Below are 72089 nucleotides of genomic sequence, written 5' to 3' on the forward strand. Positions count from 1 at the left end.
TGAGACCTAGCCACTGTTTTATAAAGATTTAGCACAACAAGTTTTCAGAACTCAGCCTAAATCCTTGACAAAAGTTGTATTGCACTTTCATTTCGGCCAGGAAATTATGCTTTCATTGTTTCAATGCCTTTCTTGCAAATCTATCAGCAAAAGAAAGCTAAATTCCTTGGATGGCCATAACGTTCTCCAGCTGTGTATTAATTGAACATAATAATTCAAGAAACTATAGCACAGTTCATCTCCTACGCTGCAAAGGGATTAAGAAAGCCATTAGTTAAACATTATATAGCTAAATGTATGGTAGAAGATACAATACCATTCTGGCAAAGTACCCAAGAGTAGAATTAAGAGCCAGTCCACCTGTTCAACAGACACATCTGGGGCTGCTTCCTATCGGTTACTTGCAAAGCTGCAGTATACAATCCCTACACATTTATAAAGCATTACACCCTAGACCTAGCTGCCTCTCTTTCGCAAAACTATCCTTTCAATCAGTGTTGAAGAGTTTCCCCCTAAATGGTACTGCTGTGGTTTGTTCCTGAAGCATATGGAGAAAGCTAAAAGAAATATGACAGAGTACCTACATTGGTATAGGCTCCATTCTTTGGACACTTCTGCACACAAAGCGTTCCCTCCCATCGATCCCCATAGCCTCTGGTAGGGATTTCCATTTCCAAATCATGATGGCACACCAAAATAGATTCTGTAGCCAAGATAAAAATTAACTGATGATCAGGCATGCTGCCTCCCTTTTATGAAGGGCAGAAATAGCCAACCACATTCCATCAAGCAAATTTAAGGCCTCATCCTCTGCAATGCCAAGCACAGGATTTCCTCAGATAAGATTGGATAATTGAACAAATCCTGTTATGTGTGGAGAATGGATCCATTGTAAGAATGAAGCAAACTCTACCAATGTAGGTACCTGCCGATGTTAAATGGATAGGCCTGACAGAAAGACCACCATAGCGGAACAGGTAAGCCCGAGGTACACCAATATTGGGCCTCATTTCCATGAGACCGGTGAGCTGCAGACGCCCGTTGGGTCTTACTAGGCACCATGGATTTTGATGACCGTGCTGTGTGGCGGGGTCAGGTTGGTGGAGGACCTTTGTCTTATGGATGTTTAGCATAAGGCCCATACTTTCGAACACCTCGGTGAAAGTGTTGACGATGGCTTGGAGTTCGGCCTCAGTGTACGCAAGCATCATCCGCGTACTATAGTTCAATGACAGAGGATGGGACGACCTTGGATCTAGCCTGGCAAGGCAGCGAGGGTTGAACAGGTTCCCATTGGTTCTATAGTTTAGTTCCACTCCAGAGGGGAGCTTGTTGAGAGTGGACCATTTCCCATACCTCAGGAGCCTGCTATCAACAAGGGCAGACATCAATGACTAGTTCCAACACCACATTCAGTGTGCCAGCGTAGCCTTCGGTCACCTGTGGAAGAGAGTGTTTGAAGACCAGGACCTCAAATCTGGCACCAAGCTTCTGGTCTACAGGGCAGTAGTGATACCCGCCCTCCTATATGGCTCAGAGACGTGGACCATATACAGCAAACATCTCAAAGCGCTGGAGAAGTACCACCAACGCTGCGTCCGCAAGATCCTGCAAATCCCCTGGGAGGATAGACGCACCAATGTCAGTGTTCTCGATCAGGCCAACATCCCCAGCATGGAAGTACTGACCACGCTTGACCAGCTCTGTTGGACGGGCCACATTGTCCACATACCCAACACGAGACTCCTAGTAACTCCCACAGCAGGTGGGCAGAGGAAACGTTTCAAGGACACCCTCAAAGCCTCTTTGACAAAGTGCAACATCCCCACCGGCACCTGGGAATCCCTGGCCCAAAACCGCCCAAAATGGAGGAGGAGCATCCGGGAGGGCGCTGAGCACCCCGAGTCTCATCGCCGAGAGCATGCAGAAATCAAGTGCAGACAGCGGAAGGAGCGTGCGGCAAACCAGACTCCCCATCCATCCTTTCCTTCAACCACTGTCTGCCGCACCTGTGACAGAGACTGTAATTCCCGTATTGGACTGTACAGTCACCTGAGAACTCATTTTTAGCATGGAAGCAAGTCTTCCTCGATTTCGAGGGACTGCCGATGATGACTAGGCAGCTCGTCGATGAAGAGGAATTCAAATTCAGGGCATTTTGTCATTGACAGCGGTCCTCAGATAAGTCCTGCGAGAGAGTTGGGCGGGAGGGTGGGTGGAGCAGGTGCTATCGGGAGCAAGGGGCAAGATGAGCAAGAGAATAGCGGAGGGGGCGGGGGGAAAGCGATCGGGATGGAGGATGGCAGTTGGGGGTGAGGACCAGCAATGGCCTTCAATGTTGCAGTGCCTCTGGGAGGAGCAGGAATGTTCCTCCCACCTCCACATAGAAACATAGAAACATAGAAAATAGGTGCAGGAGTAGGCCATTCGGCCCTTCTAGCCTGCACTGCCATTCAATGAGTTCATGGCTGAACATGCAACTTCAGTACCCCATTCCTGCTTTCTCGCCATACCCCTTGATCCCCCTAGTAGTAAGGACTTCATCTAACTCCTTCCTCAATATATTTAGTGAATTGGCCTCAACAACTTTCTGTGGTAGAGAATTCCACAAGTTCACCACTCTCTGGGTGAAGAAGTTTCTCCTCATCTCGGTCCTAAATGGCTTACCCTTTATCCTTAGACTGTGACCCCTGGTTCTGGACTTCCCCAACATTGGGAACATTCTTCCTGCATCTAACCTGTCTGAACCCATCAGAATTTTAAACGTTTCTATGAGATCCCCTCTCATTCTTCTGAACTCCAGTGAATACAAGCCCAATTGATCCAGTCTTTCTTGATAGGTCAGTCCCGCCATCCCGGGAATCAGTCTGGTGAACCTTCGCTGCATTCCCTCAATAGCAAGAATATCCTTCCTCAAGTTAGGAGACCAAAACTGTACACAATACTCCAGGTGTGGCCTCACCAAGGCCCTGTACAACTGTAGCAACACCTCCCTGCCCCTGTACTCAAATCCCCTCGCTATGAAGGCCAACATGCCATTTGCTTTCTTAACCGCCTGCTGTACCTGCATGCCAACCTTCAATGACTGATGTACCATGACACCCAGGTCTCGTTGCACCTCCCCTTTTCCTAATCTGTCACCATTCAGATAATAGTCTGTCTCTCTGTTTTTACCACCAAAGTGGATAACCTCACATTTATCTACATTATACTTCATCTGCCATGCATTTGCCCACTCACCTAACCTATCCAAGTCGCTCTGCAGCCTCATAGCATCCTCCTCGCAGCTCACACTGCCACCCAACTTAGTGTCATCCGCAAATTTGGAGATACTACATTTAATCCCCTCGTCTAAATCATTAATGTACAGTGTAAACAGCTGGGGCCTCAGCACAGAACCTTGCGGTACCCCACTAGTCACTGCCTGCCATTCTGAAAAGTACCCATTTACTCTTACTCTTTGCTTCCTGTCTGACAACCAGTTCTCAATCCATGTCAGCACACTTCCCCCAATCCCATGTGCTTTAACTTTGCACATTAATCTCTTGTGTGGGACCTTGTTGAAAGTCCAAATTTCATTTCAGGTAAATGTTTTTTCTAAAACGTATCTTTTTGGTCACAGCCTTCAGACTGCTGGTTAGGCCACTTGTAGACCAACTCATATCTGAAAACAGCCGGCCTGGCTACTCTCAATAAAGGTTCATCATTTGTGGCTGTTCCAGGTATTTCTTTTGTCCTGCAAAACTCACTGCAATACTGAAAGGATGACGGAAATACAAACTCAGAAACAAAGACCGGGATTTTCCCGACATCATCAGTCGGGAAAATTTTGGGATGGTGGAGAGTTCAATAGCAGGAGTGAGGATCAAAATACTTACAGGAATTATTCTGTAATGTCTCAGAGGCACCTTCCTCTACACTGCTGATAATGTGATGGATGGCAGTCCTTAAGATTTATGACCATGTATTTTTTCCTCACAAGGTAACCCATCTTCACATTGAAGACTTTCCAAGCCAAAATATTGGGAAGTCACGTTAGTAGACGGAATATTTCTTGATAGGGATTGCACAGTCTCCATTAATCAAAGTAAATGGATGGAAATTTGTGGGAGCGCATCCACACTGTCATGATACCTGCTTCTGTCAGGTCAGGCTCTGTACTGGGCGCGTGCATTCATCATGTTCACTCTATGGTGTAATCTCATTTCTAACTAGGTTGCTAATCTATATTTCTGCAGTCACTTTTTGTGAGGATTACAACAAATATGGCTCAGAAAATCCATGGGCCTTGATCCTTTTGTCCGTGCCTGAATTAGGCTGCCAGTGACCTCTGGCACTGACCCAGCCCGAGAAAGTGAGGTCAGGGGGAGGTTACTTCATTGCAACTCAAATGGCAGAGGCCAGGAATATTGGCCTGCAGTTCCCCAAGCTGAAAAATAATCCTGCAAAGGAGCATCAGTGAGCAGATTATTGGTGAGCTGTACCTAAAGCTCTCTGAACTTGGGTAAATAGGGTGTGTCCTATCTTGAGAGTGCGCCTTCCACAACTGCACAAATGGAAATGCTACCTGTGTGCATTTTTCAGTGGCTTGGTTTGGAGATTCTTAAACATGTGGATGGTTTCTTCACGTGTCAGACATCCAGCCAACCAAAATAAAAGGTCCAGAGCACAATATCAAAGGTACCTATCTTTGAATGGTGTTCAGGGACCTTATCCAAATGATTTGGTGAAGTTTCAATGCAGTTACATAGAATTCTTAAGACATAGAAGTCAAGTACCCAAAACAAGCTCTCTGACTTAAAATGGCAACAAAATAACATAGAAACATAGAAAATAGGTGCAGGAGTAGGCCATTCGGCCCTTCTAGCCTGCACCGCCATTCAATGAGTTCATGGCTGAACATGCAACTTCAGTACCCCATTCCTGCTTTCTCACCATACCCCTTGATCCCCCTAGTAGTAAGGACTTCATCTAACTCCTTTTTGAATATATTTAGTGAATTGGCCTCAACAACTTTCTGTGGTAGAGAATTCCACAGGTTCACCACTCTCTGGGTGAAGAAATTCCTCCTCATCTCGGTCCTTAATGGCTTACCCCTTATCCTTAGACTGTGTCCCCTGGTTCTGGACTTCCCCAACATTGGGAACATTCTTCCTGCATCTAACCTGTCTAACACAGGCATAATGTTAATCTCACAACGGTACAGTAATAATCAACGTTCCCTATAAATTGCTCTCTGCCTATTCTGTGCAACCTGGGGCTGGCATGTTTCAATGTTAAACTTTGCGATGCACGAAACTGTCAATGGACCACGTAGCCCCCTAAAGGGGGGGAACCGCCACCCCCCCAAAAAAAAAATTACAGGAAACATTGGTAATAATTGTAAGGCATCAGCCAGTTTTAAAAATATATATATAGGCTAGAATTTCGATTGTTGGAGAAAACGGTAGTTTTATGCCAAAATTACCGTTTTCACTGCGCTATCATTTTTAGGCCTAAATTTTGGCCTTTACTTCTAGGTAAAGTCAGCAATGCACGAGGATTTGCGGCACAAACCATGAGTTTCGGCAACTTTATTCCGCTGCGAAAGAAGTCTTGGGTCGATGGAAAAACAAACAAAAATTGCAACAAACATTCATAAAACCCTTACCTACTAAGTTGCTTAAAAAGAATTAATAAAAACTTTCACTTACCTTTTTTGCAGGTCTTCATACTTACCCCTGCTGGCAGGGTTGCACCAACAGGTTTGACCCTATCGGTATTCTGGGTGTGGCGGAAGTACGACGGTAACGCAATCTGTGGCGTTCCACATCGGCGCACCTCCCGCCGGCGGTACGTGGAAGCACCGCTGTAAAAAGGTGCCCGAAGATCCCGCCGAGTGGGTTTTCGCTGCCGTGGGTCAAATCACAGCGCAAACCTGGTCGCAAAGCCAGCGAAATTCTAGCCCTATACATTTATTTTTTAATTGGGGGTTCAAGAATGTATAATTGCAATTTATGACGCTGTTATAGATATAGTCATCATCATAGGCAATCCTTCATATAGAGGATGACTTGCTTCCATGCCAAAAAGGAATGAGTTCAATGAAGGACCTGATGTTCCAGGTCCCGTACGACATGTTGAAGGGTGGAAGATGCCTGTGCGTGGATTTTTTTAACGTGTGGTGGCCGTTGCACACCAGCCACCACACGGGCTTGACAGAGCTTGGTCTTGGTCCAGGGGCAAGGATTAACCAAGATGACTGGAGACAAGCTCTACTGCACGGACCTAGTGTGCGCACATATCGCAGTGTGGGCTGGCCCGTGCTGCCCCTGGGCCCTCGCCTCTTCTGGCCCCAAACTCGCGCCTCTTCTGGGCCCCGATCGCGTCGCTCCACGATCACTCGCCACTCCTGCGCCCCGATGTATAGGGCCTTGGTGAGACCACATATGGTACTAGGTATCCAAGAAAGGCGAGTATTCACATATACACTCATAGTATCTCTGTAAATACAGCCAGATATTTTTATAAGCAAGGCATCTGAGAGATAACCCAATTTCTATTCTTAATAAACTACTGTATATTGTTTTATTTGCCATTTATATATTAGAAGATTTTTAAAAAGCAATATTGACCCCAATTTGAATACATTAATTGGTTTAATCCAATGACTATTATAATATAGAACCATGTAGTAATGTCAATGGGAAAAAAATGAATGTGCATGTTTTCCAATAATCTAGAAACGTAAATTATTTGTAGTCTCCTATATCAGTCATCATCTATTTGCAAAATGCCATTTAGAACAAGATTCTTTTTGACGTATGGATTCTTTTGGCCTTACAAAAAATAATTGATCAAAAATTTACAAGAAAATTAGGAGATTATCTCCAGTTATTTACTCTCATACTGTAGATCTCTGCATGTGTAGATTTCCTGATGTCATATAATTCTATACTGTTAAGAAGATTACTATGGAAATGATTGCAAGGCTGTCTCATAGTTACATGCTTTCACAGAATCTCAAAACATTGTTTAAGTTGCAAGGGTTAATAAAGGAAATGCATTAAGATGGCTCATCAGGGGTAACCATTTTAACATGGATTTTTTGACCAGCTTGGTTTGCTTGACCTTCAGTCAAGATGCTACTTGACAATAATCCATGATAACATGGCAAATACATTGCCCCTGTAAATAATACAGATTTGTTTTATTGGAACAAATACACATTCTTGTAAAAGCAGAAGGAGGAACGAAGTATGTTTGGGCTGAAAGATCACCAGCTAATATAAAAGCATTATGTTCTCCTGCAGCTTTCTATCTGTTACAGATCAAGGGGGAAAAGAAATAAAGACTTGGATTCATATAAAGTGCCTTTCATGACCACTGGACGTCTCAGCGCGCTTAACAGCCAATTAAGTTCTTTTGGAGTGTAGTCACTGTTGTAATGTGGGAAACGCAAACTCCCACAAACAGCAATGTGATAATGAGCAGATCATCTGTTTTTTGTTGTGTTGATTGTGGGGTAAATATTGGCCAAGGACACTGGGAATAACTCCCCTGCTCGTCTTTGAAATAGTGCCATGGGATCTTTAACATCTACTGTTCAGCCACCAAAGAACTCACTTTAGGAGTGGAAGCAAGTTTTCCTCGATTCCGAGGGACTGCCTATGATGATGACTTGAGAGAGCAGACGAGGCCTCGGTTTAATGTCTCATCCGAAAAACGGCACCTCCGACAGTGCACTGGAGTGCCAGCCTAGATTTAAGTGCTCGGACTTGGAACGGGCTCAACCTTCTGACTCAGAGGTGAGGGTGCTACCCACTGAGCCACAGCTGACAGCAAGAGTAAGCTATCACCAAGTGGCTTCTTGTTCAAAGTTACGACTAAAGGCAGATACCTTTTTTGTAAGTGATTGCAGAGTATTTCCTCCATTAAAACAGTGATTACACTTCAGAAGTACTTAATTGGCTATAAAGGGCTTTGGGACATCCTGAGGTCATGAAAGGGGATGCACAAATGCAAATCTTCCTTTCTTGTTAGATAGATATTTTTGTATTTGATCATTAACCAAATTACTTTGTAACACCATTCAAAACAATGTAAACTTATGGGGACAAAATTCGCCATGAACGGCAATGCAAAACGAGTGGTAGTGCACCAGCCGTCCATTATACACCGCGCCCGATATTACGTTCACTTCAATGGAAATAAATATCAGACCGGGAGTTAAGGAACCAAGGCCGGGAGATGGAGTTAAGATTCAGATCAATTGTGATCTAATTGAATGGCGGAACAGGCTCGAGAAAAGAAAAAGACTTGCATTTATATAACGTCTTTCATGACCACCGGACGTCTCAAAGCGCTTTACAGCCAATGAGGTACTTTTGGAGTGTAGTCACTGTTGTAATTGTGAGAATTTCGCACAGCAAGCTCCCACAAACAGCAATGCGATAATGATCAGATGATCTGTTTTAGTGATGCTGATTAAGGGATAAATAATGACCAGGACACCGGGGATAACTCCCCTTCTCTTCTTCCAAATAGTGCCATGGGATCTTTTACGACAGATCAGATGGGGCCTCATCCGAAAAACGGCACCTCCGACAGTGCAGCACTCCGTCAGTACTGCCCTGAAGTGTCAGCCAAGAATGTTGTGCTCAAGTCGAGGGGCTGAATGGCCTAATCCTGCATTTCTTCCTATACTGCCTGTTTTGCACTACAGCTCGAGGCAACTATCTACCTCGTGAAATCCCAGCTTTGAATCAGTATTCGAAATACAACACTTGCTTTGAGGCTAAGGTTTATCTACCAAGTGTACCGCTGTTTGTATTTTCAGCTTGGAGCGGTCTGTACAATTGGGGAATTTAATTTCCCAATCTGAACTATGCAAAGGATCGGGTTAACCTACGTGCCCAATTATGGCCTTCCTGTCAGTAATGTGCAAGTTTGGACTCAGGGAACCTAATATTTGAACGTGGAACCAAATGTTTTAAAGAAATAAAAATTTCAGAGACAAAGAATCCTTGTCCACAAAGAAAAATCGAAGGATTAAGTCGAAGGAAAAGGCTGGTGTGCAAGATTTTCCACTTTCTTTTGGTAGGGGTGAAAAAAGTCTTAATTAAATTAATACATCAACTGTTGGAACTGTTCCCCTTATTTTTATATGGAGAGCAAGAATGAATAACTATCTTTTCTCATTGGTTGTGCCACTGCTGTTACATAGACCATGAATCACAGAACTGCACATGCCTTCTTGCAGGGGCCCAAGGGTTATTCAAGCTGTTTAACCTCAATTTATCTTCTCAATTATCTACAGAATCTCCGGAGGTGACAGACCACCACTCAATTCTGTGACCATTAACATTCTGTTTTTATGGCGATAACACCAGATTCCACTTAAATGGTTCAGCCATCAGATGTTTTCTTACTGAATTAAAATGGCTAGATAATTGTCATGAAATGCCATTTTGAATAATATTTCATGGCTTTTGTGGCTGTTCCCCGGGAGACCCATTATGGTAATTTCTTTACAATAACCAGTAAATTGTATAAGTAGTCAGCAGATATAATAGCGAGAAAGCCTGAAATTTGCATTTTAATACATCTGTCTGATCTGTTTTAGAGGCTGAGAGCTGAGTAGGACAAGCCTTTGCTCTGCAAACATTGTTGAGTGGCATGAATTCTGATTAGTTTCATCATATTAACTCTTAAAGGGGCTGTGGTGGAATCCCATTTATTGATCGTTTTACATGATCCCCAATGATAATTTTTCAGCGAACCGCATATATAAACTCCACACTCGTACGAAATATGTCCCTGCAATGATTCCAGCATGTTGAGCAAGAGGCAATGATTTTTTTAAACTTAGCCATACCAAAGTTCTTCTGTTGTGACACAGACCCAAACGTTTATGCAAAATTTAATTAGTTACAAAATTCTGTATGAAGCAGTTACAGTTAAATGATATTTTGCAAACATTGAATAATTGAGGTAGTACTATGAACTGCTTCAACCGTTCGCACTACCTACTAAAATATACTAATCATTTGGAGCAGATTGCAAACTATGGGGATAACATTTTGCTCATCAATAATTTTACTGAAATACGTGAGTATGAATAAAAATGCAGGAAATCTTTTGGACTCAAGCCAAATAGTCCAGTAAAATTAGTCAACCGGAATTTCACCACGTAACTGTATCATATAGAAGCATATATACATGCCACACTCCTTTATTTTTTCAGGAGGAGCATCACGGTAGATAGCATCCCACAGCAGGTGCCTACAATCAAATTGTACAAGTTGACAAACACTGTTGTTAGAATGCAGGGTATTCGATAACACCCTGTAGTACACACGGAATAAAAGATGAGTATGTAGGGGAAATGGTTAGCTCACTGGGTTAGTACATTGCCTATTCACCTTTGATTTTCAATTTGAATCCAGCCGAGACTAAAGCAATGAAAGAAACTTCTCTCAGATGGTTGTGTAGACCCTATGTGAAATGAGTATGGGTAGTCTCAATCCCGTTACCAGTAATTGCAGGCCCACCAGTACAAAAGGGCCTCTCACCTAGAAAGGCCAGAGGAATGACGGATTTTGGACTCACTGGTGCATTTGGGTGCCATTCTGAGGTTTGGGTCAAGCCATATTGTTGGGGCAGGAGACGGGGGGCTTTCTTCTCCAGCTGGCTATGCTATTCCTGACCAGAGAGTTCTCAATTGTGGCAACACTGGCATCCCTCACCTGCCCAGGCACATAATTCATAAAAGAAATGCCACCTTGCAACATTTTTCCAATCTTGTGTTTTTGATGATGGCATAAGTGTACAGCTAAGGCGCACCATTGAGTGCCTTTGCGCCTCTGGGGGGGGGGGGGGCGGGTGCTAATGGCTTTGCAGCCCAGCGCGGCGATGACATCGACTTCCAGCGCACCTGGCGGGAATTTTGCGGCGGCGCTACGCCCCGATCTCCTTAGCACGGAGATCGTGACGTCATCACCGCACGCATCACCCCAGAGTCAAGGTAGTCCAGGTACGTGGTTTTTATTTCACAGAGCCTGCCCGTCCCTTTAAGGGAGGAAGGAGCCTTTCAATGCAGCAGCGCTGCTGCATAGCCCAATGTGCCGCAGCGCTGCATGGCCCAATGTGCAGCGCCGCATGGCCCAATGTACAGCGCCGCATGGCCCAATGTGCTGCAATGCCACATGGCCCAATGTGCTGCAATGCCACATGGCCCAATGTGCAGCGCCGCATGGCCCAATGTACAGCGCCGCATGGGCTAATGTGCAGCGCCGCATGGCCCAATGTGCCGCAGCACCTCATGGACCAATGTGCAGCGCCACATGGCGCAATGTGTAGCGCCGCATGGCGCAATGTGTAGCGCCGCATGGCCCAATGTGCTGCAATGCCACATGGCCCAATGTGCAACGCCACATGGCCCAATGTGCAGCGCCGCATGGCCCAATGTGCTGCAGCACCGCATGGCCCAATGTGCTGCAGCACCACATGGCCCAATGTGCTGCAGCACCACATGACCCAATGTGCTGCAGCGCCGCATGGCCCAATGTGCAGCGGTGCATGGCCCAATGTGCAGCGCCGCATGGCCCAATGTGCAGCACCGCATGTCCCAATGTGCAGCGCCGCATGGCCCAATGTTCAGCGCCGCATGGCCCAATGTGCAGCGCCGCATGGCCCAATGTGCAGCGCCGCTGAACTCCCCGCCCTACCTCATTTTTAAAAAAAAATTGGAATCGTTAGTACCTCGATCTAAATTTTCAAATTATTAAAAGTTAATGCCCTAAACGGGGCGACAATTAATTTCTTGTCCCGAGACTTTTAAAAGTAAATCTTTGTGAATTTCCCGCTTTTCTATGTAGGAATGTTAATGCTGGAGATGGCCAATGTCAGCGCGAGTGTTCCCAGCATGGTTAGATGCAGAGTAAAGCTACCTCTATTCCTGTCCAAATATGCACGAGCCCAGCCTCAAAATACCATTTTTCTGTGTCAATGTGCTTTTTTGCTGTTGGAGTAAAGTGATCAATTTAGTGCCAATGAATGCAACATTGGGGCAATTTTGTGCTGCGTGTCGGTGTCCACCAACAACTGGACTCAAAATGCCCCATCAAACCTATAGATAGGAATTTTAACCCCCAAAGCATGGGCGGGTTGGTAGATAATGAAGTTAATTTTAGATCGCGATACAATCCCATCTCCAATGTGCCCACTTTATTGGAGGCACGTTTGGATGCCTGCAAGTAGACTACTCGCCGAAGTTGGGACATTAATTAGTACAGGCGGGCGGGTACTTATCACAGCAATTAACCTCCCGGGGCTTGGGAAACTGACTAGTAAAACAACGGCCAGATTGAGCTGCACTTTAGGTGGGTATTTAAAATTGTATTGCCCCCGTTCTGAATAAAAGCTTACTTATTGCAGCTTGTGGCTTGGTTCCCTCTGGCAAATGTTAGGCAGAGAGTTCTTGTGTTGATACAGTTATCTCTAAATTTTAGAGGCTTCCAAACTCTCAGTATCAGGATGCGAGGCAGATTGGATGTTTTTGACAGCACATCAGAAGACCATCACCATCCACGGCAGCGATGATGTGCTGGCTTGGGAACAGCACATGTACAAGAGGGAGGTGTACAGGAGAGGGGATGAGGTCGCTGCAGGCACCACGCATATTACAGGGTTTACAGACAGCGGCTCAGCTGCCTTGACCTCTCAGAAGAACAGTGCTTCTGCAGGCTGAGGTTGTCACGTCAGGTGGGTGGGGGCAGACATCTGCAGCCTCCTAGAAGTAGTCCCGCTACCTGCATTACTAGAAACATAGAAACATAGAAAATAGGTGCAAGAGCAGGCCATTCGGCCCTTCGAGCCTGCACCACCATTTAATATGATCATGGCTGATCATGCAACTTCAGTACCCCATTCCTGCCTTCTCTCCATACCCCTTGATCCCTTTAGCCGTAAGGGCCACATCTAACTCCCTTTTGAATATATCCAATGAACTGGCCTCAACAACTTTGTGTGGTAGAGAATTCCATAGGTTCACAATTCTCTGGGTGAAAAAGTTTCTCCTCATCTCGGTCCAATATGGCTTACCCCTTATCCTTAAACTGTGACCCCTGTTCTGGACTTCCCCAACATCAGGAACATTCTTCCTGCATCTAACCGGTCCAGTCCTGTCAGAATTTTATATGCTTCTATGAGATCTCCTCTCATTCTTCTAAATTCCAGTGAATATAAGCCTAGTCGATCCAGTCTTTCTTCATATGTCAGTCCTGCCACCCCGGGAATCAGTCTGGTGAACCTTCACTGCACTCTCTCAATAGCAAGAATGTCCTTCCTCAGATTAGGAGATAAAAACTGTACACAATACTCAAGGTGTGGTCTCACCAAGGCCCTGTACAATTGCTAGTGGGCTGCAAGACCCTCGAAGTCTCCCATGGTGCCCTGAAAGGAAGCGGAGGCAAAAACTTTGAGGCCCCCTCAATTTTTATGTCCCGGGTTCCTTTCAGACCAGAACAGGAGACATCGAGTATCCTGCAGCCCGCTGCACATAAATACATAAGGCAGAAGCTGGATCGATTATTGCCTGGGCTGGGAGATATGTAAACTTCCCCTGCGGTGAAATTAGCCATAACGAGCGGGCACTCGTTCTGGCTGGCTTCCCACAGGTTCGGATTGCACATATGTCGCACCACCACAGCAACCAGGAGTCTTTAAATAAACCGCAAGGGATATTCTTACATCAATGTGCAGCTGGTGTGCAACCACAAAAAGAGCTTCATGCAGATACGTGACAGATTCCCTGGGAGCTGTCATGATGCATTCAAACTGCGGCAGTCCAGAATGCCAGACCTTTTCATTCCAGTCAGCAGACTTTTGGCTCTTGGGAGACATGGGATACTCCCTTCAAACTTGGCTCATGACACATGTGAGGAACTCCAGCAGGTGGTGGGGAGGCGAGCACAGGAGCACTGCTACCAGAGCCACATGACCACCAGGTGTATCATAGAGCAAGCCATCGGAATGTTGACAAGGCACTTCAGGTGCTTAGATAGGTCTGAAAGTGCCCTTCAGTACTCGCCAGTGAGGGTGTCCAGAATAATAGTGGTGTGCAGCATCCTGCATAACATTACACAGCAGAGAGGATTGCAGGTGGAGGAGGATGAAGGAGTTCATCACTCATCTTCGCATGACGAGAACATAGAGATGGAGGATGAAGATGGGACACCCATCACCAGCCCAGCCACGTATATTGCTGCCTGGGCTGCCCAGGATGCCATAATAGCTCGAAGGTGCAGTTAGTATTGACTCACATGAAATCCTGCAGCCTGCTCCCAGCATCAGCACCACCACGCCCCCTCCCTTTGCACTAAACAGTCCTTCAATCACGCATCCGCCCAATAGGTCTCTTCATGTATTGACATTCATCATGAAACAACTGAAAGGGCAAGTTGACACTTGGCAAGGCTTGAAAGTGGTGCTGATCAATAAATGTTATGACTTCATATAAGAAAAGGAAACTTAACTGTTATATATGTAAACTTGTATTTACTCTGTACAGCCACCAGAGGGCTCACCCCCTGGAGACCCAAGGGATCCCATAATCCCTTGGGAGCATAGGTACTTAAGGGAGCCTCACAGATTAGAGAGGCACTTTGGCGACCTGCAATAAAAGACTACGGTCACACTTTACTTTGAGCTCACAGTATCCAGTCAGACTCTTTCTTCATACATAACATTAACAACATAACATTTTGTACAACACCCACGTGCATACCCTTGGTGAATCACAATAGCTTTATCTTGCGCTTTCTACTGCTTCTACATAATGCATCATGTGTGGCTTCAGCAGAGGTAGAGGCAGGCTGCTCAGATCCTTGCCCCAACTGCTGAGGTGCTTTTGGCCTATGACCTCTGGGTTTCAGAGCCCTTGAGGGCATCGTAAAAAACTGCTTCACCTCAGCCATAGAGAAACTCGGCAGCATGTTGAGTATTGGCAACGGGTGAGAAGTGGGAGCACTTTGAGTGGAGTGCCCACTTCCATGTCCCCTTTCGCCATCATCTCTCTTTTGGGCCAGTGTCACATCACTCGTACCACTCTGCTGCAGACCACCTTGGTGAAGATTAGTGACACGTTGTAAGGCCATGGATAAGGTATCTGTCATCCTGTTTAAGGCTATGGTGGTGGCCAGTTTGGTCTCATTTCAGAGCTGTGCTTGAAGCTCCATGGAGGCAGCCACTCTCTCCATGGCAGACATTCTCGCAATTCCCTGTGTCACAAATCCACTAGCGATCAATTTGGACCCCTCCATCCTTTAGTATTTGGTTAAGTTGCTCATAAAACCTCTAGCATTCTCCTTTTCACTCATAGCCCCCAGGATTGAACATCTGACTCCAGCTGAGCAGAGCTTGGAGAGGATTGCAACCCCCCATAGTAGACTCTCCACAGGTGTCCCTGCCACCAGTGTCTGCTCGTGCACACTTGTGAGTTGTGAATCACCAGGTGAAAACCCAACGAACTGACCCAACAAAGTGGACCCACCAAAGTGTGAGTATTTATGCTGGTGCATGGCTGTACATCTGTGATGGTGCACCCTCATAAGGAATGAGGTCCTTTGAGGAATCAGCCATATGCATGTCCAGTGACAATTGCTGTACACGTGAAGGCCCTGGAAGGGATATAATTTAGTCATGGCAAGTCACAATCTTGACAATCACCGTGGTCATCTATTCTCATAGCTCAGTCATTGATGAAATAAAGTCAGTACGTGTGTCAGCTCTATTTGTAATTCTGTTACCAGCCATCTGCAAGTTCCCCGTCTCTCCATCTCCGATGGAGGGGGACACAGGTGTGTTACTTATGTCCAGGGCGTCTTCCTCTGCATCAGTGAGCTGTACTATTTATGGTGGGCCACCTCCAGTCCTTTCCCTCACGTTTCACATTCTCTTCTCCGACAAGGGCCGAAAAAAAGAGACTTGTGAATGACTGAAGGTCAGGTCTTCACCCAATGGATGTATTCGGTGAGGGTGACTATCATCACATTGCATAAGGATTGGCGTAAGTGGCAATGGTGGACGGATAAATGCGGAGGTGATGAAGTAAATAGAAAGTGAATTGGGTGCTGCTGAAGGTTGAGAGGATGTCAGGAATGATGCTTGGCAAGACAGAGTGAAGGAGGGTGCTTAAACCACAGGATGTAGGCGAGTCAGCAAGTGTGCTCACCTTTCCTGACCTGGTTAGTTTAGTAAGCCGCTTCATGCATTGTGTCCAAGACCGGGCCACATTTTCTTGGTGAGAGCCGCAGATTTTTGCCTCCCATTGATGGGAAAAAGTCTGTCGCTCCGGACTTCACTTCGCAGTAGTTCCAGTGATGCATTTTTAAATCTGGGTGCTGCCCTTGCTCTGTTTGCCTCCATTGTAAACACCTTCAATTTGTACATTGTCTCTTTAAATAGAGCTGAGATTGCATTATGTGGGTGCGTATTGCACCCGCTGCACAGCTTGGAGACGTGAAACTCAAAAGTCAGAATTTATTTCTTCAATTCAGTTGCGATCGCAGATTCCGACCCGCTGACTTGGCTTTTGGTTTTCGTCCACGCATTTCCAACCACGCCACTCAGAAGATGTCTTCAGATTAATACTGGGGCCAAGCAGTCAGCAGACAGGAGACTTTCAGATCGGGCTAGGTTTGAATCTTGGGCCTAGATTTGAAACGCCATTGTATAAGCCCCTCCCAAGACAATTTTCTACAAAGACCAGGACTCAGATACATGTACCATGAAGTATTCAGGCTGTAAGTTACAAGGTCAAACTCACAGAATTAGTTTTCGTTGAAATGCTGAGAAGAATGGGAAAGTAGCTTGGATTGTGAATACAGAACCAAGCCTCAAGCAATATGTGAGAAAATAAAGAATTCGCCTCTTCCCCTCAAAAGCCTACGTGGAATAGACTGAGGGATGAAGCAGTTAATGCTGTATCGATTGATGCCCTAAAGAAGAACTGGATGAATATCTAATTAACAGGATCAATAATTAGAATGACAATTTAGGTAATGATTATTGACTCCTGTGTGGAGCATGATGGTTCTTGAGCTGCTGGGACTATGGAAAGGCTATGCCAAGGAAGAAAGCGGGTCACAATGCATATTGTAGAATGAAAGAAGAGATAGGTAATTTGCAGCTTAATAAATTTATCTTTGAAAGGGAGGGACAAACTTTGCCCAGCTGTTCCTCGAGGAGATAGGAGGTGGGTGGAGTTTATTTGTGTAATGTGGGAAGAATGGGCGAGTTGGGCCAAATTACTTTTTCGCATTCCATATATTCTTGTGCTCTAATCCCAATAATCCAAATTTAGCCAATCAACAGTAATATTTAATTATAAACCAAAATGGAGATATTGTACTGTAAGTCTCAACAAAAACGAACCCAACAAAAACTAGAAGATGCCTATTCAAGGGGAGATCTGCAAGGCTAGTTAGGATCAGGACAGCAAGTTATAACATTTGCATCAGGCTATTGTAAGGGGGGGGGGTTGTGGGGTGGGGGGGGGGGTGCGGGGGCTGTTGTGTGGTCTCTATGAGGGGGTCAGGTTCCCTTCTGACCAACTTGAGTGGTTTCGAATCGCTCTCCCTCCCTTGGGTTCTGTACTCTGGATTTATTTGGGGGGTATGACAAAAGTGCAGAGGACACTGGTTTGATGCAAAGAACTTTGTTTTTATTACAGTCAGGGTAATGCAGGCTTATTACTCGAGTAAGAAAATACACGGCCAAACTTACAATCACTCCAATAAAGAACAATACAAGGAAAGGTGCAAGGTCAAACTTATATTCACTCTAATAAAGTACCATACACTAATTCAGTAAAATTATACCTCCCACCTCCCAATACCTAATTCTAGCTAAGTCCAGGGCAGGCAGGGACTTATGCTTACCAATCCTTCTGATAATGGTAGATGGTGATGTTCTTCCTTCCTTCAGGACTTCAAGACTTCGAGGCTGGATAAGTTAGTTTACCACTGTCGCGTTGGTTTCTCTCCTTGTCTTGATGAGGTAGTAGCAACCACCTCTCTCCCCTCTCTCTTCCCTCTCCCCTCTCTCTAACCTCGGTTGAAAACAGTGGCCAGTTATACAATTTCAGTGTTCTAATCTTGCCGCCCAATCTGTTCACAATCCTTTGTATAATTTTGGCGGGCTTGGTTCTTCTTTGTAATATTTTGTCGGGCTCCTTAAAGTTGATATGTCTTGGGTGGGTTGATGTTCGAAAACTGTTTCCTGATGGAAATATTGGTTTGGTAATTGCAATGTCCTTTTGTGCTGAGTCTTTTGCATACAGGCTGGATTGGGCCTCTTTGTGATGTATATGCTGAAATGGTTTGTCCAAACTCATGTTGATGGGGAGCTATTTCTGGGTGATACTGTGATGGTAATGTCTCTTATGGCAAAGGATTTTCAAATATTCATTCTTCCAGATAGGTTAACTTCAGTCCTCACACCCAGACAGTTCCAATAATCAATTGGGCTTCTTTTTGTTCCATAGGTCCACCCACATACTTGAATTTGTCTTGTAAAAGTTCATAATTCTATTAAAGTTCGTAGTTTCTTCCATAAGCACTTTAGAGTTCCAAATGTTTCGGTAGATAGTCCCAAATTAAATTTCCTTTCGAATGAGCCCAAACACAGGGGGGGCTTCTGGTGAATTTTGCTCTCTGCACTATATATATTTTTTTTATTGCCTAAGATATAGATAGATATAGATATAGATATAGATATAGATTTAGATATAGATATATAGATATAGATATAGATATAGATATAGATATCTTAGGCAATAAAAAATTCAAGGGAATGAGTATAAATGGCAGAGAAGGTTACATCATGGGGTGAAGTTTAACCCCCCCCAAGAATGGGTGGGTAAGTAACACATTTTAAAATCTCAAATTCGACTCTGACCAGTTTTAACAGAGAAGGTACAGGGGACGGGGTGGCCATTCTGCTCTCAGGAGGCAGGTCGGTCACTAAAATCTTAGGGCTCAATTTTGAACATGACTTGCACCAATTTTTTTTTGGAGTAAGTTGGTTTTTCTGGCTTAAGTTAAAAAATGCCATTTTCCCCAAAAAATTAGCTCCAGAGTAAGTCAGTTAGGTACGATTTTTTTTAGTTCCATTTTTTTTTCCAAAAGGGGGCGTTCCCAGACACTTACGCCAGTTTTGGCCATTTATGCCACTTTGGCCAGCTAAAACTTACTCCAAATCGACTTAGGTCAGCGTATGTGGCCAGCTCTGAAAAACCTTGCGGACAGTTAAGAAATTGGTGCAGGTTAGTACATTTAAAACACCAAGACTTACAAAGCACTAAACAAACCACAAAAAGTAATAAGCTATCAATCAATAACAAGTAAAAAATAGAAGTCCTACCTTTATGCCAGAATCAAGTTTTTTTTTTCTAAATCCCCCCGCAAAACACTCTTTCTTCCCCCCCCTCAAAAACACTCTTTTTCTCCCCCCCCAAAACTCTCCTCCTCGCCCCCCCCCACCCCACCCCCGCTCACCCTCACAATCAAAACTCTCAAGCACAACTATCAATGAATAAAAAATAAAACTGAAGTCCTACCTCTGCCCGGGAACTCAGCGGTCGCTGTGGGAGGCCACTCAGTCGGGGATAGGGTGCGGTGAGATCGGGGTGTCCCTTCGGCCGGAGATAGGGGTTTTCGAGGGCTCGGGAAACCCAGCAGGTTAAAAGAAGGCTAGAAGGGCTGGATTCATAAGGTACTTACAACAGTTTGTGGGCCAGTAGGGAGCAGCTGAGTCGGGAGCAGCGTCGAGGAGGTGCGTGGAGAGGCCTATAAAAGGCCGTGAGGTCGGGCGGTGCGTCGCTGAGTCGGGAGCAGCGTCGAGGAGGTGCGTGGGGAGGCTTGTGCAGCTACAGGGAGAAGGCAAAAAAGAAGAAGAAAGAAATAGAAAAGTGACGTCATAGCCAAGGGGGTAAGTGATTGGCTGGTGATTGGTAAGTAGTGTTTTCTTTTTTCTCTTCGATGAGTAACTTTTAACACTGTTGCTGCCAATTTAAGTTAATATAAGGGTTAAGTCATGGCAGGAGAACTTGGACACATGTTATGCCCCTCCTGTACTATGTGGGAAATCAGGGACGCCTCTGGTGTCCCTGAGGACTACGTGTGCGGGAAGTGTATCCGTCTCCAGCTCCTGACGGACCACGTTGCGGAATTGGAGCTGAAGGTGGATTCACTCTGGAGCATCCACGATGCTGAGAACGACGTGAATAGCACGTTTAGTGAGTTGGTCTTAAAGCAGGTAAAGGGTCCACAGCCAGAGAGGGAATGGAAGACCAACAGGAAGGGCAGTGCAAGGAAGGTAGTGCAGGGATCCCCTGCGGTCATCCCCCTGCAAAACAGATACACGGCTTTGAGTACTGTTGAGGGGGATGACTCATCACGGGGGAGCAGCAGCAGCCAAGTTCATGGCACCGTGGCTGGCTCTGCTGCACAGGAGGGCAGGAAAAAGAGTGGGAGAGTGATAGTGATAGGGGATTCAATTGTAAGGGGAATAGATAGGCGATTCTGCGGCCTCAACCGAGACTCCAGGATGGTATGTTGCCTCCCTGGTGCAAGGGTCATGGATGTCTCGGAGCGGGTGCAGGACATTCTGAAAAGGGAGGGTGAACAGCCAGTTGTCGTGGTGCACATTGGTACCAACGATATAGGTAAAAAACAGGATGAGGTCCTACGAGACGAATTTAAGGAGCTAGGAGCTAAATTAAAAAGTAGGACCTCAAAAGTAGTAATCTCGGGATTGCTAACAGTGCCACATGCTAGTCAGAGTAGGAATCGCAGGATAGCTCAGATGAATATGTGGCTTGAGCAGTGGTGCAGCAGGGAGGGATTCAAATTCCTGGGGCATTGGAACCGGTTCTGGGGGAGGTGGGACCAGTACAAACCGGACGGTCTGCACCTAGGCAGGACCGGAACCAATGTCCTCGGGAGAGTGTTTGCTAGTGCTGTTGGGGAGGAGTTAAACTAATATGGCAGGGGGATGGGAACCAATGCAGGGAGATAGAGGGAAACAAAATGGAGACAGAAGCAAAAGACAGAAAGGAGATGAGTAAAAGTGGAGGGCAGAGAAACCCAAGGCAAAAAACAAAAAGGGCCACTTTGCAGCAAAATTCTAAAGGGTCTAAGTGTGTTAAAAAGGCAAGCCTGAAGGCTCTGTGCCTCAATGCGAGGAGTATTCGGAATAAGATGGACGAATTAACTGTGCAGATAGCAGTTAACGGATACGATGTGGTTGGCATCACGGAGACATGGCTCCAGGGTGACCAAGGCTGGGAACTCAACATCCAAGGAGACTCAACATTCAGGAAGGATAGACAGAAAGGAAAAGGAGGCGGGGTGGCGTTGCTGGTTAAAGAGGAAATTAAGGCAATTGTAAGGAAAGACATTAGCTTGGATGATGTGGAATCGGTATGGGTGGAGCTACGGAATACCAAGGGGCAGAAAACGCTAGTGGGAGTTGTGTACAGACCTCCAAACAGTAGTAGTGATGTTGGGGAGGGCATCAAACAGGAAATTAGGGGTGCATGCAATAAAGGTGCAGCAGTTATCATGGGTGACTTTAATATGCATATAGATTGGGCTAACCAAACTGGAAACAATACGGTGGGGGAGGATTTCCTGGAGTGCATAAGGGATGGTTTTTTCGACCAATATGTCGAGGAACCAAATAGGGGGGAGGCCATCTTATACTGGGTGTGGTGTAATGAGAGAGGATTAATTAGAAATCTCAGTGTGCAAGGCCCCTTGGGGAAGAGTGACCATAATATGGTGGAATTCTACATTAGGATGGAGAATGAAACAGTTAATTCAGAGACCATGGTCCAGAACTTAAAGAAGGGTAACTTTGAAGGTATGAGGTGTGAGTTGGCTAGGATAGATTGGCGAATGATGCTTAAGGGGTTGACAGTGGATGGGCAATGGCAGACATTTAGAGACTGCATGGATGAACTACAACAATTGTACAGCCCTGTCTGGCGTAAAAATAAAAAAGGGAAGGTGGCTCAACCGTGGCTATCAAGGGAAATCAGGGATAGTATTAAAGCCAAGGAAGTGGCATACAAATTGGCCAGAAATAGCAGCAAACCCGGGGACTGGGAGAAATTTAGAACTCAGCAGAGGAGGACAAAGGGTTTGATTAGGGCAGGGAAAATAGAGTACGAGAAGAGGCTTGCAGGGAACATTAAAATGAACTGCAAAAGCTTCTATAGATATGTAAAGAGAAAAAGGTTAGTAAAGACAAACGTAGGTCCCCTGTAGTCAGAATCAGGGGAAGTCATAACTGGGAACAAAGAAATGGCAGACCAATTGAACAAGTACTTTGGTTCAGTATTCACTAAGGAGGACACAAACAACCTTCCGGATATAAAAGGGGTCAGAGGGTCTAGTAAGAACGAGGAATTGAGGGAAATCCTTATTAGTCGGGAAATTGTGTTAGGGAAATTGATGGGACTGAAGGCCGATAAATCCCCAGGGCCTGATGGTCTGCATCCAAGAGTACTTAAGGAAGTGGCCTTGGAAATAGCGGATACATTAACAGTCATTTTCCAACATTCCATTGACTCTGGATCAGTTCCTATGGAGTGGAGGGTAGCCAATGTAACCCCACTTTTTAAAAAAGGAGGGAGAGAAAACAGGGAATTATAGACCAGTCAGCCTGACATCGGTAGTGGGTAAAATGATGGAATCAATTATTAAGGATGTCATGGCAGAGCATTTGGAAAGAGGTGACATGATAGGTTCAAGTCAGCATGGATTTGTGAAAGGGAAATCATGCTTGACAAATCTTCTGGAATTTTTTGAGGATGTTTCCAGTAGAATGGACAAGGGAGAACCAGTTGATGTGGTGTATTTGGACTTTCAGAAGGCTTTCGACAAGGTCCCACACAAGAGATTAATGTGCAAAGTTAAAGCACATGGGATTGGGGGTAGTGTGCTGACGTGGATTGAGAACTGGTTGTCAGACAGGAAGCAAAGAGTAGGAGTAAATGGGTACTTTTCAGAATGGCAGGCAGTGACTAGTGGGGTACCACAAGGTTCTGTGCTGGGGCCCCAGCTGTTTACATTGTACATTAATGATTTAGACGAGGGGATTAAATGAAGTATCTCCAAATTTGCGGATGACACTAAGTTGGGTGGCAGTGTGAGTTGCGAGGAGGTTTCTATGAGGCTGCAGAGTGACTTAGATAGATTTGGTGAGTGGGCAAATGCGTGGCAGATGAAGTATAATGTGAATAAATGTGAGGTTATCCACTTTGGTGGTAAAAACAGAGAGACAGACTATTATCTGAATGGTGACAGATTAGGAAAAGGGGAGGTGCAACAAGACCTGGGTGTCATGGTACATCAGTCATTGAAGGTTGGCATGCAGGTACAGCAGGCGGTTAAGAAAGCAACTGGCATGTTGGCCTTCATAGCGAGGGGATTTCAGTACGGGCAGGAAGGTTGTTGCTACAGTTGTACAGTTGGTGAGGCCACACCTGGAGTATTGTGTACAGTTTTGGTCTCCTAACTTGAGGAAGGACGTTCTTGCTATTGAGGGAGTGCAGCGAAGGTTCACCAGACTGATTCCCAGGATGGCGGGACTGACATATCAAGAAAGACTGAATCAACTGGGCTTGTATTCACTGGAGTTCGGACGAATGAGAGGAGATCTCATAGAAACGTTTAAAATTCTGATGGGTTTCGACAGGGTAGATGCAGGAAGAATGTTCCCAATGTTGGGAAAGTCCAGAACCAGGGTTCACAGCCTAAGCATAATGGGTAAGCCATTTAGGACCGCGATGAGGAGAAACATCTTCACCCAGAGAGTGGTGAACCTGTGGAATTCTCTACCACAGAAAGTTGTTGAGGCCAATTCACTAAATATATTCAAAAAGGAGTTAGATGTAGTCCTTACTACTAGGGGGATCAAGGGGTATGGCGAGAAAGCAGGAATGGGGTACTGAAGTTGCATGTTCAGCCATGGACTTGTTGAGTGGTGGTGCGGGCTCAAGGGGCCGAGTGGCCTGCTCCTGCACCTGTTTTCTATGTTTTCTATGTTTCCAGGAGTGGAATGTTTCCTCCAGGTCCAACAAGCAAACCTCTTTCCCTCCGCAAGATGTCTACTTAAAAAGGATAAATTTGCAGTTGGGTGGAACTAATTGGTAGCTCCTTCAGAGAGCTGGCACATGGGCTGAACAGCCTCTTTCTGTACTGTATGATTCTATGATTTATTTCACATTCTCCTCTTCCTCACATTGGCTGGAAGCTTCAATTAATTATTACCCTGACGTTACAATTGATACTGTGCGCCAGTCCAAATTTTTTTCCCATCATTTCCTGATGGATATCCAAAAGAAGCCCTTGGAATAAAAGTAGAAACAGCAAATATTGTGTGGTATCACAACTGTTGGAACTTGTTTAGTCTCATTGGTATGAGATATCACCAGTGAAAAGTGAAAAACAATTCTTAAAGTACAGCAATATTCAACGTATTCTCATCTGAATAGAATATTAAGTATGGCTGGCTCTGCTGTTCTATAGCAACAAAATTATCATAATTGCACACTGAATCACTGAGAGGTTTCAGCCTCCAGCGAGTTGTGTTTTATATTTAACATTTTATTGAAGGAATGTCATGTGTGCGTATCTCTCTAGTATGTCTTCCAAACATTATAAATAGTGCAACCATACAAGCAGCGCAATTCAAACACAAGTCCTTGATAAATAATTATACAACATGTGAAATCTGTTAACCCATCTTGGAGCAGCTAATATTCTGGAAAATAGATTGAATGGATTTGGTCGCAAAGTTAGAATTTGCTGAGGTCAATAACGCACAGAAACATATCCTGGGACAGGGAGATATGCATCTGAAGGTATGAATAAAATAAAAACCATGTTTTAGAAGAAAATTCATCTTGTCCCTGCAATCTGGGAGCAGTTTCTGTAAAGCCCACAACAGCAAAGGGGAGAATGACTGCATTCAAATACTTTCCCACTTTTTCCATTAAATAATAAAATGACATTTTCTTTGTGACCCCAAATTTTGCAATAAAAAGGTCTCAATCCCCTTCCATAATTATTTATTCAATACACGCTGGTCAAACAGATTGTTGATAGCCTTAATCTTGATGTTCCAATGATCTTTTACATCCAGCCAACACAATGGGCTGGATTTTCGGTTTTGCCATTTTCGGGATGGGAAAGTTATCGCCCGGGTAATGTCTGCGCCGTGTGGAGAAATTTTTGCCATCTGGGCCCAGCTGGGTGCAGCGCAAAGGAAGACTTTGTACAACTTTTGCAGCACAAAAATGGGAATCTCGCCAACTAAAGTGCAGGGCCGGGAGCGCTGAGAGAGGCCTTGGGAGGGGGGGAAAAAAAAAAATCACAAAAGCATTCAAAAAACATTGTTCAGACCACCACAACACAAATCCTTACAAAAAAATAAAACACTGGAACTTAACTTTATTGCACTTTATCTAGCTCACCGCCGTCGGCATGGCTGGACCACTCTGTTTTCCCTGGCGGTCATTGTGGGGCGCGCTTCGAGGCGTACGGGTCGGGTGCGAGTCGAAACTACTGCTGGTGTCACATCGAGAGGTGTTGCACACTCGATGCAGCTCTTTCCAGCAGTGCTTCTAAACGGCGCCACAAAATCCGTCCGGTGGTTCGCGCCCGGACGCAAACGACGTTGCCGCCCCATTTCTCATCGCTCCGGGGCGAAACCCGAAGTGCAAAGGTGCCAAAGATCCAACACTATTTTTCTATCATGCAGCATCTATGCAAATAATTTGTTGTAGTTTGTCAATGCACGAATATTAAATGATAGACGAGAAGACGCTGGGAGTTGTAACTGATGACCTGCAAGTATGCAACTCAGGATTTGGGAGTGGAGGCAGCAGTTGGTAACATCCTGGTTAACTGGATAGACTATTTTTGGATTTACACTACTCATCCTCAACAGGAAAGGGCACAAGAAATTACCTGCTGGCATCAGGCAGGCCAGCTGTCAGGCCTGTGCTGTTGACAAATACAAAATTGACTCAAGCTTCCTGGCTAATCATGCTTGATATACAGGTGGTGGACTAATCTTCAGAGCTTGGCTGATATTAGCTGACATCAGGGAGCTAAGTGGAATCAGGCTTGAAGATGAAAGGGCGTCTAATGGAGTTTGGTGCTAGAGGCACATTCTTTAGTATCGGTAAATAATCAGTTGAAACATATAACTTTGCCATTGGGTTTAGTAGATTGCACTGAATTGCTTGATTAAATCAGGTCTGCTGTAGATACTTTATTGGGGTGAGTAATCCCATTAAGCAGTTTGAACAATGCTTATGGAAGTTGATTCACACTGCCCGACAGTTACTTGCATTATAACATGACCCAGAAATGAACCATCCTCTTATAATCTGGACTGGTTCCTTATGGTATTTCACATATGCAGTTTTTTTTTTTTTCCAGTCACAGGATGTGGGAGTTGCTGGCAAGGCCAGCATTTATTGCCCAATCCCTCTTGAGAAGATGGTGGTGAGCCACCTTCTTGACTGAGGCCATTTAAGTCAACCACATTGCTGTGGTTCTGGAGTCAGACTGGGTAAGAGTGGATATCGTGAACCAGATGGGTTTTACAACAATTCGGCAGTTTCATGGTCACCATTGCTGATACTAGCATTTTATTCCAGATTCATTTAATTGAATTTAAATTCCCCAGCTGCCATGGTGGGATTTGAACTCATGTCTCTGGATCATTAGTCCAGGCCTCTGGATTACAAGTCTAGTAACATAACCACTATGCTACCATATCTCTCTGAAGGCAGACTGAGTTAACACGAGATGAGGAGAGGTTTAGTTCTAATCATTAAATGACTTTATTCCACAGTAAGGTGAGAGTACAGAGCAATAGATCTGACCAGATTCACCATCTTAAAAATGGGTGACATACATAGTCTATGAACAGCATTGATATAACCAAGGATAAAGTCAAAATAGACCATGGGATACAAATTGGTTATGCCATTTTTCAGGCATAAAATGGGCGCTAAGCATATTAATTTAGCAGTGGTACGGCCTATGCCCAATCTGCATAAGTGTTGGTCCCACTGCTAAAATCATGAGGATCATTTTATTTTTTAGGCGTCGACTCCTTCTGGATAGATGAGTTAAAATGGGCTGAATGGCCTTCCTCATCCATAACTATATCTGGTGCTGAACTCTGGGTACTGTAGTTCCAGAGGAGCAGTGTAAAAAAATAATTTGCATGATACATCTCTTTCTCTCTCATCCACATAAATAAGTTGTCCACAGCAACTGGAAATCATCAGCACCCAAGTGCCTGGGACTTTTCCAACTCAAGTCGCTGGATCATGTAAGGACATCGGGCTGGATTTTAGACTTTTCGGTTTTCGGGGTGAAAACGGAGGTGGGACAGGAAAGTTACCAGCCGGGAATAGTTTGCGCTTTGGTAAGAAAGTTTTAGCATCTGGACCCTGCATCAGGGGGTCCAGCACGAAGGGAGGTGTTGTACATTTCTCGTGGTGCAAGGATGGGAAACTCACGAACTAAACTGCCGGGCTGTGTGTGCTCAGAGAGAAGCCTGGGGCGGGGGGAAATCTTAAAAAAACATTCCCAAAACATTGCCCACGCCACCACAACACAAATCGCGAAAAAAAAAAATTAAAAGAACACTCGCACTTACCTTCGGAGTACTTTACCTTCGTCTGTGCCACCGCCGATGCTGGACCGCACTGATTTCCCAGGCGATCATTGCGGGCGCACTTTCGGGCCGACGGATCAGGCAAAACGCCAAAGTACTGCCAGTGTCTCAACGAGAGGCGTTGCACACCCAGCGCAGCTCTTCCCGGCAGTTCTGCTCAGCGCCGCCACAAAACAGGACCGGAGGATCGCGACGGGCCGCAGGAGACCTGAACGCCACCTTTCATGCCACTCCAGGGTGAAACCTGGAGCGCAAAGGACCAGAAAATCCAGCCCATACTGTTTCTAACACAAAATAAATGTTATCAGTAATTTTAGCGATTTTCCCCTGATTTTTCTTTGTGTTATAAATGTTATTTCTATCTGTCTACAATGGCCTGAGAGGAGGAGAAAAATAGAAGCTGAAAACAGTGTGCAGAAATGATTTAAACAATTTAATTTTGTGCCAATTTTTGGTTCTTGCTATTCGGGAATAGTAGCTTTGAATTAAAAAAAATGTGATCGTTCAGTTATCTGTTAGCTGTTCATTATTCTTAGGTATTTTTACTGTTTTGGATTTGTTCACATTTAATCAGTTGGATATTTGATTGATAATTTAACAGATGAGTGATTATTGAGCCAATCTTCGTACCATGGAGGTGTCATTTTGGAGGTCAGTTGTCGTTGAAAGGTATGACTTCACAGACATGTACTAGATACAAGATTTATAATTATAATTACAGAAACCACAGAATCTGTTTTTAATTCTGTGCTGCATGAATTCCAAAGGATTCATATAACCTGGAAATATTTTCATTTTATTTCAATCTATTTACTCTTCTTGATTTCTTACTTTGTAAATTATGAAAATCACCTTCAACCTAAAGGTCATATCCAATTTAATTTTTCAATTTAATTTGCGTCCAGATTTCTGCAAAGAAGTCCCTAGGTAACAACATTTAATATGCAATGGTTATCCGCCAATATTAAAAATACAAAGAGAGTGATTTAACTCCGCCCAGGCCACTGCATTTCCCCATCTACCATACATTTTTTGCAGTATTTGAATTAAAAACGAAATGCTCAGAATATAAAGTCCCTGTTTTCCATCACTTAGTCACCCTTAGAATTCTGAGCTCTTGGCTCCAAAGCAAATCATTGTACCGTGCCTCTGACCTTCAAGTATCCTTTATAAGATTTCACAAGTACTGTATACTTAGTTACTCAAATTTAAATTGGCCAAAGCATTGCATTTACTTACTCCTCCCTCCCACACAAACCATTTAACTCCAAAAACAACTTCCAGTTAACTAAACTCTTAATTCTCCAAAGTAAATCATTGCTCTGACTGAAGCGAATTGGACAATTGGAAATGTCCTTGGTTAGTGCCAGCCTAAGATTGTTCACTTACAAGTAAGAGATTTCTATTTATTTATTTATTTATTTATTTAAATTCATTGACGGGATGTGGGCATCACCAGCAAAGCCAGCATCTATTGCCCATCTCTAATTGCGCTTGAGAATGTGGTAGTGAACCATCTTCTTGAACTGCTACAGTCCATTTGGTGAAGGTATTCCCACCATACTGTGAGGTAGGGAGTTCCAGGATTTTGACCCAGAGATGATAAAGGAACACAAGAACATAAGAATTAGGACCAAGAGTAGGCCATACGGCCCCTCGAACATGCTCCGCCATTCAATAAGATCTTGGCTGATCTTCGAACACAACGCCACATCCACCCCGCCCCCAATCCCCATATACAAACATAGAAACATAGAAACATAGAAAATAGGTGCAGGAGTAGGCCATTCGGCCCTTCGAGCCTGCACCGCCATTCAATGAGTTCATGGTTGAACATGCAACTTCAGTACCCCATTCCTTCTTTCTCGCCATACCCTTGATCCCCCTAGTAGTAAGGACTACATCTAACTCCTTTTTGAATATATTTAGTGAATTGGCCTCAACAACTTTCTGTGGTCGAGAATTCCACAGGTTCACCACTCTCTGGGTGAAGAAGTTTCTCCTCATCTCGGTCCTAAATGGCTTACCCCTTATCCTTAGGCTGTGACCCCTGGTTCTGGACTTCCACAACATTGGGAACATTCTTCCTGCATATAACCTGTCTAAACCCCTGAGAATTTTAAATGTTTCTATGAGATGCCTTCTCATTCTTCTGAACTCCAGTGAATACAAGCCCAGTTGATCCAGTCTTTCTTGATATGTCAGTCCGGCCATCCTGGGAATCAGTCTGGTGAACCTTTGCTGCACTCCCTCAATAGCAAGAATGTCCTTTAGCAAGTTAGGAGACCAAAACTGTACACAATACTCCAGGTGTGGCCTCACCAAGGCCCTGTACAACTGTAGTAACACCTCCCTGCCTCTGTACTGAAATCCCCTCGCTATGAAGGCCAACATGCCATTTGCTTTCTTAACCGCCTGCTGTACCTGCATGCCAACCTTCAATGACTGATGTACCATGACGCCCAGGTCTCATTGCACCTCCCCTTTTCCTAATCTGTCACCATTCAGATAATAGTCTGTCTCTCTGTTTTTACCACCAAATTGGATAACCTCACATTTATTCACATTATACTTCATCTGCCATGCATTTGCCCACTCACCTAACCTATCCAAGTCACTCTGCAGCCTCATAGCATCCTCCTCGCAACTCACACTGCCACCCAACTTAGTGTCATCCGCAAATTTGGAGATACTTCATTTAATCCCCTCGTCTAAATCATTAATGTACAAGGTAAACAGCTGGGGCCCCAGCACAGAACCTTGCGGTACCCCACTAGTCACTGCCTGCCATTCTGAAAAGTACCCATTTACTCCTACTCTTTGCTTCCTGTCTGACAACCAGTTCTCAATCCATGTCAGCACACTACCCCCAATCCCATGTGCTTTAACTTTGCACATTAATCTCTTGTGTGGGACCTTGTCGAAAGCCTTCTGAAAGTCCAAATACACCACATCAACTGGTTCTCCCTTGTCCATTCTACTGGAAACATCCTCAAAAAATTCCAGAAGATTTGTCAAGCATGATTTCCCTTTCACAAATCCATGCTGACTTGGACCTATCATGTCACCTCTTTCCAAATGCGCTGATATGACATCCTTAATAATTGGTTCCATCATTTTACCAACTACGGATGTCAGGCTGACCGGTCTAGAATTTCCTGTTTTCTCTCTCCCTCCTTTTTAAAAAAGTGGGGTTACATTGGCTACCCTCCACTCCATAGGAACTGATCCAGAGTCTATGGAATGTTGGAAAATGATTGTCAAAGCATCCGCTATTTCCATGGCCACCTCCTTAAGTACTCTGGGATGCAGTCCATCAGGCCCTGGGGATTTATCGGCCTTCAATCCCTTCAATTTTCCCAACACAATTTCCTGACTAATAAGGATTTCCCTCAGTTCCTCCTTCTTACGAGACCCTCTGACCCCTTTTATATCCGGAAGATTGTTTGTGTCCTCCTTAGTGAATACCGAACCAAAGTACTTGTTCAATTGGTCTGCCATTTCTTTGTTCCCCGTTATGACTTCCCCTGATTCTGACTGCAGGGGACCTACATTTGTCTTTACTAACCTTTTTCTCTTTACATATCTATAGAAACTTTTGCAGTCCGTCTTAATGTTCCCTGCAAGCTCCCTCTCGTACTCTATTTTCCCTGCCCTAATCAAACCCTTTGTCCTCCTCTGCTGAGTTCTAAATTTCTCCCAGTCCCTGGGTTCACTGCTATTTCTGGCCAATTTGTATGCCATTTCCTTGGCTTTAATGCTATCCCTGATTTCGCTTGATAGCCACAGTTGAGCCACCTTCCCTTTTTTATTTTTACGCCAGACAGGGATGTACAATTGTTGTAGTTCATCCATGCAGTCTCTAAATGTCTGCCATTGCCCATCCAAAGTCAACCCCTTAAGTATCATTCGCCAATCTATCCTAGCCAATTCACGCCTCATACCTTCAAAGTTAGCCTTCTTTAAGTTCTGGACCATGGTCTCTGAATTAACTGTTTCATTCTCCATCCTAATGTAGAATTTCACCATATTATGGTCACTCTTCCCCAAGGGGTCTCACACAACGAGATTGCTAATTAATCCTCTCTCATTACACCACACCCAGTATAAGATGGCCTCCCCCCAATTTGGTTCCTCAACATATTGGTCTAGAAAACCATCCCTTATGCACTCCAGGAAATCCTCCTCCACCGTATTGCTTCCAGTTTGGTTAGCCCAATCTATATGCATATTAAAGTCACCCATGATAACTGCTGCACCTTTATTGCATGCACCCCTAATTTCCTGTTTGATGCCCTCCCCAACATCACTACTACTGTTTGGAGGTCTGTACACAACTCCCACGAACGTTTTTTGCCCTTTGGTATTCTGCATCTCTACCCATATAGATTCCACATCATCCAAGCTAATGTCCTTCCTAACTATTGCGTTCATCTCCTCTTTAACCAGCAATGCTACCCCACCTCCTTTTCCTTTTATTCTATCCTTCCTGAATGTTGAATACCCATGGATGTTGAGTTCCCAGCCCTGATCATCCTGGAGCCACGTCTCTGTAATCCCAATCACATCATATCTATTAACATCTATTTGCACAGTTAATTCATCCATCTTATTACGGATACTCCTTGCATTAAGACACAAAGCCTTCAGGCTTGTTTTTTTAACACCCTTTGTCCTTTTAGAATTATGATGTAGTGTGGCCCTTTTTGTTTCTTGCCTTTGTTTACTCGGCCTTCAACTATTGCTTTTTAACTTTCTACCATCTGTTTCTGTCTCCATATTACTTCACCCTGTCTCGCTGCATAGGTTCCTATCCCCCTGCCATATTAATTTAAACACTCCTGAACTGCATTAGCAAATGTTACCCCCAGGACATCAGTTCCAGTCCTGCCCAAGTGCAGACCGTCCCTTTTGTACAGGTCCCACTTCCCCCAGAACTGGTTCCAATGTCCCAGGAATTTGAATCCCTCCCTCTTGCACCACTGCTCATGCCACGTATTTATTCTAACTCTCCTGCTCCCTCTACTCTGATTATCACGTGGCACTGGTAGCAATTCAGAGATTACTACCTTTGAGGTCCTACTTTTTAAATTTAACTCCTAGCTCCCTAAATTCAGCTTGTAGGACCTCTTCCCGCTTCTTACCTATATCGTTGATACCTACATGTACCACAACAACTGGCTGTTCACCCTCCCTCTCCAGAATGCTCTGCAGCCGCTCCGAGACATCCTTGACCCTTGCACCAGGGAGGCAACATACCATCCTGGAGTCTCGGTTGCGGCCGCAGAAACTCCTATCTATTCCCCTAACAATAGAGTCCCCTATCACTATAGCTCGTCCACTTTTTTCCCACCCTTCTGTGCAGCAGAGCCACCCACGGTGCCATGAACCTGGCTGCTGGTGCTTTCCCCTGGTAAGTCATCTCCCCCAACAGTATCCAAAACGGTATATCTGTTTTGGAGGGAGATGACCGCAGGGGACTCCTGCACTACCTTCCTGCTCTTGCCTTGTCTCTTGGTCACCCATTCACTATCTGTCCTAACGCTTACCTGTGGTGTGACCAAATCACTAAATGTGCTATCCACAACATTCTCAGCATCGCGCATGCTCCAGAGTGAGTCCATCCGCAGCTCCAGTGCCGTCATGCGGTCTGTCAGGAGCTGCAGCTGGACACACTTCCTGCAAACATAGTAGTCAGGGACATTGGAAGTGTCCCTGACTTCCCACATAGCACAGGAGGAGCATGACATGGGTCCGAGCTCTCCTGCCATGACTTAACCCTTAAATTAATTTACTTACTAAAATTTACTTAAACACCAAACAGCTACTTTGTAATTCGCTGCCAATTAAACCAATCTAAAAGTCAGTCTAAAAGAGAGTTATACTTACCAGTCGAACAGCCAACAACTTACCAGCTTGGCTGTGATGTCACCTCTCGATTTCACACCCCTCTATCTTTGTCTGCAACTGGTTGGGCTGGTCTCTGGGCCTCCGTCTCCTCCTCTCGCACTCCTTATCAGCTGCTCTAGTGTCAGCACTGGTACGAAAAACAAGACAAAACAGCACCTGCCACCCCTGCTTGCCCGAACTCACCCACTTACCAAACTCACAAATGCCACTCTATGCTGTTGCATTCCGTGCTCTGCACGAGCTGCCTCTTTTTAAACTGTATCTAGGTCAGATGACTCACTACTGGTCAGTCGTTTACAGAACTGGTTTTAACTAGCTGCTAATTGCCTCCTACTGGAAAGTTACCTTGTTTTTCTCTGCCTAAACCTGAAAGATTCCCAACTATTTAACTTTTCCCCTTTAAATTAAACTGCTACTTACTTAGAAGCTACTGGCAATTGGCACTAACAATTTACTCCAGCCTCCAAATGGTTTAAAGAGAATAACCCTTAAAACTCACCCACTTACCAAACTCACAAATGCCACTCTATGCTGTTGCACTCCGTGCTCTGCACGAGCTGCCTCTTTTTTCCTTGATTCATCTCGAGTCCAAAAATCTATCCATTTCAGCCTTGAATATACTCAACGATTTCGCATCCACAGCACTTTAGGGTAGAGAATTCCAAAGATTAACAACCCTCTGAAGAAATTCTTTCTCATCTCAGTCTTAAATGGCCAACCCCTTATCCCGAGACTATGCCCCCTAGTTCTAGATTCTCCAACCAGGGGAAACAAGCTCTCAGCATCTACCCTGTCAATTCCCCTCAGAATTTTAGATGTTTCAAAGAGATCACTTCTCATTCTTATAATCTCCAGAGGAGTATAGGCCCAATCTACTCAATCTTTCCTCATAGGACAACCTACTCATCCCAGGGATCAATCTAGTAAACCTTTGTTGCACTGCCTCTAAGACATGTATGTCCTTTCTCGGATAAGGAGAGAAAAACTGTGCACAGTACTCCAGTGGGGGAAAACTCGTGTTCTCCAGCAAAGTTGCTGATGTTACTGGCAATTGAAGTTAACAGCAGTTGGAAATGGCCATAACTCTAAGCGAGTGAAATTTTGTCTGAGGGGAAGTAAGTAGTTCAGCACTCACCTTCCATGCAATGCTGTAGGGACCCAGGACGAAGTTTGTGTTCAGATGTGGCGTTAGAGCTTCCCACAGCCTCTGGATGTGAAGCTGTAGAGCTCGCTTGGAATTGTGGGCAATGAAGATGTCTGAGAATTAAAGGGGCCATGCACACTGAAGCATTACAAGATAAAACGAAGTGAAAAATTCAATATTTAAAAGAAGTTCCAAATGTGAATATTCAGCTCTTAAAGCTGAGTTACCTTCCTAACCTCAAGCCTCAGCACCAACACAAAAACACAAATGGCTCAACAAGCTAGGGAAGGGCCACCGAGGCTTTAGCACCCAGCTTTGTGCAGGGGGTCAGCACGGCAACACGGGCCAGGAGGCCCTCCAGAAAGAAGGATGTGGGAGTACATCACCAAGACCATCACTGCCAGCAGTGTTGCCTCACATTCTGGCTCCAGTGCCCAAAGATGCTTCATGACCTCAGGCCACTGTTCAAGGTCAGCGAATGCATTTTCTATAGCCATCTCCTCCCAACTGTACCACTAGCCTCACACACAGCTCAATGCACGACCCTCAATCACTCACCTACCAACAATCTGCACCAACGATGAGGTACATCTCCCATTCCTAGCCTCTCCCACCCCCTTGAAAGAAATGGTGCAAGCCGTTCTTGGCAGGGGCATGGCTGAGCCCTTGGCCAGTGGTGGAGCTGAAAGGAAAGAAGATGCTGGTATCCTCGTACGTTATCCTCTTTCTGGCATGCACCAATGCTTTCCTGCCCTTCTGTCAGCACAGCACCACCCTTCTGCCTTCCTCATTTCACACATGCAACAAATGCAGTTTGCCCAGCCAGTGGGTCAATTAGAAGAGTGAGGGGAAAGTGAAAAACAAGAACAGAAGACGATTGATTTGACACTCCCATCCACCAGCTCAAGTTCAACCAGCATGAACATTTGCAGTATCTCCCACTAAAGGTCAGCAGCCTTCCACCAGCCATGCTGTAGCCACTGGGGTAGCGCTGCGTGACATTAGTAGGATAGGCAAAGGCACACACAAGGCAATCACTAGGAGAATGCATGCGGGTGATGAGTTGATTCCTTGATATCACATTGGATGGATAAACATATGTAGGTGGATTGGAAATTTTGCTTTGTGGAGGCTTTTATTTCAGCATCGTGGCCAAATGAACACTGTGATGTCAGTAACAGATGGAAGATACAATGTTGGACTAATGCTGAAAGGGGAATTGAGGTTGTGGCCATTGGGGCCGCAGACAAATGATTCCATCAGATATCCTGGCCATAATGGGGCTATCTGGAATGCGTCCTTCCATCTGATTCATTCTCTGCAGCTTCCTCCTCTTCCCTCTGCGAGCAGAGGCTGTAAATGTGAAATTAAACAGAAAATGCTGGCAATATTCAATTGCTCAGGCAGCATGTCGACCCGAGATCCTGTTATTCTCCCCATGGAAGTTACGTGACTTGCTGAGCATTCGCAGCATGTTCTGTCTTCTCAAAGGCCTTCAGTTACCACTCGAGCCCTTGAAGGCATCCAGCAGCACTCCCTATACATTAAAAAAAAACTTTTCACGTCTATTCCAGCAAGCCACCACTTCAATAAAATAAAAAGTCCAAACCCTTAAATTTAAACTTACCTGAATGATGTGCATGTCCCTTTAAGAGGTCCAGACGGCACCACTCTCAGCTGCTTACATGGCCGGTTAACCTGGCGTGCTTAGGACACAGCGCTGAATTCAGTGCTAAGGTCAAAGTTCGCACTTGGGATGTAAAGTTGGCATTGCACGCTGATTTACAACACAACACCGCCATTTTGTCCAGCATGGCACTGCCAGTTACCGGCAGCACAAAAGGTAAGGACGAAAATGGTGGCTGCCGCGGGAACCATCAGCAGCTGGCGAAAGTGCGGTGGTCGTTGTTTTTGTGCCATTTAATTTAATGACGCAATGGAGTGGCATTAAGGCCATGAATTTCTAGCCCCAGGTGTGGTCTCACCGAAGCCCTATACAATGGTAGTAAGACTTCCTTAATCTTGTATTCTAATTCACTTGCAATAAAGGCTAACATGTCATTTGCTTTCCTAATTGCTTGCAGTACCAGCACGCTAACTTTGTGTGTTTCCTGTACGAAGATACCTAAATCTCTTTGAATACCAACATTTAATAGTTTCTCACCATTTAAAAAATATTCTGTTTTTCTATTCTTCCCACCAAAGTGAATAACCTCACATTTCCCCAAATTATGCTCCATCTGCCACCTTTATTGCCCACTCACTTAACCTGTCTATACCCCTTTGCAGGTTCTTTGTGTCCTCCTCACACTTTACTTTCCCACCTAGCTTTGTATCGTCAGCAGTGTTGGATACATTGCACTAGGTCCCTTCATCGAAGTCATTAATATAGATTGTAAATAGTTGAGGCCCAAACACTGATCCATGCGGCATCAAACTAGTTACAGCATGCCAACCGGAAAATGACCCAATTATCCCTCCACTCTGTTTTCTGTACATTAACCAATCCTCTATCCATGCTAATATTTTACCCCCAAGCCCTTATCTTGCACAGCAACCTTTTAAGTGGCACCTAATCGAATGCCTTTTGGAAATCCAAATATCCTACATCCACTGCTTCATCCTTTTCTACCCTGCTAGTCACATCTTCAAAAAACTCTAATAAATTTGTTAAACACGATTTCCCTTTCATAAAACCATGCTGACTCTGCCTAATCATAATATGATTTTCTAAGTGCCCTGCTACCACTTCCTTAATAATCCCGATGACTGATGTCAGGTTTACTGGCCTGTATTTCCTGTTTTTTCTCTCCCTCCTTTCTTGAATAGCAGGGTTACATTTGCTGCCTTCCAATCCGCTGGGGGCCTTCTAGAATCTAGAGAATTTTGGAAGATCACAACCAAGGCATTCCTTATCCCTGCAGCATCTTGTTTAGAACCCTAGGATGTAGGCTATCAGGTCCAGGGGATTGGTTGGTTTTTAGTTCCATTAGTTTCTCAAGGACTTTTTCCCTAATATTAATTACTTTAAGTTCCTCACTTTTATTAGCTACTTGGTTTCCCACTATTTTCAGTCTGCTTTTTGCATCGACTGTGAAGACATGTCCAAATACTTGTTTAAAGTCTCTTCCATTTCCTTACTCCCCATTATAATTTCACCTGTCTCAGCTTCTAAGGGACCAACACTTCCTTTTGCTACTCGCTTCCTTTTTACATACTTGCCGAAGCTCTTACAATCTTTTTTATATTTCTTGCTAGTTTACTCTCATGTTCTATTTTCTCCCTTTTTATCAATTTTTTGGTCATCCTTTGCTGATATCTAAAGCTCTCCCAATCCTCAGGCTTACTACTATTCTTCGCAACATTATAAGCCTCTTCTATTAATCTGATACTATCCCAATTTATTTAGTTAACGATGGAATGATGATATATTTCCAAATAAGAATGCCGTGTGACTTGGAGGCGATGATTTTCCCATGTGCCTACCGCCCTTGTCCTTCTTGGTGGTCGAGGTCGCGGGTTTGGGAGGTGCTGTCGAAGAAGCCTTGGTGAGTTGCTGCGGAGCATCTTGTAGATGGTACACACTGCAGCCACCATGCGCCAGTGATGAATGGAGTAAATGTTTAAGGTGGTGAATGGGATCAAGTGGGCTGCTTTGTCCTGGATGGTGTTGGGCATCTTTAGCATTGTTGGAGCTGCACTCATCCAGGCAGGTGAATAATATTCCATTACACTCCTGAGTCATGCCTTGTAGATGGTGGAAAGGCTTTAGGGAGTCAAGAGGGGAGTGACTGACCGCTGAATACCCAGCTTCTGACCTGCTCTTATAGGCACAGTATTTGTGTGGCTGGTCCAGTTAAGTTTCTAGTCAGTGGTGACTCCCAGGATGTTGATGGTGGGTATTCGACGATGGTAATGCCATTAAATGTCAAGGGGAGGTGGTTAGACTCTCGCTTGTTGGAGATAGTCATTGCCTGGCACTTGTAGCGCAAATATTACTTGCCACTTATCAGCCCAAGCCTGAATGTTGTTCAGGTCTTGCTGCATATGGGCACAGACTGCTTCATTATCTGACGAGTTGCAAATGGAACTGAACATTGTGCAATCATAAGCGAACATCCTAAATTTGAACCTTATGATGGAGGGAAGGTCATTGATGAAGTAGCTGAAGATGGTTGGGCCTAGCAAACTGCGCTGAGGAACTCCTGCAGCGATATCCTGGGGCTGTGATGATTTCCCTCCAACAACCGCAACCATCTTCCTTTGTGCTAGGTATGACTCCAGCCAGTGGAATGCTTTCCCTCCGATTCCCATTGTCGCCAATTTTATTCGGACTCCTTGATGCCACACTCAGTCAAATTCTGCCTTGATGTCAAGGGCAGTCACTCTCACCTTATCTTTGGAATTCAGCTCTTTTGTCCATGTTTGGACCAAGGCTGTAATGAGGTCTGGAGCCAAGTGGTCCTGGCGGAACCCAAACTAAGTATTGATGTGCAGGTTATTGGCGAGTATGTACCACTTGATAACACTGTCGACGACACTTTCCATCCAATGATTGAGTGTAGACATCATGGGGCGGTAATGGAACAGCTTGGCTAAAGGTGTAGCTAGTTCTGGAGCACAAGTCTTCAGCACAACAGCCTGGATGTTGTTGGGGACGATAACCTTTGCTGTATTCAGTGCGCGCAATCATTTATTGATATCATGTGGAGTGAATCAAATTGGCTAAAGACTGGCTTATGTGATGGTGGTGACCTCAGGAGGTGGCAGAGAAGGATCATCCATTCGGCACTTCTGGCTGAAGATGGTTGCAAACGCTTCAGCCTTGTCTTTTGCACTCATGTGCTAGGGTCACCATCATTGAGGATGGGGACGTTCATGGAGCCTCCTCCTCCCCCCGTTAGTTGTTTAATGGTCCACCACCATTCATGACTGGATGTGGCAGGACTGCAGAGTTTTGATCTGGTCAAAGCATAAATCGTTGCAGGTGGCAGGGCAGGTCAAGAAAGCGGTTACAAAAGCTAAGGGGATCCTGGGCTTCATAAATAGAGGCATAGGGCTGGATTTTCCACTTGTTGCCATCTCGGTTTTCGCCCCGGAGGTGTGGCAATAGCGGCGGTATGCTCTTCCAGGCGGGCGGGTAGCCAGCTTCCAGCTGGTGTTTTCGGGGCAGGTTTAGACGGGGCACGAAGCATTACCGCCCGGAAGAGACGGGCCGGTGTGCAACACCCCGAGTTGTGATTTTTGGCTCCCGGCTGATTCGTAGAGCGCCATGCTGGGACCGCCTGTGAAAACAGGTAGTCCGAGCTGTAGCAGCTGCAGTGAGGCAAGTTACGCTGACCTCAGGTAAGTGATTCGTTTTTATTTTATTTTTTTTGCGATTCATTTTGTGGTGGCATGAGTTACTTATTGGGAATGTTTTTTTTTCAGGTTTTTTTTTCTCTCCAAACCTCTCTTCGAGCACTCCCAGGCCGGCTGCTTAGTTCGGGATTTTCACATGTTCAGCTGACCTAGTGCCCTAAAAGAGGTGTAGAGTGCCTCCCTTAGCACTCTGCCCACACCCAGGGCCCAGCTGCCCAATTTTGCTGACTGAGGCGCAAACTATTCCTGGGCGCAAACTTTACCGCCTCACCTCCGCCCCCCCGCCGCCCTCCGCCATTACCGTCCCGAAATGAGCAAAGCCGAAAATTCAGCCCACAGAGTATAAAATCAAAGAAGTTATGATGAACCTTTATAAAGCACTGGTTTGGCCGCAACTGGAACAGTGTGTCAAATTCTGGGCACCGCATTTTAGGAAGCATGTGAAGGCCTTATAGAGGGTACAGAAAATATTTACGAGAATGATTCTAGGTTTGAGGAATTTCAGTTACGTGGATAGATTAGAGAAGCTGGGGTTGTTCTCCTCAGAGCAGAGAAGGTTGAGAGGAGATTTGATAGAGGTGTTCAAATTCATGAGGGGTCTAGAGAGAGTAGATAGAGAGAAACTGTTCCCATTGGCGGCAGGTTCAAGAACCAGAGGACACCGATTTAAAGTGATTGGCAGAAGAACCAAAGGCGACATGAGGGAAAACTTTTTTATGCAGCGAGTGGTTAGGATCTGGAATGCACTGCCTGAAAGGGTGATGGAGGCAGACTCAATCGTGGCTTTCAAAAGGGAATTGGATAAGTACCCGAAGGGAAATAAAATGCAGGGCTACGGGGGAAAGGGCGGGGGAGTGGGACTAGCTGAAGTACTCTTGCAGAGAGCCAACACAGGCCGAATGGCCTCCTTCGGTGCTGTAGCCATTCTATGATCTACACCTTACTGGTTGTGGAATCACTCAGCTCTGTCTATATCGCTCAGCTTCCGCTGTTTAGACACAAACTGCAACAGAATAGTTCTTGTGCTGTTGAAGTGTAGAATGAATTGTCTGCAGAGGGCAGCAACCCAGGGTTGAAAAATGGAGAAATTTTAATAGTTAGATTTTCTGTTCTCTTGCTCAAATCAAGATAAGAAAGTGTTGATGCTGATCGTTTCCTCGGGAGATTAAATAGGCAGTCTAGGGGCCCTAATAAGAGAAAAAAAATGGTGGACCAAATAGCCTCTTTTGTTCCATATTTCTTTATAGCAAATAGTCTTCTCTGTTTGTGTCTGGAATCGGTGTGGGAGGAGCTGTGTGTGAAAAAAGCAATTGCTAATAGCATTGTAAAATAATGAAGAAATCAGTTGGATAAGCCTGTCCATTAATCAACCTACTGAATGACATGGCCTTGGAATAATTCTCTCTCAACATTGATCCCTTTGTCACTATTTGCCAACAGATGCACACGTACAATCTGAATTGGAATTGATTTGCATGGGAGAAACATTAAGAACATTAGAACATCGAACAAAAGGCCATTCCTCCCATCAATCTCATCCTCTCATCAGGGTAACTTTCAGTACTCACACTCACCTGCCTCTTACCTTCGACCAATATCTTTTTATTCCTTTCTGTATAGTTGCACTGAGGATTAACTGTGTCAATTATTTAACATATTCACGTGTAAAAAAAAAAATGTTGGTTAAATGACGTTTTTCTTGTCTCTAACTTCTAATCATAGCTGATGGTTCTTATCTCTTTGCCATTTAAAAACAATAATTTTCTTCCATCCTTTTATAAAAGCATTCACTCCTGCTTGGGGTACAGTTCCACAGGCACCAGCATGCTCTGATGTCTTACCCAACTGATTATTATTCATGTATGAGCCTCGACAGTGAGTGTTGCCACTCATATCTTACCATCTGTCTAAGTCCAATCACAACAGATTTAAGAAATAACAAACAGTAAGAGATTTAATCCAGCAATTGTATGCCCTTTGCCAATGATTTTCTGTCCATTAAATTTAACAACTGGAAAATCACAGCTGGAGTGAAATATTTCCTAATGTACACTTCAGGTGTGTAGTCTCCTCTCAGGCTGCTTAATAGCTCTTCATATCTGAACTTAAAATTTTAGAGCCTGTCTAATTTCCCTTCCTTTTCATTGCACAATCATTTCATGTGGGGGAGGGGAGCAGATTTCCTCAAAGTGACAAAGCCACAGACGTGTTTTTAATGCTCTTTACATTCATGGTAATGTCCCTTGACATTCAATGGCATTACCATCATCGGTGCTCTGTCTTTAATACTCTTATGAATGACTCCATGAGGCCTAGTATTCTACTTGAGCTGTTGTGACCTTAGTCCCATTTATTGGGCCCAAGTTTCAGCTGATGATTAGAACAGAGCACCTCCGTCAGTTACGTCGGCTGTTTAGGAAAAAAAGCACACCGAAACCTACCTTGGAATTCTCGTCGCTTGTAGGACCGTGCCGTGGCGCATCGGAGGCTGAGGGGGGAGGAGCAAGTATCCTTGCAGCGGGCAGGGGGGCGGGGCTAGGGCCCAGCGTCATTTGCAATTTCAGCAGCCTTGCAATGGGTCTTCGGCCATTTAAAGGAAGAACATGGCGCTCTGTTAAAGTGAGCTGCGTGATTTTTGAGTGCAGGAAGGGAAGGGGTGAAAAGTCTTGAAGTGATTCTTGGAGTGCAAAGGAGTGCTGCACACATGCATGTAAGGTAAGGATTGTGTTTTTTTTTTAAATCACTGAGTGTAAATCCAGTACAACAATGCAAGAACGTGCAGCGAGAACGAAGGATTTCTTGCATGAAGAAGTGGAGACACTAGTTAATGTCATTGAGGGGAGATGGCAGGAGCTGGACACCAGCAACGGAGGCCGCACAATGGTGGGACCCAAAGAAATCAAGAAACGCTGGGATCTAGTTGCAGGCGAATACTGCGGTGTGGTGAATACCAGGAGATCTGGGAGCCAGTGTAAAAAGAAATGACCGGACCTTGGTCAAGTCGTTAGTGTAAGTAATATCTTCCTTTTCTCAATGGAATTACAATTGTTAATGTGACCAGCTGTATATGTCACACCCAGCAGAAAGGCACTCTCTCTAAAAAGTAATATTTTCATCTTTGCAGAAGAAATTGGCTCACAACAAAAGGGAAAGAACACGAACAGGAGGAGGCCCGCCAAATCTGCACCAACTGACACCCTTGGAACAGAGGGTCGCTGCCCTGATGAGTCGTGCCTGGAGAAAAGCAATCAGTACAGCACAAGCTGGACCCACACGCTTGGGAGAGGGCAAGTCCTGAAAATGCATCGTGACCCTTCAAATCAACCTGCTGCCTGGCCTGCTATGTGCGAAACTACTCATGTCACCCAAAATTAAAGCACATAGTATTGGGGTAATGTATTGACGTGGATGGAGAACTGGTTGGCAGACAGGAAGCAGAGTGTCAGAATAAATGGGTCCTTTTCAGAATGGCAGGCAGTGACCAGTGGGGTGCCGCAGGGTTCAATGTGGGACCCTAGCTATTTACAATATACATCAATGATTTAGATGAAGGACTTGAATGTAATTTCTCCAAGTTTGCAGATGACACTAAGCTGGGTGGCGGTGTGAGCTGTGAGGAGGATGCTAAGAGACTGCAGGGTGACTTGGATAGGTTAGGTGAGTGGGCAAATGCATGGCAGATACAGTTTAATGTGGATAAATGTGAGGTTATCCACTTTGGTGGCAAAAACAGGAAGACAGAATATTATCTGAATAGTGATAGATTAGGAAAAGGGGAGGTGCAACGAGACCTGGGTGTCATGGTATGTCAGTCATTGAAGTTTGGCATGCAAGTACAGCAGGCAGTGAAGAAGGCAAATGGTATGTTGGCCTTCATAGTTAGAGGATTTGAGTATAGGAACAGGGAGGTCTTACTGCAGTTGTACAGAGCCTTGGTGAGGCAACACCTTGAATATTGTGTTCAGTTTTGGTCCCCTAATCTGAGGAAGGATGATCTTGCTATTGAGGGAGTACAGCGAAGGTTCACCAGATTGATTCCCGGGATGGCAGGACTGATATATGAGGAGAGACTAGATCAACTGGGCTTGTATCCACTGGAGTTTAGAAGAATGAGAGGGGATCTCATAGAAACATATAAAATTCTGTCGGGATTGGATAGGTTAGAGGCAGGAAGAATGTTCCCATTGCTGGGGAGTTCCAGAACCAGGGATCACAGTCTAAGAATAAGGGGTAAGCCATTTAGGACCGAGATGAGGAGAAACTTCTTCACTCAGAGAGTGGTTAATCTGTGGAATTCTCTACCGCAGAAAGTTGTTGAGGCCAGTTCGTTAGATATATTCAAAAGGGAGTTAGATATGGCCCATCCGGCCAAAGGGATCAAGGGGAATGGAGAGAAAGTAGGAAAGGGGTACTGAGGTTGAATGATCAGCCATGATCTTATTGAATGGCGGTGCAGGCTCGAAGGGGCGAATGGCCTGCTCCTGCACCTAATTTCTATGGGGTCATGTTTCGGCCTGAGTTGCTCCTATTTTTTTGGAGCAACTAGTTTAGAATGGAGTATCTTAGAAATTGCAATTCTCAGCCTTTAGTTTGCTCCAGTTCTAGTGAGTTACAACAGTTTCATTTTAGAACAGATTTTTTTTTTCCAAAAGGAGGCGTGTCCGGCCACTTACGCCTGTTTTGCAAGCTTAGGCAGCAAAAACTTACTCCAAACTAACTTAGAATGGAGTCAGTGTAGATTTTTGTACGCTCAGAAAAACCTTGCCTGCACTTAGAAAATCAAGTGTAGGGAATGAGAGATGGGGAGGGGGAGGGGGTTTTACAAACATTAAACACTTTACTTTTACAAATAAAGAGCCATCATCAATAATAACTGATAAATAAATCAATAAATAAACCAATAAATCAATCCAAATAAATTAAAAAATTAAAAATTAAAAAAATTAAAAATCACTCGATAAATAAAAAATTATTTCTACTCACCTACTGCAGCACCAGCGAGATCGGAGCGGGGCGAAGAGAAGAAGATGGGGGGGGGGGGGGAGAGGAGAGAAGAAGATGGAGGGGAGAGGGGAGAAGAAGATGGAGGGGGGAGAAGAGAGGAAGATGGAGGGGGGAGAAGAGAGGAAGATGGAGGGGGAGAAGAGAGGAAGATGGAGGGGGGAGGAGAGAGGAAGATGGAGGGGGGAGAAGAGAGGAAGATGGTGGGGGGGGGAAGAGAGAAGACGACTGCCGACGCCGCTAACTCTTTGGGCGGGGCCCTCCCAAGCGAGATGCAGGGCGGGCGGGCCCCGTCGACGTCGAGGAAGCCGGGCCCCACCGAGGACTTCAGGCGGGGCCCGCCGCAGCCAATGGCGGGCTGCCGACGTCTCTTCGGGCGGGGCAGGGCCCGCCCCAGCGAGAGGCCGGGCGCGCGCGCTCCGCCGCCGAGGTAAGATGCGCAGGCCACTCGGCCGGGGATAGGGGCGACGTCCCTTCGGCCTGGGATAGGGTCGTCGCCCCGGAGACAGGACGCCGGCAGCTACTGCGCACGCGCGCAGCTGCTGGCACTGTTTTGGGCGCAGGGCTGTAGCTCCACCCCCAGCAGCTCCTGCTGCGCCGTGCCGAGGTGGAATTGGCCCTACAGCTATCGGAGAATTGCGAGGTAAGTATTCGGTGCAATTTTTGTTCGATAAATTAGGCAGGCCTCTCCGATGTGCGCCGTTCTCGCGGGCGGCTGAAACTTGACCCCGATGTTTCTATGTTTCATCCTGTCCACTCCTGTGCTGCGAACCGTTTGACTGTTCGGTTATATTTTGCAGAACATGATGCCAATCCAGAAGATTCAGAAGAAGATTCAGATGCGTGTGATCAAGACCAAGGGGGTTGGGGGGGAGGAGGGGGGCTTGGATATGTGTTGCTCATAATATGGATCAGTCCATAGTGCAGGGCCTCACATTCCCAGACAATACCATGAGTTCTCGTCCAACATTCCACTCTTTCATCCACCCCCCCATCCTTGCGTGGTGCTTTAATTTCTGATGCGGCATGCCATCGTCTCCTCATGTACCCATCCGTGTTTAGTGATGTAAGTTCTGGTCCGACGTTCCATGGTTTCACATCTTCCGAGATTGCCGGTCCCAGTGGTGGTGGTGGAATGCATCTTGTCGCACCCAGGGCCCCACTTTCAGAGGAAGCGGGTCCCAGTATTGGTGGTGGAATGCAGCGTGCAACACTCAGGGCCCCACAGTCCCACCCTGTGCCTCGCACTGGAGGGGTGCCGCGAAGCAGAGCTGGGGCGAGAGGAAGGAGAATCCGAATAGGCTCTCCTGAGATGCAGCATTCAACCGATGCGCTTGACGTTATCGCATTGGGTGTGGAGGGCAATGGCCTTATTCGTTCACTCGAGGGCACCGTCAGAGGGGTTGGTGATGAGTTAACAGCACTGTCTGGACAAATAGCAGTTATGCCACGTGAACTGAGTGCGGGAATCTCAAGAGCAGCGCAAACGCTGACAGAGACAGGGAGTTAGCTGCTGCAATCAGGGCATATATCCCGGCCAATCAAGTGCCACTCCCACTGCAATCCCAATACCAGCCTCTTTAGAAACCCAAGCTGGGACCCCCCTCTCTCCCCCCCCTCACCCCCTCTTTTTCCCTACCCCCCCCCCCCCCACCACCCATGAGGCAGTGCACATTCACCGAGATGTGGATGAGAGCTGCGTGCAGCCTTTCTTTGCTGCTGTTGTTGATGCCACAGTTGTAACTGTTTTCAAATTGAAATTGTTTACTAAGTTTTGTAACTTTACAAGTATATGAGTGATCTTCGAGTTTTTAAGTGGTCTTAAAGTGCAAATGTTCTCACATTTAATAAATTGTTTAAATTTACTGCGTTAAAAGTTATCTTAAGGTTTTTCAGTGATCTTGTTCACACACTGCAATTGTTTACTAAGTTTTGTAACTTTAATACTTTGTAAGTATTTGGAGTTTTTAAGTGATCATAAAGAATCATATCAAATTAAATTTTGATACAAGAATTATTTTATTGCACTAAAGTAAAGTACATTGTATAATATATTTCATTGAAATCTTTACATTGAAACTGAATCATGACAAGAATGCTTTTATTATTGCACTAAAGTAAAGCACATTGCAAACATTTCAATAAAGTTTATTACTGAAAATTAAAACTGAATCATGGTCCATTATCACATCACCACACAACATTTAGGAACACTGCAAAAGATAGACATCTCTCACCGCTTCAGTCATGCCTGCCTCCCGCACCTAGCCATGACCGAGGGGCGTGCTGCTGTGGCATGTCGTGGCTCGGAGATCTCTCCTGCTGCAGTGGGATGGGTGTCCATGGGCCGAGGAAGCCAGCGACTGATTGCCCTACAGTATCTGAGATGCACAGATTGGTCCTGCTGTTGGCTGCGAGGGGTTGGGTTGGGGGCGGGAGAGGGGGAAGAGTGCTGTTGGGGGTGTGGGAGACAGTGGTGGGTTAGGGTGGGTTACACCACGTTACTCTGACAGTCAGTCCCTGACAGAGGCACGTTAATGCCAAACAGTTAATTTTTACAAATGAGAGATAATCTAGTCCGAGATGAGTTATTCAAGTAATAGGTTGGATTAATGGGGTATGATGCTTCAGTCCTTTGTGTTCAATGTTTCCCAGTTGGACTAATGATCTTTTCTGAAGGATCAACTTGACCACAATTAGCTGTTGATGTGTCTGCCGGGAACCTACACTTGCTTATTTATAAAAAGAAAAACAACTGTCCTCACTCAGCAGATATAAAGCAAAATATAATCGCAAGAGGTTTTAGGCCATTTTAAGTGATGTGTTTAATGCTTTAGTCCTTTGTGTTTAATGCTTCCCATCTCCTGTCTCTGGCTGTGCCTGCACTGAACTTAACTCGAGGTAAGGTTTTTCAGAATTACAAAAGTGGACACTTACTCCATTCTAAGTTAGTTTGGAGTAAGTTTTCACTGCTGAAACTTGCAAAACAGGCATAAGTGGCTGGACAAAAAAAATTGAACTAAAACGAAACTAAACTAACTCACTCGAACTGGAGCAAACTAAATGCCGAGAATTGCGATTTCTAAGATACTCCAAACTAAACTAGTTGCTCCAATTCCACCAAAAACTTGGGCCAATTATAACTCCAGAGTGAGGCACAAGCATGGTGGGTAGCCTTTTATACTGGGCCTTGCACACCTATGCAGGTGACCCTCGCTCTCCCACCGCAGTGCCCTCTGGTGGCACACCTTATGTGACTATACAGTTAGTATACATGGTCTACATAATGACATCCGGATCCCCCACCATCAGCATCCTGGGGGTCACTATTGACCAGAAACTTAACTGCACCAGCCACATAAATATCACGACTACTAAGGCAGGATACAAGAGCCGCTCAGACACCGGATTTCCTGCAGAGATTGACTCACCTCTTGACTCCCCAAAGCCTTTCCACCACCTGCAAGGCATAAGTCAGGAGTGTGATGGTATACTTTCCACTTGCCTGGATGAGTGCAGTTTCAACAATACTCAAGAAGCTCGACACCATCCAGCACAAACCACCCCACTTGATTCACAGCCCCTCCACCACCTTAAACATTCACTCCCTCCACCACTGGCGCACCGTGTCTGCAGTGTGCATCATCTGCAAGATGCACTCCAGCAACTCGCCAAGGCTTCTTTGACAGCACCTCCCAAACCTGCAACCTCTACCATCTAGCAGGACAAGGACATCATGTCACATGGGAGAACACCACCACCTCCAAGTTCCCCTCCAAGTCACATAGCACGCTGACGTGGAAATGTATCGCCGTTCATTCGTCAACGCTGGGTCAAAATCCTGGAACACCCTCCCTAACAGCACTCTGGGAGCACCTTCGCCTCACTGACTGCAGCGGTTCAAGAAGGCAACTCACCACCACCTTCTCAAGGGTAATTAGGGATGGGCAATCAATGCCGGCCTTGCCAGCGACGCCCACATCCCATGAATGAATTTTTTTTTTAAGTGTTTACACTTTTGTTACATTCAACACAGGAGAAACTTTTCCTCATGGCGACCACAATATCAATCACGTAAGAGAATAGAGTATTCAAGAATAAACTCATTCTTGCATTGTACAAGGGCAATAAGGTTTTATTTAGAGTTCCAAAATCTACAGCTTTTCCTCGGATTATTGTGAAGATTGATGCTTTTAACAAAATTCATTCTGCAGACACTCTCAGCACTGAGATATAGTTACTTATTAATCCTTAACAGCGCAGGAATCACAAACTTAATTTATGGGTGCATGTTCACTTGTTCACTGAAAATGCCACAGGCTTTTTTTGTTGAAAGGAACAAATTATAAAATCTTGCCAGCAAAAATAAAACTACAGTATCTAAACAATTACTACCCACCCACATTAAAGTGTAGAAAGGTCCTATCAGTGTCAAAAATTACTGGAGTTACTGAGAACATATTATTTTCTCCATTTATATTTTCATCTTTTGTTGTTTAGTAGTTTTTTGCCACCACCCTTTTTTTGTTCCATTTGAGCAGTCACCTACTCCCAAGCCTTTCTGCTGCTGCACTGTAGGTGGCCACTGGAAGATGCATGGGAATGGGCTGTCATCAGTTGTTTCCTCCCATCCCAAAAATAAATGCCTCAGCATTGTCCAAATCAATCCAGCTACAATTGGGGAATTACCAAAAGGCAAAATCTGGCTGTAAACCCAGATCCTAACCATTCTGTTGCACCATAATGGGACGTAAACCTAACTGTCGTCAACATGCTGCTGGAACATTATATTCAGCACTACCTTTTAATAAGAGCTCCTCTAATTACACACATACACACCAGGTCATTGAATTAATAATCGTCCCTTTGTTGAGGATCAGTAAAGATGTGTTTGAAAGGCTGTAATCCTGCTGTAATTGCAAAATAAAAGCAAATAATTTATTCAAAATACAATTTTCACAGAAATGTAAACTGTAAGACAGAAATAACCACCTCTGTTCATCACATGAAATGTTGTAATTTTTTCCTTCAATGCGTGGTCACAAAACAGCAGTGCTCATGTCCTGCTCATTTCACTATAATTATGAGCACCTTCAAATCTGGTGCCACATAATGTTGCAGAAACCCAAGTGTAACCAAAGTGCTCTCTTAACATTCGTTTCAGCACTACCAAGAACTCCTCTAATTGTACACGTGTACCAAGTCATTGAATTAATCAGGGGAGATTTTCCACTTGGGCACTGCCAACACAGAACTGCACCCACCTGAAGCACGTATCGAGAAATTGTAGGCCCTTCGGCCATTAAATTTAATGAATAAAAAAACATCGCAAACATGAGTGAGAAACTTCCCAATATGCATTTCTGGCGGAGGTAATTCCGTGCCAGTTGTGAGCACCTCCAAATGGGGCCTACTTTGATTTAATTCCCTCCGAGAGCATCCAATCTCCAATACACACAAATATACATTCCCACGAATCTTCATGAAGGTATCTTTAACTGGAGCAAACGTGCCAATCTAAAAGCTGGCCAACAGCTTCAAAAAAGTTGAACTGGCCCTTCAAAACTGATGACTCAAGAATGGCCTTGACATGTGAAAACAAGTAGTTACACACGGTTTGCAAGTTCTGTAGATAGACTCAATAGGATAGAAATTCTGCTGGAGAGCTTTGGGCAGAGTAGGGTGGGGTATGGAATGGATCTTCATCCAGATGTAATTCAATCTCCGCCCCCATAACTGCATCTTTGCCCCTGGAAACCCTGCAAGAATTCTACCCCTTACTGTCAGGAACAAGTGTGAAATTTTCAATAGGTCAACCAGACCATCATTTACTCAAATGATACCACATCAGTCACTCTCACACATCTACCCTAGTGCACAAAAGGTATTCTACCAGTTCATAGAGACACCGCATCCCATCTCACTTCCTATTCTTTGAGACAGTCGCCTCCTCAAACCCTCCTGGCTCTTTCCAGCACTCATCTCTCTTCGCCCTCAGTTCAAGTTGACACGCCTCTCCTCCTCCAACCCAGTTACTGAAGGGGTACTGAAGTTGCATGTTCAGCCATGAACTCATTGAATGGCGGTGCAGGCTAGAAGGGCCGAATGGCCTACTCCTGCACCTATTTTCTATGTTTCTATGTCTCTATGTTTCTAAGCTGGTACTGCTTTTACTCCGCAAGTTCAATACTGCACTCTTCCTCTCTCATTCCCTCAGTTAATGCTGGCATGGTCCTTCCTCCCCGCCAAACCAAAACACTGTTCCCAGCTTCTGGTTGCTTCCCTCCGTAACCAGCAATTCTTCCCCCTCCCTCACCATTTATTTCCTCCCCTTTCCTTTCCCCCTTCACTCTATTGATACGCATGTCTCCTTTTCCTCACCTTTTCATTGCCATCTGCTTCCCTCGACTTCATTGCCATCCATTTTCCTTTCCCTTTCGGCTTGTTCCATTCACTTCCCAGCTTCAACTGCCTTCCAATTCTTCGCGGCCCACTCAGTCACTCTCCAGCTGAGCCTGGCTGCTCGTGCACCAGGGTTCCTCAATCTTCTCAGTGCTAACAGCAAGGATTGTGCTCTCACTGTACGGTAGGTGTGAACTCCTACTTTTTGGAAGAGTCCGCTTCTGCCATTGCAACTAGTACAGGTTGAACCTTCCTTATCCGGCAGCCCCCGGGACCTGGCCTATGCTGAATGAGGGATTTTGCTGGATGAGGGGAGGCCATCGGCCCGATGAGGTTGGCGGCCCAAGCAGGCCCCGAGAAGTAACAGTGGGCCGACAGGCCCCGAGAAGTGTCTGTGCATGCACCACGTAGTGGCCAGGAATGGTGCCAGATGAGGGAGTCTCAACCTGTAGTGGTATTGAATGGAAATAGTGCAATAGCTACTAGGTTTAGATAAGGACACAATGCTAAAATCCTGCACAATCGCTACCATGGCTGCTTAGCTATCAGACATTAGAAGAATGTCTTGTTTCATTTCCCTATCTACAACAGATGGGAAAAATCCTATTTTAAAAATCATGTTTTTGAAGATACGATAAATATTGACTGTAGATTTAAGCTACAATTGGAAAATTGTATCCCATGGATTATAGAGGCATCTGTCTTGGTGAAATACACAGTCATTTTTGCAACCCTTCAGCAAGAGTGAATTCTATAGCCTTCCATAAGAATATAATACACAATAATATGTACAAACCTAACGCATCCTTTAAGCAGTGCATTTTTCTTGGTTTAAAAAAAATCTTTCCTCCTGTGAAATCCATCATGCTCCAGATTGACAACTTAATCTAATCTAGGTTTAGCACATTGATATCCTGGGATTCATCAAAACTGGACTCCCTCTCACTGATGCTGCTCTGCCCAACGATATGGTTCACCAGGCCTTCTGTCGAAACTGCTGTGGGAGATAGCGTGGCATTTATCTCCAGGTCTCACGTTGGGCTATCATCATGGTCCTATGAGCCTCTATCTTCCCAACTCCCTTTCATCTCAGTCCCAAGCCCCGAGTCCATCCCCCACCAACAATCCACTGCTTCTCCCCCATATCTTACACCATACCGGTGTGTCAACCCAAATTCTGATGATACCGTTCCCCTTTCTCAGCCCTACATCTAACCTCTCCATATCCTCTGGTGTAGTCCCCACTTCTTTCAAAACTATCACCACATTTCTAAAAATCTCATTCTTAACCACTCCACTTCCTCAAACTTCGATCCCGTTTCTAATCCGCTCTTCCTCTCAAAAGGCCCATTTTTTTGCTACCCAACTGTGCACTCACTTTTCTAACCACTCCTTGCTTGAATCTTTCCAATTTAGTTTTCAACCTGCCCTTTTGAACCAAGGCTGTTCTAGTCAATATCATCAGCATCTTGTGTGACAGAGAGCTTGGTGTACTATCGTTCCAGATCCAGCAAGACCACTTTGCAGCCTTTGACACTGATGACTCCATTAACCTTCACCACCCCTGCCCGCTCCCATCTATCCCAATGTATTTACTACATCTCAAGCAATTTTTCTTCCTGATTCCATGTTGGCATTATCGACGTCTATGCCAATGTCCCGCCAACTCGCCTTCTTCACCAGTTCTAAAGATGTTGTTGTACTGAGTTGATATAAAATTAAGCTTAATAGGGGCACAACAGAAGACACCTTTTCTGACTCGTTCCAGCACTAATGTTCTTCCAACTCTGATTCCAACAATCTCCCTAGTTGACCACTCAGGCTAAATCTCGTGATGCATTACATTGGCATTCTGTTTGGAGATAGACCTCTTACTTCACATCCAGTCTGTCCTCAAGACCACAATCTTTCACATGTCCCCACTGATAATGAAACCCTAATTATCACCTCAAGGATTGATCGCTGAGTGGCTTTCCTCTCTGGCCTAAACATTTTACAAACTTCAGCTAATCCAGAACTCTGCCGTTCTCATCCTTTCTGGCACTATGTCCTGTATACCCATGATTTCTGTCCTGCCAAGCTCAACAGGCTCCCTTTGTCCAGCAAATCAATTTCAAGATCCTCATATTCTTTATCAAATCTCTCCACAGCCTTACCCCAACCTATTCAAGTGTTCTTTGCCAGCCAAATGTGCCAACTTGCACCCTGTACCTCTGAACTATTCCATATTCCCCACTCTACCTTGAAAAGCCACTCTCTTAATCATTACAACCTGCTCTCCAGTATTCACTCCGTGAAGTAGTTTTGCTTGGTACCTCTCTACCTTCAAAAGCCTCTTCAAAAACACATTTCTTCATATTGTACATTCTGTAAGCTCCCCCTCTCCTCCAACTAATATCTTTCTTTCCTGTTCGATGTCCACATCTCCTCGTTAAAGCACAAGATGCTATTTTATGTGAGGAGCGGTGTAACGTTATCGTAAACATTTAAAAAGAGATGTGTGAAAACATTGGCTTTTAAAGGAGCCATCTCCCATTTGCTGAGGTGGTGGGGGAGTCTCGGACAAGAGGACTTCACCTTAAAATCAGAGCCAGGCCATTCAGCAGAGAGATTCGTAAACACTTCACCCATAGCATCATACCACATAAAACAACAACCCTCTTCTTGTCACTTCAGGCAGAACTGCACAGAAAAATGCCAGTCCCAAAATGGCAGCAGTTAGGGTGAGGTAAAGGAAAGGATCTTCTCGTTGCAAAGGTGAGGCAGAAAAGTGTCAGAAACGCAAACAAAAACTGGATGGGTTCGCCATAGAGAAACAAGTTATGGCTGGGCGTGTGGGTGAGGCTGCCTTGCTGGACCTATAATTTATTGCACCAACATCGGACACACTTCCAGCCATAGCTTATTCTCTATTCAGCAGTCGTGCAGTGCCAGATCCCGCTGTATATATTTTTGTTATCTCACCACACTGAAAAAATACTTCATGATCTGGTTATAAAGGATGCCATACGGGTCAGGGTGTGATTTGACAATCTAGAAATCAATTTATCAGGACTATGCTACAAATGGCTTGGCTCGAAGTTATATAAATGTATAAAAGTAGAGCTTGTGGTGTTTCATTTATATAATTTACTGATAATAAAATTAATTAAAAATGTTCACTTGCAAAGCTATACCATTCAGTATCAAGATTATGTTAAATATTTGTATCAATCATATTCCAATTATTATTTAATATCACTGCCAATCCTTAACCGAGGATTTAAGTCTCTCTAAATCTCTGAAAAATGTCCAGCTCCATAAAACATATTTCAGATTCCAATACAATTCTGTAGCATCAGCAGATGTAGCTATTCTGCTCACAATCTCCTCGTCAAGGTGATTTATGAAGATTATGAATAGCAGAGGCATCAGGGCTTATTCCCTTGGGAGCCCAATAGCCACTGTTCCCAAACCTGAATAATACCCATTTATAACCACCCTCTGTTTTCTATTTCAAGCCTGTGAAAAATCGTTTTGGTTTACAAACATTTATAAGGTGTTTAGGATATGTTGTTTCTGTAGCAATTGGCCTGTATTTTCACTGGTCTCCCACAGGTAAAACCTAGCAGAAAATACTGAACCTTAAAATGAGGCTTGCTGGCAATCCATTTGAGAGTTGTGTCAAGGTCGCAGTGCCTGCTGATTTAGTAACATTTGGATTGCTAATTTAACTGAACCTGTGTTCATCTTATATTCTTTTTCTGTGGCTGACTTGGATAAGAAACCAAAGAAAATGAAATCACTGAAGCAGCTCAACTGAGTACTGTTCTCTCCACTAGAAATAGGAGGACGAATTTCTGTTTTTAGTAGAATGATTTTTTTAAATCAGAAGGAACACTACATTTTCCAGATGGAAAGCTTTTGACAGATTTGAATGCTTCAACAGTAGGAAAATAATATAATAGGCCATAAATTGCTACAATTGTGGGTTTTGACAGCGAATGACATTAATTGGACTTACGCTCAGCATGAACATAGCAATTTGCGGTGCAAATATAGGAAAAAGTCAATCCAATAATGGCGTAGCAATGTCAATGTCGCATCTGGGACCTCGGGAACATCGTGCTCAATGGCTTATCTACCTGATCAATGAAAGAAAAAGGTAAGAAAGAAACAGAACGACAGACGGCGAAGGAAATAGGGTCAAACTAAATATAGAGACAGAAAGAGGAATAAAGAGAGGGAAAGAAAGAGAGTAGTTAAGAGTGAGAGAAAGAGAAAAAAAAAGCTAAAGAAAGGAAAAGTCAAAAACAATTAAAAAGAACATGCAGAAGAGGACATTGTAGCCCTGATGTGTTTGGGAATTGCAGTATTAGTCCTTGAGCCATGAAGTATGAAACCAGCCCTGTCCACCATGATCAGAAACAGTCAAACACCCAGTAGGTACACCATTGCACTGCTTTCATAGGAACATAGGAATTGCTTGAGGAAAAAAGACCAAGGTCCATCTAGTTCACCTTCTACCATTCCGGTAGCTACATGATACAATGATAATGGAGTTGTTGACTTATCACAGCAATCAATATCGATCAATTAGTCCACAACAAACCCAGAAATGGCATGAATGGCAGAGAGCTTACCACGCCTTGGGCAGGATTTTCAGCTTTGATGTTTTTGGGGCGATAATAGCGACAGGGCGGGAAAGTTAGTGCCTGGAAATAGTTTGCGTCTTAGTAGGCAAGTTTGGGCAGCTGGGCCCTGCGTCAGAGGGCGCAGCACTAAGGGAGGCATTATACAACTCTCTTGGCGTAGGATAGGAAACGCCCGAGCTAAAGAGCCGGGCCTGGGAGCGCTCAGAGAGAAGCCATGAAGGGGGGGAACTAAAAAAAAGCACAGAAACATTCCCAAAGCATTGCCCACGCCACCACAGCACAAATCACAAAATAAAAGACAAAACAATCACACTTACCTTCGGAGTCCATTACTTACCTCTTCACTGACAGGATATGTTTGGATCGCCCTGATTTCCCAGGCAGTCAGTGCGAGGCGGATGGGTCGGGCAGGAGTCACCACCAGGAGCAGTGCTTCTGGCCGGGACTGCTCCGCCACAAAACCAGAGCCAGGAATCGCTGCAGGGCGCTGGAGGTTAACCTCCCGGCCAAAACACCTCACCACCACCATTGTCACCGCTCCAGGGTGAAAAACAGAGCAGAGAAGACCTGAAAATCCATTGTGTCATGTCTCAAATTACTCATATACCGCATCTCAAAATGTTATTTTCTGAATGAAATCGATGTGTTTTGCATGAGTGACCATCTTCTGAGTGTGGAAACAGCTTTGCATCCTAAAATGTATTGCCTTCTAATACCAACAGGAGTGTTGAGGTCAAGACTGGCACGAAAAGACTGTGGAGACAGATAAAAAGTATTTTAAAAAACCCTCTAAAAATAATTCACTACCGGCTGGAGTGAGACTCCACAGCTACCTTGGTCCCTTTATACAAACTGGTTGAGTGTCATGTGAGGACCATAAATCATGTCATTACCAGGGTCCTCTACGACATTAATTACCAACCGTTAATGGCTGCAACGGGAATAATTCACAATAATGGCATAAATCCAGCAATGTCACGATTGCCATCAAGTTCAAAGAGAAGCCTCAAAAGAACAAGATTTTATCGGCTTTGGCAAGGCTAATGGCAGAGCGATGCAAACCATCCAGCAATTGGCGGAGTTCGAAACATGGCATATTTCTTTTACTCTGCAAATTGCTGAATTTTTATGAATTAGTAATGGCGAGCGATGCCCAAGCAACCTTTGGCCCAAAGGCCCAGACTTACCCAAGAGCTTGCACCATTGTAATGGTGCATCTATTTCATAGGGACCTTGAATGGCACAAAAGAGAAAGAGGAAATTATGGAGTAAGTGCTGCACATTTTCCTGGGATTTCTGTGTCGCTCCGCCGTTACTCTCACCAAAAACAGTGAGATATTCATCTTAGCACCGCCGTCCCCCGCATTAAAATCAATGGTGATCGTGATTTTCCTGGATTAAAGCCAGCTTTCACACCCCTGCCACTTAGCCTAAAAAATAATGGCGCTGGTGACCTGACAGCACTGTGATCGATTGCTTCGAGATCGGTTCCTTAATCATATTTCCAATACACGCAGAAAATTTAGATTCGGCTTTAGCAGTTGGGCTGGAAGCAGTGCATCTGCGGCTAGCAAACCGAAACAGTGAGTACAACAGACACCATTTCAGATTTAGGATTATCCTCGTATATCCTAAATGTCCCAGTGCTGGGCTTGGAGTTCTCTTGCACTGCTCTCTCTCAGTTCCAGTTTGAAGTGTGGATTGGAGTAGCGCAGAGTGCCAAGACTGCCCGCGCCAAGCCTGCTTTGGGTAAAGTTGATAAAAATGAATGGACTGGGCTCCAGGAAGGAGCAGAGGCAGAAGTGAACACAAGTTTAGAGAAAGCAGAAAAGGACTCAGAATTCCCACAAGCTATTGAAAGAATGCCCTTTCAATAGTTCTGATGTGGCCTATGAGCTAGTTAAAATCTCCCGCAGATTATCAGACCCGCTCCAGCCCCAATTTCCTTGCCGGAAGCAGGATTCAGAGCCAGTGTACACATCCTGTCCAATTATGTGCACACCCCTCACTGTTCACACAATCCACGTTGTACCTTTACATTAGCCATTGGTGCTACGTCCTTACTATACAGTGTAAGTGCACACGAGGCCCATGCTTGAGAGGTCAGCCTGTGACCTGTCCTTTATTCCATAGCACTCAAGTGATGAAGGTGGATGGAGCTTCCCCTTTTATGCCTGAAGGTCCAGGTTCGGAGTGTCTCTCAAAAGTTCACCACCTAGTGGTCATTGTTCTCACAGTGTACAACTTAAGTCAGTTTATACATGGGTTACAATGCTGGTTGAATACATGACAATTGGTTTGTCACTATGCTCGCTGCAGCGTATTCTAATCAGAAATCTAGGAAAATATGGAATGAGTTACCAACACGTGCCGGGCAGTGGAATTTACAGAGTACGTCACCAATCTCACCATAGTAGGAAAATATGGGTCAATTGAAGTCATTATCATAGGCAATCTCTCGAAATCAAGGAAGACTTGTTTCCACTCTAAAAGTGAGTTCTCAGGTAACCACACAGTCCAACATGGGAATTAGTCTCGGTCATATGTGGTACTTCAGTTCTCACAGACAAAAGCTGTTCATTGTACAGCATAGACCAAAACCAGTCTTCTTCCAACACATTAAGGCAATCATTCATTATATTACTATGTTACTTAGTTCATTTTCAGTTGATAGGAGCTTCTTTGCTAGACATCTGAGCTCCATCTATCGACGGCTGGTTTCACCTGTTGGCTTCCACCGTGTATTGTCTCTTCCACCTTTTCCCCACCCACTCACCCATCCCCAATTGCACCGTGTGGCACAGCTGTCCTTTCTCTAACTAACCGATAGATAAAGAGGAAAATATTCCACATGCACAACCACAATGCCAGTTTATTGCTGAAATGTCTTTTTACCTTCAAAATGCAATTTACTCTCACACACGAAAGTCTAAATCTCACAATACAAGCACATTTCATAAGCTATAAATAGTAAGTGCAGAGATGCTGGTATGAAAGAAGATAACGGGGTTTAAAGCCTAATAATCTTAAGTTATTAAAATATGAATAACATAAGCATAAATGCATGTAGCCTTGACGTTGTTTGGTCATTGCCCATAGATGCTGAGTAGACAGATGTTAATTCTATTTACATTGCAGGGACACTCTGACCTTTGTGAGCCAGCAATAAATGTTGAAAATTACTCTTGCAAGCTCAGTGGGAAATGAGGAAATTATCAGTGGATGTTTATTCGGCCAATTTTTCATTTAAACCTCTATTACCCTGCAAGTCTCATTTCTATTTATAAAAAGGACAATAATTTCCAGTTGGAAGACTTGTTAAACAGTTGAAGTTCCTGGCACAGCACTAAATAAAACACTGAAAACGTACTACAAATGTCAACAGGTTGGCTGCAAAGGTAAATCCGTGCTGCACTCAACATCAAAGCCTTGAAGCTCCTCAAGCCTCACTCTGCTGCCAGGGTGCAGTGGGCAGCATTTGCAACTGCCATTCTGGCCATCTTTTGACTCGGTCCCAAATCTCAGGGACATGGTCATTCACATGAAGGGGATCCTACTAATACAAATGCTATAGAACAAAATTAGTTATCTGACTGAAGTGTGGAATTTTGCCACTGCATTTGGGGAAAGGGTGCAAAGTAAAGATTGGCTCCCTCGTTCTAATGAATTCCTAACCCTGGTTGCTGCTGAGAGGTAATGCTAAATCAAAGTCAGGTACTTATTTACCCAGAGAGAAAAAAAATCAGAGAGCAAGTAGTCCATGGGATATTACAGTAAAGAAAGAAAGGAAAGGAAAGAAAAGAAAAAAGAAAGAAAAGAAAAGAAAAGAAGAAAGAAAAGAAAAGAAAAGAAAAGAAAGAAAGAAAGAAAGAAAGAAAGAAAGAAAGAAAGAAAGAAAGAAAGGAAGGAAGGAAGGAAGGAAGGAAGGAAGGAAGGAAGGAAGGAAGGAAGGAAGGAAGGAAGGAAGGAAAGGAAAGGAAGGAAGGAAAGAAAGAAAGAAAGAAAGAAAGAAAGAAAGGAAGGAAGAAAGAAAGAAATTTGCATTTATATAGCACCTTTCATGACCACCAGAAGTCTCAAAGTGCTTTACATCCAATGAAGTACTTTTGGAGTGTAGTCACTGTAGTAATGTGGGAAACAGCAACTCCCACAAACAGCAATGTGATAAAGACCAGATAATCTGTTTTTAGTGATGTTGGTTGAGGAATAAATATTGGCCATGACATCAGGGATGACTCCCCTGCTCTTCTTCGAAGATAGCGCCATAGGATCTTTTACGACCAGCGAGGGGGCAGACGGGGCCCTCAGTTTAACCTCTCATCTGAAAGTACTTCACAAATCGATGATAAAATACTATCTTTAAATTCTTTTCTGAATAAAACATCCACAGAGCCTTATAATAATCTTTTCATTGATATTTAAAATACTCTTTTAGGTTTATTCTCCTCCCCTTAAAAAATAGAGCATTCCTTCTTTGCACAATCACAAATGTAGCCAAACTGAAGATTAAATTAATTGCTGCTCCACTAGACTCGGGCAGACTCTCTTGCAATCCCTATCTCAAAATTGAGTCCCATGGAATTCCCATGCTTGCTCTTCGGTCCTCATCCAGCAAGAGAACCTCACACAACTGTTGAACATAGTACTTCAATTCCTTTAACTGCCGACATAACAGCAGCAAATGGGACAGAGTCTCATCTCACATCCCACACACTGGACTCGTTGCCACCTCTACTCGCCCAATCTTACACAAGACTAGCATGGTAAAAATCCGATTATGAGCCCATTTGAAACCCAGTTCAATCCACTCTGGACATTTAAAAATTTGCCCACACTCCCTTCCAAATCCAGTTGAAGTCCAGCTGGGGTATATATTCTGCCAAAACTCCTGACCAGCAGGTGTCTTAAATCTCAATTTTCTAAATACCCCACAGAAATCTCGAGTATTACAGTTGTTAAGTTGGACCAACTCCTCCTCTTTCTCCAACAGAAAGCTTGGAAAAGCAGGACGCATTTTACCTCCTTTGGAGATTTGAGTATTTATTTCTTCCATCCAATCCTGTGGCATTGCCCTCACAATCTTTTCATACATGATCTTAATTGCTTTTTCCTCTACCAAACCATATCACTCACTACCGCTTCTGGCAACCAACCTCATATAATTATACCTCATATAATACATCTTGCACATATACAATACCAGCTTTTATAAAAAGTTTGATTAAATAATACCTCTCCTTCAATGTTGATCCACCTGTTCAAAAATAAGGGCTATTCTAAAATTTCCTCGGCACCTTTGGGCATAAACTGCAAACTTTTTAAAACTTGGGCCCAAGTGTCTACAACCTCCTTATAAAACCGAGGGAGAGGTTTAATTGCTTTCAAAAAATATTGTTGTATTCCATATAAAATATTTCGTCCTCCTATCGCACTTAATTTTTAAAAAATGTTGGAAACAGCTCTTCCAAAAACTTGTATTTGACTTCTGAAGAAATCTCTTCACCCATTTAATTCAAAAGGATTTTTTCTTCAAATTAATATCTAGGAAATTGAGACCTCCTTGATTTTGCTGTCCAATTATGGTATTGTAAGCAACCAAAGCTCGTTTCCCTTCCCATAAAAACTTTACACAAGCCTCTCAGATAGACTTTTCTGCCCACTAAGGAATATCCTCCACCGTCAATAAATACCATTGTTTAGATAGCAGGAGGGCTGCCACCAATGTCGCTCTTCCTTGCACTTTCAACCACCTTCTTTTCCATCTTCTCAAAATCTTTAATTTTCATAACCTTCGGTTCCCAATTTGGTCGATCCACTTCATCCCTATCCTTCTTGCACCCCATATGCACCCCCACAACTTCTAAAATCTCCACCACCTTAAAAGAGCTTTCCTCCAACCACTCCCCCTATATCCTTCCCACAACCAGGCATTGGGACTTAGTATAATTTACTCTGGCTCCTGAGGATCTACAATACTCATCCACTACTCCCACAGCTTTCCTCACTGACTCTCCATCTCTCAACGTTGTCATGTCATCTGCATATTGGTGCATCTCCGACACCTGCCCGGAACTGGGAACCGCAATCCCAACTACGCCTTGTTCCTTTCGCATCATGTAACCTGATGGTTCTGCTACCAAGTGTACAACAATGTGGACAGGGGACAACCCTGTCTCACTAATCTCTGTATTGGAAGATACTTGGATAAAAAACCATTACATTTAACACAGCTAAATGTGATTGAGTGAATAAGGATTTTTTATTCAATCAAATTTTCCCTAAAACCAAATGCTTCCAAAATCATCAATAAAAACTCATGAGCGACTCTACCAAAGGCTTTCTCTTGATCCATCTTTAGCACATAAGCTCCCCTCCCACTCTCTTCCATGAGTTCTATTGCATCTCGGATTGAGACCACAGAATCAGTGATGACTCCATAGGACTGAGAGGGCGAAACTATCTGCGGCATCATCTCCTTCTTAGGATTTGCCATAACCCTTGCCAAGATCTTATAATCCACATTTAATAATGTGATGGGCCTCCAATTCGTAAATGTTATGTATGCAATAACCCGATAGACTGAATACTGTAAACTAACACAGGTACAAACCTGGCTCTGCTTTATTAGGGCCCAAAGTGATTACATTACATGATGGCTTGCCTTTTATACCTGGGCCGCACACACGTGCATATAGCCCAATGACCTCCGACAGTGACACCACCTGGTGGCTAGTAACCCCAAGCATACATACATGACAATATCCCCCTTTAAGATATTAGTAACAGTCTTTTTACAAATTGAGACGGTCCGGGGCTTTCTGCTCCCAAGTTGATCGCCTCAGTTCAACTCTAGCCTTGGGCGTGCGTTCTGAATCTGTTATGACTGGTGGCTGGGTAGCCGATCTGATGGGAGTGGCAATGACCATGTCAGGGATTGAAAGTCCAGATTCATTCATGACAGCGGAGTCCTCTGATGACTGAGGGTAGGTTGGTTGGTCACTGATTGTGTCTTCCTCAGACTGTTCTGGTTCATCTGTGTGCCGCAGCTTTATCTGATCAACATGTTTCCTGCATGTTTGCCCATTCTTGAGCTTGACGATAAACACTCTGTTATCCTCCTTGGCGGTAACAGTACCCACTTGGGACCTTGGCTATAATTTAGTACATACACAGGATCGTTAACAGAAATGTCACGTGACACAGCAGCGTGATCATGATACCACTGCTGACTTTGACGGCTGTGTTCAACACGATCGTTCAAGTCAGGATGGACAAGAGTGAGCTTGATCTTGAGACTTCTCCATCAACAGTTCAGCAGGGGGGACCCTGGTAAGCGTGCGGGGTCTTGTCCTGTAACTAAGTAATATGTATGGCAAGAGAACCCTGAGTTATACATTTCATACTGTGCTTGATGGTTTGGACAGCACGCTCTGCTTGACCATTAGATGCGGGTTTGAATGGTGCTGACCTCACATGTTTGATACCATTGAGTTTCATGAACTCTTGAAACTCCAGACTAGTGAAGCAAGGTCCGTTGTCGCTTACAATGATGCCGGGCAGACCATGAGTGGCAAACATACACGAAGGCTCTCAATGGTAGCTGTGGATGTACTGGATGACATGATTATACACTCTATCCACTTGGAATGTGCATCCATCACAACTAAAAACATCTTTCCCAGGAAGGGACCTGCAAAGTCGATGTGGACCCTGAACCATGGTTTAGATGGCCACGACCACAGACTCAGTGGTGATTCCGCTGGTGCTTTACTTAGCTGCATGCAAGTGTTGCACTGATGCACACATGATTCCAGATCAGAGTCAATTCCAGGCCACCGTACATGAGACCTGGCAATGGCTTTCATCATGACAATACCAGGATGAGTGCTATGTAGATCATGTACAAATTTCTCTCTGCCTTTCTTAGGCATAACAACACGATGACCCCACAGTAAACAATCTGACTTTCAAAAGCATCCATAACTAAACAGTAGGTCTGCAGGTGGTGGCGTCTCCACCTCTGGTGTGGGCAATGGCAGACGGCTCAGTGCATCAGCACAGTTCTTGGTGCCAGGTCTATGGCGAATGACAATCATAGGCAGATAATTTCAGCGCCCACCTCTGGATGGGGGACGATGCATTGGTATGGATACCTTTGTTTTCCGAAAACAATGAAATGAATGGCTTGTGATCTGTTTCCAGTTCAAACCAAAGACCAAGCAGGTACTGATGCATCTTTTTAACCCCATACACACAGACTAATGCTTCTTTTTCTACCATGCTGTAGGTTCTTTGTGTCTTTGACAAAATTTTAGAAGCATACGCAACTGGTTGTAGTTTACCCGACTCGTTAGCTTGTTGGAGCACGCAACCAACTCCATATGATGAAGCATCACAGGGCGATACTAGATGCTTACACAGATCATAATGGAGCAGCAGCTTGTTAGAGCAAAGCAGATTAGTAGCTTTTTCAAAAGCTCTATCTTGAAACGCACCCCAAACCCAGTTGTCACCTTTTCTTAGCAGCATGTGCAGTGGCTCTAATGAAGTGCTCAATCTAGGTAGGAAATTACTGAAGTAGTTGAGTAGACCAAGAAATGAACACAGCTCTGTCACATTGAGGCTTGGGTGTATTTTTGATGGCCTTGGTTTTCGAGTCCATAGGCTTAATGCCGTCAGCAGCAATTTTCCTCCCCAGGAATTCAATCTTCGGTGCCATGAAAATACACTTCGAACGTTTCAGTCTGAGTCCCACTTTGTCCAGATGATGTAGAACCTCTTCCAGGTTGTTCAGATGTTCGGCAGTGTCACAACCTGTGACCAGGATGTCATCTTGGAACACGATGGTTCTAGGGACTTTAGTAGACTCTCCATGTTCCTCTGAAATATGGCTGCAGCCGAGCGAATTCCGAAAGGACACCTGTTGTAGATAAACAGTCCTTTATGAGTGTTGATGCATGGAAGTTTCTTCGACATCTCGACCAGCTCCTGTGTCATGTAGGCCAACATCAGATCCAGTTTAGTGAACGACTTCCCCCCGGCTAGTGTTGCAAACAGGTCATCAGCCTTCGGTAATGGGTATTGATCCTGTTTTGGTTGATCGTAACCTTGTAGTCTCCACAAATCCTGACAGTGCCATCACTCTTCAACACAGGAATAATGGGGCTGGCCCATACATTAAATTTGACCGGTGATATGACCCCTTCATGCTGGAATCTGTCCAGTTCAATTTTGACCTTCTCACTCATCATGTACGGAACCGCCCGAGCTTTATGATGGACGGGTCTTGCATCCTAGTCCATGTGGGTCTGCACCTTGGCTCCCATGAAATTGTCGATGCCTGGTTCAAAAAGCGAGGGGAACTTGCTCAGCACTTGAGCACATGGAGTATCCTCCTCCAACGACAACGCTTTGATCTCGTTCCAGTTCCATTTGATTTTTTCTAGCCAATTCTTGCCGAACAGCATTGGACCATTGCCTGGAACAATCCATAATGGTAAATCATGAACTGCACCATCATACGACACCTTGACTACTGCACTGCCAATCACCTTTATTATGAGTTCTTCAGTGTACGTATGCAACTTGGCATTGACTGGATTCAGCTTAGGCCTCACAGCCTTGGTATCCCACAGCTTGTCGAATGTCCCCTGGCTCATTATTGATTGACTCGCACTCGTGTCCAATTCCATTGGTATCGGCACACCGTTAAGTTTCACATTAATCATTATCAGTTGGCTCTTTGTTAGGAATGAATACAGTCCATACATTTTCTCCTCTGGTATCTCGGATTGCACATCCGGATCCGCGCTGTACTGGTCATCATCCTCCATGTGGTGTGTTGCAGCACGCTTGCTCAGTTGCGGACACATGCGCTGGAGATGCCCCAGTCTCAAACAGCCTTTACAAATGTAATGTTTAAACCAACACTGATGAGGCCGATGATTGTCCCCACAACACCAACACAGTGAAATCGGATTCATTCCCGTTGGTAGACTTTGGGCAGCCACAGGTTTCGCATACGCCCTGCAATATGTAGTTCTGCCAAACGATTTTTCGATGATATCTGCTTTAAGTTTTTGTCCGTCATCATGCATGCCTGGGCAATCGTGATGGCCTTGCTCAAATCCAGTCTCTCCACTGCCAGTAGCTTACGCAGGATCACCTTGTGGCTGATGCCGATTACAAAGAAGGCCCGCAGCATGTCTCCCAACGCGTTTTTGAACTTACATAGTCCAGCTAGACGTCTTCGGTCGGCAATGAATTCCGACACATCCTGGCCCTCAGAACGAACATGTGTGTAGAATCGATATCGTGAGATGATGATGCCTTCTTCTGGTTTGAGATGGTCACGCACCAGAGCACACAATTCCTCATAGTCCTTGTCCATTGGACTTGCAGGTGAGAGAAGATTCTTTATGAGTCCATAGATTTTCGGACTGCAAACCGTGAGGAAGACCGCCCTGTGCCTAACTGTGTCAGTGGGTTCCTCCATTTTGTTGGCCACGAAGTACTGGTCCAGGCGAGCTACAAAATCTGCCCAGTCCTCTCCCTCCACGAATCTCTCCAGAATTCCAATTGTGCTCATTTTTGCATGCGAAGGTTCTTAAGTTAGCCCAATGACCTCCGACAGTGGCGCCACCTGGTGGCTAGTAAACCCCAAGCATACATACAGGACATTAAGATCCCTTCTATCCCCTTTATTTTTGTAAGCTAAGCTTATGATATCTCTCCTCATAGATGAGGCCAGGCTTCCCTCAGTTTTAATCTCCTTAAAAACCTCGAAGACCAATAGACTTAAAATCTCTAAATATTCCTTATAAAATTCTGCACTTAGTCCATCAGACCCTGGACTTTCCCCATTCCACTTATTGCTACTTTTATTTCCACTAATCCTACTTCTTTGCCACATATGCTTCTCTCATCCTACTTTAAACCCTCTTCAATAAAAGCACTAACCTCCTCCATCACCAATTTGGAAATGTCTTCTTTTGTATACAACTCTTGATAAAAGCTACTAGCCTCCTCCATAATCTCCCCACTTTCATTAATGATCTTTGCCCCAACCTTTAACTCTCCAATTAACGATAACCTTTGTCGCAACTTCTCTTGCTCTAGAAAATACCTAGTGCATCTTTCTCCCTCCATTGCATCTTTAGCCTTTGCACAGAGAATTGCTCACTTGCATTTTTCAGCTTGCAATAATTCCCACTCTTCCTTTAAAACCTCTCACTTAGTCTCAGCTCCCTTATCCCCTCCGTCAACTGCTTTACAGATATCTGTAAACCTTCTGTTTATATTCTCTTCTTGATGCCGGTTAGCTGTTGCTCTTTCTTTCCCATGATGTACCAAAAAACTTTTACCTCATATTTGAAATTGTCCCACCAAACTCTTTTTTTCTTAAGAATAAAGGTTCCTTCTGAGCATTCTTTATTATATTTAAAATCCCTTCTTTAAAAGCAATTTCTTTCAGGTACTGATTGTTTAAAATTCACACCCCTGGACCGATCTTAACTCTGCTGTTCCTAATTTTAAGAACCAAAGCCGAGTGGTCACTACAATATACTTTTTTATAATAAATCTCCATCACCTCAGAATTTAACTCTTCCCGCATTAACACAAAATCTATTCGGCTCTGTTTTAAAACATCACTCACACAACCTCTTCTGGAGAACTCACTTTTTATGGGGTTCCGATCCCTCCAGAAATCTCTCAAATTTAAATTTGTCATCACTTTTACAATCATCTCTCTGGAGTTATCATTCTTAAATGTCATTTGGGCTGAAATGTCCACCCGATATAAAAGTATATTAAAATCCCCCACTATACAAGGGTTTTCTGCCTCTGCCACTTCTGTGGATAACCACCAAAAGAACTCATAATGCTTGCAATGGTCATTCGGCACATAGATATTAAAGAGATCACAATCCAATTCATCCATTTGTCCCTTTTACTGTGAAAATCTCCCTTCAGTGTCTTTGTCCACTACTGCAACGTTCTCTTTTATGGACGAACCATTAAAACAGCCACCCCTCTACGGTTATTATTTGCGCAACTTGCAAACGCTTCTCCCTTCCAAACCTTCCAAACTCTTATTAGGATCTCCGTATCCTAAAAGGTTTCTTGCAGACAGGTCCGTGCCTTTAACCAATAAGGGAATTAAGGGTTATTTTAACCAATAAGGGAATTAAGGGTTACGGGGAGCAGGCGGGTAAGTGGAGCTGAGTCCACGGCCAGATCAGCCATGATCTTGTTGAATGGCGGAGCAGGCTCGAGGGGCTAGATGGCCTATTCCTGTTCCTAATTCTTATGTTCTTATATTAGAACTCTTCAACAACTGCTGCAATTTCTTCTCCGTTCACATTAACCGAGACCAATGTAATCATTGCTCCTAATAAAAGAAGTGCGCCTGATAACCCCCCCATCATCATTAAATCTCTGTCTCTTCCCCCTCCTTCCCAACCTTTTGGGCAGCTGTTGCTTTCTCCTGCAGCCTCTGGCTCTTTTTCACTTCTTGTTTGAACTTCTTCTGCAGTTTCAGCCTCTTCCTTACATTAAATTTAGGCCATGGAATTGCCCCTTCTCCCTCCTTCTGCCCCTCACTAACCTTTCCCTTTCCACAATTTGCCCCCACCCCCCAATTATTCCATGTCTCCTTCCTCCTCTGACTCCTCACTCTCGAGCTCTTCTGTAATCTCACGCCCTGTTCCCCGTCAGATACAGAATCTCCCTTAGAGAGTCCTCCTATTAACCTGGTTTCTCCAACAGTGCCACTCCCTTCGGCCTCACCTCCACCGCTGACCCTTACTCCCAGTTTCTTCTCTCTCTGAGACAATGGTGCGTCTCCACCCATCTTGCTCCCTTTTGGTGTCTTTGTCTCCCCGATCCCATCCTGCTGCCCCTTTAAGGCTCCTGCCTCCTCTCCTGGTCTTGCCCCCTCCTGCTTACCAACTCTCTTTGGAATACTTACACTTGCCCCGCACCGGCCTCTGCTCTCCCCATGGACACCTGAAGGCGAGCCACATCCCTGACCCATGATGTCCTCAGCTGACTTTGTCCTTTTCCACCATACTTGGTGTGGTTTCCACCATCTCCATTCTGCTCTGCAATTTTCTGCCTCTTCTTGCGTTCTTTCCTCATTCCGTTCGGCGGCTGTGTCCTCCGCCTGCTCCGCTCTTCTGGCCACTCCACTCACACCGCCTGCTCCTTCTCCCATCTCCGCGTCGCTCAAGGAGCATCCTTCTGCCTCACACTCACAGCGGCCTTTGCGACAAACCACACAGCTCTCTGCCTTGCAGTTCCGAGCGATGTGTCCAGACTTGCCATAGTTATAACAGTCCAGGTCTGGACAGCTTCTTATTAGATGGTCGTATCCAAGACAGTAATAGCAAACCTTCACCTGTTTATTAGGCAGAACCCGGAAATACTGTAGTCCTTCAATTGTCTCGAATTTCATGCTGTACGGTAATGACTTCACCCCCTCTGGGAACTGAACTTTTAACACAATGGGTTCCATCAGCTACCTGCATTCCAGGATAGTATCTCCTCTTTATTACTGAGCAAAGTTTAATGTCTCACGACTCCAACTTTATCAGCACATCATCCTCAACATAAACCGGCAGATTTAAGAATGAAACCACCACATCTTCGGAATACAGCAAAGATACATCCAAGTATTTCTCACCAACCTTCAGGCTGAGTGAAATTCTTTCCACCTCCTCTCAGCCACTGACCATCACTTTGAATCCAACATTCGGCTTTGGTCGGCAAACAAAGCAACTTCCCTAACCGCAGTCCTGGTGTACTGCCTGGATAATATCCCAAGCTTGCATCTCCTTATCCTGGCAGTGAACCATCACCGTGTTTTCTTTTCGAAACCTCCTGAGGTCCCAGCCCAAATCTTTGGGCCTTTTATTCTCCCTTCTCAAGACATTCTCTCCCCTGATTAAATTCACACTGGGAGCATTGTCCTCTGAGGGGCCCGGCACTCCAGGCCCCTCAGCAGCCATCTGGCTCATGTTTATGGGCAAAAAAGGCCCTAAAATTTGGGGGGAAAAACAACCCAAAAACCCACCACCAACTTTTTACAAACTCACTCCAACTCCTGCAGTAATCAGCAGCATCTGCTCACTCCTAGCCCTCCCACCTAGAGAGTGCTACCCACTGAGCCACAGCTGACACAGATCAGCATAGAACCATAGAGGTTTACAGCACAGAAGGAGGCTGTTTGGCTCTTTGCTGTACCAGGAGGGTTCAGTCAAGCTGTAGCCCATGAGACTCCAAGGTATGCAGCCAAGGGACCCACAAAGATAAAAAGCTCCAGCATTTCACTTTAAAAAAAATCTCTTAAAATTCTGGGTATTTTGCTATGGTTCTCATATGTCCCAAAGAGTAGATGGAAACCTTTGTTTATTAATTCCACTGACCTTTATCCTCTACCCAGCCAGGAATTCAAAGTGCAGGAAAGTGGTTGGCACTGTTTATAGGTGAAATTGATAGTCCAGAGTTGCGAATAAAATAGAAAAAGTTAGAGCTCACTTTCCACAATACAATTTTGCAAGCTCTCTAAAATGGAGCAAGTTTGAAAACATGGAATACATTTAACTAATGATACTCAGTTGATAGCATATTCTTAAAAGGAGCCTTTAAAGTAGAAAATGTAATTACAGGACATTAGAGTCTTAAGTGATGAAAACTGTAGGTTTCAAATGAATAACTGAAGAATTAATTTGCCTTTTCAACTAACTAGACACATTTGGTCTAAAGTTAATAAGCTATAATCAGAACAATCAAAAATTGTAAATATAATCTAACAATTTTGCAAAGCTTTCTGTAGAACAAATCATTTCCTGAGGATCAGAGTGAAGATCAGTCAGATACAAATCAAAAGCAATTATTCAACTGAAGTGAAGCTGTATTTTACAAAGAACAAGATGAACTGAATTGAATTACAATCTTTCTTTAAATGAACTGTCGCGCTTTTAACATTGAGTCATTTCAAATGCAGTCACATTAAGCTGAAGTGATTTTTGGTGTCTTTCTTCATGAATATTAATGCAGCAATTGTGCAGTTTTTGTGCCAAATTTGCAACTATGTGCGATAAACAGTGAGCTTTTTATAGGATGAAATCCTCAAAATGTCACTGCTAAAATCATTGTCAGACCATGAATACTACACCTAAAAAGTTTAATGTATTTTTTTAAATCTCCAATATTGATTAAAACCTAAAGGAATGAGACTCCACACTTGTAATAGTTAATTTTTAGTGGCAGAGAGGTTGACTGGCAGTAACAAACAATTAGCACGTCGTTAAAAGGGTATTTAGACTGAAATGGACAAGCCCAACCTTCCGTGGCGTTTACTTCGTATCTACTGTGCAAGGACAGGAACGTCATGCCACTCAATGCATTTGAATGGTGAGGCAGACAGCGGGGGCAGGGCTGAAATTGCCCTCCGCCCGAAACGGGGCGCACTTACCGATTTTGAAATGTTCCGTCTGCCCCAATGCATGGGGCGCACAATCTGCCGATTTTCAGCACTTTGTTTCTTGTTTCCGGTTGGAGCGGTGTTGGAGTCGGGAGAGGGGCAGAAGTGCGGGTAGGGCAAAACAACCGTTGCTCCAAGTCATTAACGCCACGCTGACGCGACACAATGTCCTTCCCCTTCAGTTAAAGGGGAGGGCCGCTGCAAACTCTGCAGCCATGTTAGTGGCACCCCCTGAGCCACCAAGGAGGGTTTCGGCCGGGCCAGTGGCCTGGCACCCAAGAGGGGCTGTCAGGCTGCCTGTTGGCGGCCCGGTTGAACCCGTGGACATAACACTCGGCCCGACCTGGTAGTCGGCCAATAATAAAAAATGAGGCGAAGCCGCCGGCAGCGCGGCCTCCCC

At 44.6% G+C, this 72089-nt stretch overlaps 1 long non-coding RNA gene across 1 annotated transcript; it reads left to right on the top strand.

The window, feature by feature from the left end:
• The first annotated feature begins 25646 nt into the window (after positions 1 to 25646).
• Positions 25647 to 41693, top strand: LOC139227141 (uncharacterized). The gene is made up of 3 exons (XR_011587391.1): positions 25647 to 25776; positions 28352 to 28419; positions 41606 to 41693. It is a non-coding gene; the product is annotated as an uncharacterized lncRNA (long non-coding RNA).
• Positions 41694 to 72089: the final 30396 nt, after the last annotated feature.

This window comes from Pristiophorus japonicus, chromosome 16 (assembly GCF_044704955.1).
Source record: "Pristiophorus japonicus isolate sPriJap1 chromosome 16, sPriJap1.hap1, whole genome shotgun sequence".
Lineage (NCBI taxonomy): Eukaryota > Metazoa > Chordata > Chondrichthyes > Pristiophoridae > Pristiophorus > Pristiophorus japonicus.